At 39.7% G+C, this 72,089-nt stretch overlaps 2 protein-coding genes across 2 annotated transcripts; both read right to left on the bottom strand.

Annotated features, from left to right (window-relative positions):
* Positions 1–16,078: 16,078 nt before the first annotated feature.
* Positions 16,079–16,552, bottom strand: LOC144716106 (uncharacterized). The gene has a single exon (XM_078591157.1). It carries the CDS (start codon positions 16,550–16,552, stop codon positions 16,079–16,081), a length of 474 nt encoding a protein of 157 aa, XP_078447283.1.
* A 780-nt stretch (positions 16,553–17,332) lies between these two features.
* On the bottom strand, positions 17,333–20,191 carry LOC144716092 (uncharacterized). Its single transcript, XM_078591134.1, has 6 exons — positions 19,367–20,191; positions 19,155–19,249; positions 18,680–19,034; positions 17,987–18,157; positions 17,852–17,938; positions 17,333–17,692 (listed from the first exon to the last, which is right to left on the bottom strand). Exons 1-6 carry the CDS (start codon positions 20,189–20,191, stop codon positions 17,333–17,335), a joined length of 1,893 nt encoding a protein of 630 aa, XP_078447260.1.
* Positions 20,192–72,089: the final 51,898 nt, after the last annotated feature.

The raw sequence follows: 72,089 nt of genomic DNA, 5'->3' as shown, positions 1-72,089 counted from the left end.
TTAATTACCTATTTCGATTTATTACGTCTTCTCTTTTTTATCAAGTTACCCCTCTTTTATTCTACTATATAATTAATTCCTCTTATTAACCTGACTATAATTTTTTTTCTTCTTAACCCTAACTTTAGCATTACATCTATCTATAATGGACGCCCTGTTGAGGCAGCCTGACTCACCACTATACACATTTGAATGACTTTATAAAATTAAAAGTTTTATTTTATCAAGGCAAGTTAAATTTACAATGACAATAAAATTAACACCCTAACTTACAATGACAATAAAGTTACAAACTTACATGAAAACCACACATTTCTACAATGAAATCACATTGGATGGAGTGAAATCAATAATCAAATAATTTCTTGAATGAGTCTGTTCAAGTGGAGGGGATGTATACTCTAGACATATCCTTATGGTCCTTGATAACTCGAATTATCTTATCATATATTTTGATAATGCTAGAGATAGATCAAATCTTGTAACCATGCAAGTATCTTGATGGGGAGGATGCTGAAGAGGATAACATAAGATGAGATGCCCCTTAAAATAATTTTTATTTTTATACTTAAATGACATATGTTCTAAAATTTTTAAGGTTGATATATATATTAAACTTCCAATATACCTTATTCATCTGACTCTCTAGGCCTATGTGCAAGTCTTGTTAGTAAATTTAAATCCCAACAAGTTTTTTATTTGCTATCTTGTTGGTTAAATATATCCCAAAAAAATATTTATTTAACCTATTGGTAGAAAAACTTTTTAACACATGAGGTACCAAGCTATATTACCTAATCTAAAAATAGAATTGAGTTTTTAAATATACTAATGTGTAGGTATAATCCTTCATCTATGAGATACCATTAAATATATGTTTTTTGCCCTAACAAGCATCAGATGAGAGAGCATGTGTGGTAGGACAAGGGGACTGGGGAGACAAGTAGCATGATCAAATGGGGTAAATATTAAGAGCAGGTGTGGGGTCTACAAGCATTGGGATGCCGGTTGGTGGTGGGCGTTGTGATAGCAAAGCTAAACTATAATATTTTGAAGGTGTTCTCCCATGATTTTGTCGCACATAAGTACTAACCAGAATGTCTGATAATTTATTGAATCCTTTTAGGTTATTTGATAACAGAATGTCTTGTGCATGTGAGGGTATTATACATACATGGTATCCAATGATGACAAAGGTTTCATTAGAGAGTGGAAAAACTCATTTTTATTTTACAGGGCACATGGTATAGCTTGGCACATCATGGGTTGATGACTTAACCAATAAATTGATGTAAACAATCTTTGATTTACTGATCTATATGTGATATGGTTTACTTGATAAGGTTTCCCCAATAATGTTTGTTGGGGCATTAGGTTTAAAGTAGACTGATACATGGGCCTAAAGGGTCATATTCACAAGATGTTTTGACATTGGTGGTTTTACTGTAAGTTCGGGCACTTCCATTAAATGTTCCACAGACGGGGTATTTTGTAAAAGTTTCCCATGTACTTTTCTAAAAATAGAAGGGGCACCCTCGTTTGGTAACCGTGAGATTCAGTTTGAATAACTCCTTTATTTATTCTGTAAGTGTTGCCTCTAGTGTAGATTATATGGAGAAGCAGATCAAATTTCTGGCTGCCCAAATCATAGAACAAAGAGGAGATCCAAAAGTCCAAATATTAACTGGATATGTCTAAAGGCCAAACATTTCAGCAACTTAAAGGTGCTCATTAAAGGAATCAAGAAATCACGGATTCAATCCATGCACAGGTGATATTTTCGGTTTTTCTATCCACCTTCAAATCAATATTCTGTTGCGCAATCGATCTTTGATCATGTTTATCAAGAGTTCACTGAATTGATCCCTAGAAAACTATGAATGGTATTATACTGAACCTTCAATCATTTTGATTCACATCACAGTTGTGTAAGTGGTCCCTAGACTTGAGACTGAGACACTAAAGACATCTTGTGGAGAGATAATTGTACTTTGACCATGACCTACAAGTTCTTAATCATGAGATAATTGTAAACATTCTTAGTTCAGGTGCATCAAGATGTTCATGAAGATGATTGAGTGGTAAAGATGGGATGGTCCATCCTCATTATAAGAGGAGACAGCTCAATGACTTCCGTGGCCAAGGCGATGAAGAGTTCTTAGAAGATTTGTGAACACATCAGTACTTACTTAGATTTCTAATTAGGGTTTGATAGTTAACAATACCTTAAGTATGTTTAGAATCATTAAGTGGATGACGGACTATACATACATGATAATCAATGATAAACATGTTCCATAAGTAAGTCAATAGATACTCCTTTGTGTCTTCTAGTTGGAGACTTGACTTATGGATTTGGTTAAATCAATCTAGTATAATTAGTCTATATAATGATATAGTGAATTAATTTGAAAAGCCAAAAAAGGTTATTGGGTCACTCAAATAATTAACTAGGCTGACATATGGGACTAGAGGCTCACACTCAAATGGTCTTTTGGACGTCAAAAGATATGATTAAACTTTGGGGGTTTTTATGAAAAATATTCATTTAATATAAACAGGGGAAGGCCCTAAATGAAATTTACCCAGGTGAGAATTGTTTTAGGGCTCTTCCCCTTCTTCCTTCTCCCCAAAGCTCCTCTTCTTTGTAGATGTGATCGAGACAACAATCTGAAAACATGTAGTTTACAGTACTACTTCCATACGTATTGCATTTTTATTTTCCCTAAATGATTATCATTGCATGTTATCATACTAAAAATGAAGCAAATTTGTCTTTAGTATATTATCCTAAAATTTCCTATTTTTATTGATTATTCTAATTTTTTTAGAAATTATTTAGTGGAGAACATGAAGAAAAGGACTCTAAAACTAGTATCGTAGTTTTGCAGGCGTAAATCTCCTATTTTATTGAAGTTTTTGGTATTTTAACTTGTTTTGGAAGAATAGAGGGTTTTTTGCATTTTTCCATGTGAAATAAGAGCAGAGGGGGCTGTATCCAAATATTTCTAGGACAGCGTCCAACTAAAATTTGGCAAAAGTTGAGGGGTTTTATGCAAATTTTGTGTAGAGAGAGAAGGCCAAAAGGATCAAACACCTTAGATTTCTCCAAATTCAAACATGAATATCTGAAGATCCAACTGTCAGATTGAACTCAAATTTTGAGGGCTAGTTCTTTATTGTATCCTATTTCTATCCATTGGATGTATTTATGAGAGGAGCACAAAAACTAAAAAAATTGAAGGAATACTTGCGTGAAAAGGTGGAATTATCTCACCCATTTACCCTAGGTAGAAATCCCTAACTCTCTCTCTCTCTTTTCAATCTTGGATGCTCAATCACAGTCTGTGCTCAAAAGGGAGCTCTCGTTGGATCAAAATTTATCCTGGTATTTATATGAGTTTTAGTTTCTTTATACATTGATCTTTATATGCGTTCTTCTAAATCGCCTTGGCCAGGGTGAAATGTACTAGCCGTTGTCTTGATTGAAGAAGGAAGTTAGCAAATGATCAGATTCTATTATCAGACATAAAAATACCCTGAAAATTAGATTGCTTATATGTCCCTTACCTTCCAAAAATCTCTACATTATTCACCAACCAATATTGTTTAAAAATCCTATATTGAGTACTTATGTTAGCTCATTACACTTTTGATTTTGGACCTTATTTTGAGAACCATGTTGAATGAAGTGAGTGCCTAAATTATCTTCGTATTCTCACATCGCTACTCTCTCCCTCTTTGCAATTCTTTTCCCTTATGATATCGTAGCAAGGAAATCCATAGGGATCATCCCTTTTTAATCATGGAGAATTGACCTTCCCAGAAAATCATATGTTATCAAGATTAAATCTATTAAAAATCCATTATAATTATCTTGAATTAAACCCTTGAACTTTACTTCCCTGTGTCCGACCCTTCTACTCATCATTTACATCTTAGTATAGAGGGTTCATTATAAATATTGTTGTATAAGTTGATTACAAACAATGATAGTAATTAACCTAGTTAATTACAGTAAAATTCAGCTTATCAATTGGCCCTGTTGCCAGGTAGTTAACAGTTTAAGGTTTTAATACATATCCAAAAAACGTTTATGATTTTTTATAATTTTGTATTTTCTTGAGCTTATCATTTATAAAGTGCTTATTATTAATCTTGTATTTTATAAGCATATGTAACAATCATGTCTTACTATTATGGGCATAGTCCTCGTTATCATGAGTTGCATCAAAATTACCACAATGGTGACTTGTCCTATGAAGGTGCACAATCAGACTTCTTTCATGATCATATAAACTCTATGTATCATGGTGAAAATTTACATTGTGACACAAGTTCTTATATTTATGATTGTGAACCTTTGCATGAGGCCTTCCCCAATGATCATGTGCACTTTCATTGTCTGAAATCCACACACGCAACAACCTCAAAATTTCCAAAGATCACCATGTATTTGGTAATGACTTTGCAATGATTCAAGAGAAAATTTATCGGCTTGATGACTCTGAGGAGAGTGACCAGTTCTTGAAGAATTATTTTATTAAATGTGAGGGTGAGGTCAAACATGAATGCCTTTCCAACATGATGGTACTCCATTATATGATTAGATGATTTTGCATATTGAGAAAGATGTTTGTAATTTTTTTGACTGATTTTTTAGCTGAGTGTGATCCCCTTGAAGAAAATTATTTTATCCAAAAAATGCAAATGAATAAGATGAATATTATTGAAATTTTTATTTTGCATATTTGTGAGGATGAATTACATGGGAATGTTAAATCACAATTGGAATGTTCTCCTGCTTCTCAGTTAATGTTTCAGTCTGATACGGCAGGAAAGGTGAAAAGAGATGAGGAAAGTCAGGTTGAACATACCCATCCACAACTAGAAGAATACAATCCTCCTATTCCTTTCCACAACGTATCAGGTAATAGAATATTAGATTAAGCCGCAATATATGAGTGGAGAAGAAATGAATGTTTTTTCAAGACATGATTCTTTTGTCGAAGACTGGAAGGATAATTTTAGGGAATAAAGTATCTTGAGGGAAGAAATGGATGAAATAATTACCGATGTTTACATGTTGTTTCTTGATGATAGAAATCATGTAAAGTAAAATAGAAATGAGCAGGATTCAATGAGAATTATGTTGATGAAAATAGAAATGGAAAGAGAATTTTGCAGTTGTACCTAATAAATTAATTAAGTTCAACCTAGGACAAGGACAGAGAAGTTTTATAATGAAGTTGAGGTTGAACCTTTTTGTGAAAAATTCTTTCAAATATTGGTATGATCATTTCCTTGAATGGAAATGGCAATTTTTAGCATGGTTTTATTTCTCTCAGATCCCTTTAAATATTTGCTCTTATTGGCAAAAGTTAGAAAGAAACCCACTCTTAAATATAGGTATGTACACATGGGCATTGAGTTTCTCATACATGATGCTTTGAATTTATTTTTATGATTTTGTCAAAACAAAAACTAGCCAAAATAGCATGCAAAAATGGGGTTGAGATGCTGTTTACCATAGGCACGTGTGCATAGGGCCACAATGACTTGTGGGTATGGGGTGCAGGTGCCGCTTAGTCCACCAATAAGTTCATAGTCAGTGGTCATCCTCAACATACTTTAAAAGTCGTTGGACGAACAATGAGTGTGAAAGTAGGTCACACTTGTCGAATAATATTTAGAGTTGGTCAGTTTGGGGTCATAACGTTGTTCTGATCTAACACTATTCAAGGAATTTGAACAGATCTAAATGGTCGGATTGGTCAATTTGATCAGGCTTATTAAACTGGCTGGCTCATATTAGATATAGTTGGCTAATCGATCGGAACAAATTGGCAATATGTTTTAGATCTGATCAAACCTCAACCCAATCAATTGGGACTGATATGATTAGATTAGATAAATCCCAACCCAATCAATTGGGCCAACCCTGAATGGCTGACTCTATTTCATTCCTTTAGCTAATTGAATCTGATCCAACTTAACTCAATTAAGCATACCTGATTGGTCAGATCACTTGAATAAACCGTGCTGACTCAATCAATTGGTGTCGTCTTATCTAATTCAATATGAGCCAATCAATCTACCAGATCGGATTGGACCGACTCAACTGAACCAACCAGACTGAGTGAAAGAAATATCAAACATTACAAAAAATCCTTTCTCTAAGAGGCAGGTTGAGGAACTTTTACTAGATCTCCTTCCAATGTTGATTAGTACCGCCTTCTGTAAGCACAAATCAACACAAATTTTGCTAGACCTATTTCCTCAACACAAATCAGTAAGTTATGTAAACATAACATGCGTGAGCTCATAAATACCCATCGATGAGATACCGGTCTCTTGGCTTTTCATTTGGAGGAATTATCTATTTGATGTAGGATGATTAGGGGATGGCGGCGTGATGTAGGGTGGCTAGAGGACGTAGGGACAAGATGACGATGGGAACCGGATGCTAAGATGACTAGGGTAGGGATGGGATAAAACAGAGCAAAAATCACACGATCGAATTAGAAGATGTAAATCCGGTGAAATAATGATGGTGCAGCCCCTTTCCTCGTCGAGGGCGGGAGTACTGTGGTACAACCACCGCGGTGAAAACAAAGCAACACGTTCAATAAATCCAAATGACAATCACTAGAAGATTCAAAGACCTATTCAACTAGTCACTTGAAGATTCTAAATCCACTCAAATCGGACGGCGGTGGATGAACACTCGAAGAACACTGAAAGAAGAACATGGACACCAAAGAGTGCAGAAATACCTCGGCACTAGATAGTGCGTGAAGAGGCTGCGGGAAATTCTCCACGCATCGTTGGCCAAATGATTGACGTGCGCTTTGACAGGGTGTCGTGGATCCAACTGTATGTACGGCGACAAGTGACTGCGAGGGCGTCTTGGGGCACAACGGGCGCGCGCGGGTGGCCGGGGGCTCGGCGGGCACAGGCGGCTGGGGTGCGGCAGGCACGGGCGGCCGAGGGTCGTGGACGACCGGGCGCATGGCGGATCGGGGGCAGGCGCGCGGCGCGTCGCGACCGGGTGAGCGGCGGGCGTGGGCAGGCGGCGCGCGCGGCAGGCGCAGGTGGCCGGGTGTGCGACGGGAGCGGGCGGCCGAGCGCATGGCAGCGCGGGCGGCCAGGGGAAGGGCGAGGGTGGTGGTCAGTTGACGGGTGGGCGGCATGAGTGGTCCTTGCTTGACGGCGATAGCAAGAGGCGGCGATAGCAAGAGGCGAAGACGGCGGCGGCTCGGGGGGGGACCAGTAGGGCAAACTTTCTTTTTGAAGAAGACTTCAATGCAAAAGAAAATTCACCAAGTGTTTCTTACAACTTTGGGCTACATATATGCCTTGGAGGAAAGAGATAATACAAGAAATAAAATAAAGCAGACGATGTGTTATCGTGTCACGTCAAGGGGCAGTTCTGGATATGGCGTTGACGCGGCACATGTCGTGTGTAAGTGGGGCCGCGTTTGATGCCGATGCTTCTGATGCCGGTGCGATGACTTGGTCGTTATGAAGGTGGCTCTTCAATTGATGTTGGTGACGAGTTAGGATGCAGGGCTTCTTGGTTGACGGTGGCGGTGCGTCCGAAGATGATGCGTTGACGTTGTCGCCACCAACTTTTTGTCAAGTTGGTCAATTGTTATGCTTTTGAACTTATCTAAACTAAATGTAGGATTCTCGTATGTGTGCTTGGGAGAACGGGGCCTGATCCAATCTGATCTTTCTTGAACTAGCCAACTCAATGATAAGCCTAAAATTAATGTGATTAAATGCAGGTTTAAATGTGTTGTTTGGATGTAAAGTTATGCAATAAATTTATAAAATTCCTTTTTTCAAAATATAGGAAGTATAAGATGAGAAAGGGGTCAAACCACAGGGAGGCACGTCTCCAGAATTTTTATCCTAATTTCAATTAATTAATTCAAGAATGGATTTATTTTTGCATTTAATGGGCTTTGATTATGTTTAATTTTGTTTTGTAATTATTCAAATTTAAGTAGAAGCTTAATTGTGATCTTAATATTTTTGGTCAAGACACTCTAGATAGGATAACGTTGGTTCTTGTGTCAGAGTAATTCGGACTACCGAGATTCAAATCAAGATGATTTGTCAAAACATTTTTTTGTATTAAAATTTGGAATTAATAATAAAGGAATTTTGAAATTGGGCTTGAAGATGGATGAATTTTTGGATAAAAATTTGGATTTAAGTATTTTATATGTTGAATTGAATTTTCCAAGAATAAAATTTTATATCTAGATAGATAAAATAGTGGAGCTAAGCTAGAGAGGTGGAAAGAATTGGGGAAATTAAATTATAGATGCAATTCAACTCTAAGCTAGGGATCTAAGATGTAAATTGAGATGAAAATGAATGTAGAACTAAAAATTTAAGGTCAAATCTTGAATCAATTTCAAATTTCAATGCTAATCACCATTCAAGTCATACCCTAGGGCATGTACATTTCACCCATGCCTTGGCTTTTGAAACACGAAATCAGATAAACAAAAAATGGAGAATGAAAAACACGAGCATGTGCGCGGACGTGCATTATCCAGAGTATTTAAACCTAGGCGTCTTCACGGATGCTTTGGCATGCCGGTCGGCTGGACATGGACTCACAGTGATGTTGATGACGACGCGGATGGCTGCGATGATGTTCGGTCGATGTCGTTTGGGTGCGCTCCATCAATCTAGATGGTCTTTGAGTAAGAATTCAAACTTGTTGACTCAGAGAGCAATCATAGGTTCATCTTTTAGGGGAACACAAAACCCTAGGAAAAAGATCCCTTGGGATATGAATTCAATGGTAAACATCACTTTCCATCTTTCTTTATTCTTTCAGGACATTCAGTTATGTTCTAAATTAAGAAATTTTAATGTTGAGAATTCACATTGAACCTCTATAGTACAAGATGTCCACTAGCTTCTCAGCCTTTATGAATGAAAGACCTTTCTTGAAGAACACTACATACCCTTATTTACCTCGGAACCTTTCATTGTTTCTTGCCAAACTTTTCTGCCTCTGCTCTTAAAGTCATGCTAAGCGTTGAGCACTTTTAAATGTTAAGTCATTTCTTTTTTTCTCCCTTATCTTGCGGTCATAAATCATTTCTACATTCCTGCCTTGTTCATTTTCATCTTCATGTCACCACTATTAACATTTCGATACTAAAGAGATGTAAAGTGTTAGAAATGGGAAAAGTACTCTGTAGAAGGACAGAATTGGGGACTAGAACAGAAGCTACTTTAGGAGCATATTATTGAGTTTCTAAGTGGCCCAAAACATTAGTGATCAAAGTAATAAATTCAAAGAATGTTAAATCACTCCATACTTCATGAGTGATGAAAAATTGTCCTGGCGATAAAAAAAATTAAAGAAATGATGAATGATTTATAAGAAGTGTAGAATAAAAAGAATGTAAAATTTAAGGTTGATGGGTCCAGAATCCATGATTGATTTTGTCTCTATCTCCCTTTTGAATCTCACACTTGAGATAGGTGGGCTGAGTGTAGTTTCCTCTAGGGATCCTTCTATTTTCATGCTGGCACTCTTTCCCTACATTTTAACCTTTGTGTGATGAAAAATTATCTCTAAAAGAAGTATTTTGGACACATGAAACTTTTGTTTAAAACTTTACCAAAGACTCCATGGCTTAGAAATCCAGATATTAGGGTCAAGCTACAAACCTGAGATTATAATTTGACAAGCACTGGAACAAATGTAAAAGCTAACATTCTAGTGATTCAGGACTTATCCCGATGTTTGATGGTGATCCAAACTACTATCTCAATGCATGAGTACTGATATAATCATTAAATTTATCATAATTTCATTTCAGCAATTTCTTAATGCTGGACTAGATCCTAAGGAGATGCCACTTCGTCATGAATTTTTTGAATCTGGATCTTTTACCTTAGCTTTATTCTTGCTTTTGCCAAAGCAATAACTACGTTTTTTCCCTTGAATTGGTCAAAATAGTTAGATTTTCTGAGTTTTGTGGAGGATTTGATCCGTATTTGTAGTGCAATCATTGAAAAAAATGCTCAACATCATTTCGCCTTTCGTAATATTTTCCTGATAGTTCCTCATATGTATAGGACAACCTTGGGTATTGATCATGGCTTGAAAGACATTTTTAGAGGCTTAGAATGGTCCATTTATTGGTAAATTCCATAAAAGTCTTAATGAAATCATAACAATGTTTGGCATGAACAATTAGCAATTAACCTGGCTATGTTAGGCTATTTAGCTATTATTTTAGCTCACTATAATTACGTCATGGCCCCATCCGTACCTAGCTAGTGACTATGGAACACAACTTTCATTTTTCATGTGGTATGTGGCTTGGGGGATTTCTCATAGTTAGAGTTGCCACACGGGGAGACATTTTATGGTAAGATAGTAAGATTCAACTACTTTATACACATACCTATTAGGTCATTCGTTTAGACTCTATGATGCAGTCCATATCATATCCAAACGAGGTATGTGTATTTCTAGTTGAAGATTAAGGTTTAAGGGAATTTTATTGAAATACTTTAATAGGTATTTCGATGAATGTTTAGAGTAATGCATGCTTTAATTGTATGTCAAGATCAAAAAGCCATCCATAGTTATACTGAAAGGCTATTTGGTTTGAAGATATGGTGAACAAGTCAAATCACTGATTTAGGAATTCAATTTTGTATGACATAAAGACAAAAATACTCTCTAACAATATTCAAATATTTACTAAAAATTTACCTTATTTGATTGGTTTAATAATTTCCTCAAATTCCTACTTCCTACCTTTATGTATTTAAGGCTGAATTTTTTGATGATTTAATGAATATTATTTACAAGAAGATATTACTACCCCATGATGATTATTTACAAGTAAATTGATACAGAAAACATATCAGAAAATTTCAGATTATGTTCAAGCTGAAATAGTTGGCATAATATCTAGTTTTTACTCTTAACAATTGTGAGGTATTTTGAACCTATGGCAAAATAGTTTAAATAAAAATTTAAAATTAAAAGGATTGCTATTTATTTTTGAAATCTTAAAATTTTCTCACTCCAGTAAAGCGTCTCTCTCTTGCGATTTTTATTTACTGGCTTGTAACTTTGTCATCTGATCTCTGATTGTGCTTTAGTTCAATTGGATTTTTTGGGTAAAAATCTATTACATTCAACTCCAGACACATAGGAAATGGATTATTATATCTCCTGAGATTGGAAGAGGGAGATTTGTGCAGCAATGGGAAAATAGGGGAGAGAAAATCCTAAATCTTCAATTAGATTCAACTCCAAAAATATATCAAATGGATCATTATAGCTTGTGAGGAGGCAGATTTGTGCAACAATGATGAAATACAGGAGAGAAAAAATCATAAATCTTCATTTTGATTTGACTCCAAAAGGGAGTAAACGGATAATTACAATTCTTTTCTAAGCAGAATGAAGATTTAGGATTTTTCTCTCGTGATTTTTTGCGTTTTGGCATGTATCTCCCTTGTCCAATCTCAGATCATGCTCAAAATTTTTATTTTGGATTCATTGGGTATAAAGCTTTTAGATTGGACTAGAAAAACATACGAAATAGTTGAGAATAGCTCCTGTTTGGTAGATTGAAGATTGATGATTTGTTCTCTCGCAAATTAGATTATTTTGCATGTATCTCCCTTGCCTAGTCTCAGATCATGGTGAAAGTAGTTTTATTGGATTTGTGGGATAACAGTCTACTGTATTTGACCACAAAAATATCAAAAATGGATCAATACAGCTCTTTTTTGGGCAGATTAAATATTTATGGGAATTTTTCTATGTTTTTTTACTTTCGTCATATATTATTTTGATATCATTTTAAACATCTAACTTCGTTGTCAAGGTAGTGTCATTACGGCTTGCAATCCAATGCAGGCTACGATGTTGGTCGTCCGAGATGTCAAACATGTTGGACGGCCAATCGGTCAGCTAGGTTGTCCTTGAAGAGAAACATTAATATCCATTTGATGCGTTTGACATGTTAAATGGATGTGTATTATCCACATTACAGGGAATTGCCTACTGGCTATTGGATGTCCCAACGTGGCTACATCTAATTGTCATTCCCTCATGGGTCTAGGAGACACTACTCTCCCATGAACATTAAATATTAAAATAGAGACAATATACCACGCCAAAATGGAGCCAATCAGCCAGGTTGAGCCGGAGCTGATTAACTGGATCAACCAAGATGAGCTAGATCAGACAACAATACTCATGCTAGATCTTATCGTTACCGCCATCCGGGTTGTGTGGACCTCATTGATACCCTCATTTGAATTGCGCTATCCCTGATTGATACCTTTGTCCCAATCATTCAGGACACTCCTGACCTGATCGGTCTGGACATTCCTGACTTGATTGATTTGAACATTCCAGCTCCCCATCCAAAACTTTTTTTTGTTCAGGTTGATTAAGGATATAATCCATTTGGCTGCTCAAGTAATGATTGAATGGATAGTTGTGGAAGAGATGCCTTTGATTGTATGTCTAGCCCCCATTTCTTCTGTTGAGATTGTTGTGGCTGAGATGTCTCCCTGTCATTCACGTGAGTTGATTGCTCATGATCTAGGCAACATAGTCTAAGAGTCCTCGAGACTCAACTACAAGTGTCTTTTTGACCCTAACCTCGTTGCAAAGGGGGCATGGCTAGAGATTCCATCACAATCTCAATGGTATCATGGGTGTCCCATGTATCTAGCAAACCACATACAATCCCTTACCATCGATTTCCAAGAAGCACGCCTCTCCCTACATATGCCGACATGATCCCGATGCGTAGCTATACATAAGCTGATGGAATGAGGCTTGTGTCATTCTCAAAAGAGGAGGTCTGATAGATGGGAGCACCTTTCTAGTTCACCCTAGTGGGACGTTTTACTATCAAACAGCCTCATATTGATGACAACATGAAGATGTGCTTAGCTCTAGGAAATTTCTTAGGTCTTATTGTCATTGGTGCCTACAACCTCCGTAGAGTATTTATTATATTAAAGCTTGAAGAGGATTTTAAGAAGGCTTGGTGCTACACTACATAGATGATCAATGGAGTCCTCCCGCACCTTCTTGTCCCCTCACAACACCTCCTTCCACTCATCAATAAGCAATAACTAGGAATATCTGGGCTTATTTTATCGATGACTACATCAGACACTATCCAATCTATCATGAGGAGACTCGAAATGGATCCTGTGTATTGTCCCCTCACAACACCTCCTTCCACTCATCAATAAGCAATAACTAGGAATATCTGGGCTTATTTTATCGATGACTACATCAGACACTATCCAATCTATCATGAGGAGACTCGAAATGGATCCTGTGTATTGTCACTCCTCGAATATGTTTTGGTTATTATCAATTAGAGATTATTTGTTGGAGTAAATTTCCTGAAGGTACTTAATACATTACCTTCATATTACCATATTCTCTCAGCCTTACACGCTCAGAATAGTCTATGTATCACACCCACACCTAGTGTCTAAGGCCTTAACGGGAAGTACTCACACAATATATTCAGGACTACCCTCACCTTGTTGATCTACTTAGGTTTATAGTCAGGAATTTCAACTGCATATGTGTATTTAGTGAACTCTAGGGCAGACAATCTCCTAGTTGGAAGTCCATGCATGCGTCCATTGCCTTTATCCACTAGACATCACTCTTTGGACCACCTATTATGAGCAAAATTTGGACATGCTGCAATGAGCACTAACCAAATGCTCGTATGTAGGAGAGGCTTCATTGTTATTTTACAAACAACATTGCCTTGATGCAATGCTCTATTATCATTACTCTTCTCCCAAACATATTCTATTATTGCATTATTTTAATCACTTATAAATCCTCCTTCTCCCAAACATGAATGCTTGAATCCTCATACCTCCTTTCCAATTCCAAGTCATGTGGCTCCAACATGAGGCTTTTCACAGCTTTGTGCAATACCACTAGCATGGAGAGATTTCTACATCGCTTACGGAGAACTTCATACACAGAGTATTTCCTAAAATCTGAAAATCCACCTGCAAAAGTGGATAATCCATTTTCTTTTAGAGACTTACGGCCCATTAGTCGTTGTAATATGTGCTACAAGGTTATAACTAAACTCATTACAAACTGGGTTCAAACATTTCCTGATAGACTGATCTCTCCTGAGCAATGTGGTTTGGTTAAAGGCCAACCTATCCATGACAATATCATCCTAGTTAACGAGTAAACATAGTGATTGGACTCTCGTATATTGGGTTTAAATGTCATCATCAAACTCAATATGGAGAAAGCCTTTGATATAGTAAAATGGACTTTCCTTACAAGAGTGTGGCAGCACTTTGATGCACTCATCAATCTCGTTGATGTTTGTATTAGAGAGTATCATTCCTCTATGTTGGTGGATGGAAACTCCACTCGTTTCTTCACTACCACACGCAGTCTATGGAAAGATGACCCTATCTCAACCACCCTTTCCATATTAATGGAAGGAGTCTTCAACTGACCACTCACACGAGTGATTGCATGAGGGCTCATCCAATCATACTTTGTGCAAGACCACTCAATCATCTCACATTCTTTATTCACACATGATGTGATCCTTTTCCTCAATGGATGTAAAAGAAACATTGAGTGGTTTATGAATGTACTTACTACATATGAGAGGGTCTTAGAACAGCTGGTTAATGCCTCAAAGATAAACTTTAAGGTAGGACCATCTACAACCATAAAATTCTCATAGATCATCCATTATTACACTGGATGCTCATGAGGAGGCCTACCTTGCAAATATTTGGATGACCCATCTTTCATCGTCACCCACAATATCAATATTTTGATACCTTTTTGGCCAAGATGAGAAAGAAACTCGAAGGATGGAAAATCCATTTTCTATCCTCAAAATTGCGCATTCAACTCATACGTCACGTTTTCATTAGCATTTTGTACTGCATACCCTAGTACTACACTGTATCTCTCACAATTCTTTGATTAGTGGAGAACATATATATATACTTCCTCTGGTCAGGTGTCACACAGTCAAATCTCGAGCTAGGTTTCTTGCTCGGAATTGTCGTGTGCCGGCCTCAGTGCTTGGAGCAGGACACTGAGCAGCCTTGATCTCTTGTAGCGGAAGCTTTGCAGATTGCTTAAGATCATTTAGAAGGGGTTAGAGGAGATGGTGGTGCTAGGCACCATCTGAGAACAGGGTCATTGCATTTATATCATAAAAAGTACATCATTGGGGATAATACATGGGGGAAGACGAGGGGTGAGCCAACGAACGAGACGAGGCACCTTGCGCCGTGGTAATGTCGCCACACCGCCTCAGGGCCGTCGCTTCACGCGCGCGCGCCCGCTCTGCTGCTACACAAGTGTGCCGGGCCGGGCGCCGCGTGCCCGTGGGCCTGACAATCACACACGCCACCTGCACCCGTGTTGACACTCTAGCACGCAGTCTGTACGACGCCCCCGCATTCAATGCCCCCGAGATGGGCGCTGCATGCCCAGCACTACCTGCAGGAGCGCTACGCGCTTGCTATGCCATCTCGGCGCTCTCAGTGCGTGACATGCCTTGGTCTCCTGGGGGGATGTCTCCTAGCCCCGCGCCCCGCACACGCAATGCACGCGCCGCCCGCGCGGCCGTTGTGCGACACCCCGCACAACTCCACGCGCTACAACCGCGGCACGCCGCCCAGCCTGCGCTTCCCACACCCGCGCGCAGCGCTCGGCACTGGTGGTTAGCGTTGGCGCCCGCGCGTTGCGCTTGGCGTTGGCACGCGGCGCGTGGCGCGCACGCGCACACACCGTTTAGCCTGTGCGCCCAGCACGCGCGGACCGTACCTGATCTTTCCCACCTTGTGCGCGGACGAGCACGTGCACAATCTGCCGTGAATCACCACCGATAGTGGCAATGGCCTAAAAGATCAGGTATTGGGCATCGCTATCCATTATGACTCAGTCCTTAAAATGTCATGAGACGAAATATGACGGACACGCCCTCCCAATAAGCACGCAGACCTGTGGGTAGGGAATGTCGCCTAGTTAGGGGCCTAACATGCCCCCGCCGCCTGAACTTGTCGACGCCCTCGTCGACGCTTGCTGCTCTGCTTCATATGCTCGCAGTAGGTCCTCGAACTGCCATAAGTCCGAGTAGCGCTCCCAGGTGGCTGATTCCTCTGGTCTGTTCTTCCACTTGATTAGGCACTCGATCTTGTGATAGCAACTGTGACGTCCTCCCCGGTCAATTTCCTTCTTGGCCAGGACCGCTTCTGCTTCCTGATCAAAATGCGCCCACACGTTCGGAGGTGCACGCTGGGGCTGGTTCCTCGCCGCGTCTTCAGGATCTGGTATATATTTCTTTAGAAATGACACATGGAAGACCAGATGGACCGCTAGCCGACGGGGAATGTTGAGTTGGTAGGCAACCCATTCAATTTTTGCCACCACTTCGAAAGGTCCATCATAGCGGGGTACCAGACCCTTGTGACACTGTTTTGCTTGCTTCGTCTTCAACATCTGCGCGTTGGTCTTCAACAAAACCTTGTCTCCCACTTGGAACTCTACGTCCCTTCTGTGCTGGTTGGCATACTTCTTCATTCTTTGAGCAGCACGCTCTAGTGCTTCACGGGCTTCCTTAATGCGAGCATGATAGCCACGCGCAAATTAGAAGGCCGTAGGGAAATGCCCATTCCCTTTCCTTTTCACAGCTTATGGAGGAGTCAGTGGCTGTCTTCCCGTTGCAATCTCAAATGGCGAGTGATCTGTAGTCGAGCTTTGGTTGATGTGGTGTGCAAATTGTGCTGCGTCCAGCAGCTCCACCCAATTCTCCTGATTAACTAAAATGTAGTGCCGGAGGTATTCTTCGAGCATGGAATTAACACGTTCCGTTTGACCATCTGTCTGGGGCTGGAAGCTCATAGAAAATTTGAGCTTGGAGCCCATGTACTTGAACAGAGACTCCCAAAAACGACCAGTGAACCTTGTGTCTCTATCGCTAATGATGTCCAGTGGAAGACCCCAGTACTTCGCCACATAGGACATGAGCAGACGAGCCACTCCATCTGCGTGCACTTCCGACGTGGTGGGGATGAAGGTCACATATTTGGAGAAATGATCCACAACAACTAGGATGGCGTTGTGCCCACCCACGCGCAGAAGGCAAGTGATGAAGTCCATCGAAATAGACTCCCATGGTCCGCTCGCCCTCGGGAGAGGTTCCAGTGTTCTAGCTGCCTTGGCCTTCTCCGTCTTATCTTGTTGACACACTAGGCATGAACGAACATAGGCTTCTACATCTCATTCCATTCCCGGCCAGTGATAGATGCTGGACAGGAGTGCAAGCGTCCGGGCCTGCCCTGTGTGTCCGGCGTGGGGTGCGTCGTGTGCTTCGTAAAGGAGCTTCCGGCGCAACCCACCCGCACACGGCACATACAGCCTGTTCCCATTCACGTATATGATGCCGTCTTCGGTCCAAAATCTCCTTGTCTTGCCCGTAGCAATCCGCTTCATTAAGCGAAGAGCTTTTGGATCATCTTTCAGTGCCAACTTGATTTCATCGAGGATGCTTCCTTGGACTGCTGAAAGTGCGGCCACAAACACTTCCGGTTTTTTGCGGCTTAGGCCGTCGGCCACTTGGTTGGCACGCCCTAGCTTGTACTTCAAGTCGAAGCCGAACTCCGCCAAGAAGTCTTGCCATCTCGCTTGCTTCGGGGTCAGCTTCTTCCGGGACTCGAAGCAGCTGGTGGCCACGTTGTCGGTGTAGACCACAAATTTCCCTACGAGGAGATAGTGGCGCTAGACTCTCAAATAATGGACCAGCGCCGTCATCTCCTTCTCGTGTACCGAGTACCTCCTTTCCGCGTCGTTTAGCTTGCGGCTCTTGTAGGCCACGGGGTGTCCATCCTGCATTAAGACACCACCAAGGGCGAAATCAGAAGCATCGGTGTGTACCTCATATGGCTTGTGAAACTTGGGCAATCGGAGCACCAGCTCGTTGGAGACTACACTCTTCAGCTTATCAAATGCTCTTTGACACCGGTCTGTCCACTGCCACTTCACATCCTTCTTCATCAAGTCCGTCAAAGGGGCAGCTAGTCGGGAGAAGCCTTTGATAAACTTTCGCTAGTAATTCGCCAACCCAAAAGAAGATCTTAGCTGCGGCACTCCCTTCCGCTCCGTCCAATTTTTGATGGCCTTCACCTTTGAAGGATCCATGTGCACACTTCCCTTCCCGACTAGGTGTCCAAGAAACTCAATCTCTTGGAAGGCGAACTTGCACTTTTTCGGGTTGAGGTAGAGCTCGTGTTCCTTCAGCTTGGCCATCACCTTCCTCAAGTGCCTCACATGGTCGTCCAAGCTCTGGCTGTATACGAGAATATCATCCAAGTACACAACAACAAAATCATCGATATAATACCAAAAAATATTGTTCATCAGGCAACAAAACGTAGCAGGAGCGTTCGTGAGCCCAAAAGGCATCACGCAAAATTCAAATGATTCATAGCGAGTCACTTCAACTCCCTCCTTGATCCGCACTTGGTGGTACCTACTCTTCAAGTCCATCCGTGAGAAGTAGCGAGCCTCGCCGAGCCTGTCAAACAGCTCTTCAGCATTCGGTACAGGATATTTATTTTTCACTATTACCTTGTTCAACGCTCGGTAGTCCACACAAAGTCGAAGCGACCCGTCCTTCTTCTTTTGGAAAAGAACCGGGGCGCCGAAGGGAGCCTTGGACGGACGGACGAGCTTGCTCTCTAGTAGTTCTTGGAGCTGCTTCCTCAGCTCCTCCAAGTAGGCAGGTGGCATTTTGTAGGGCGCTTGCGCAGGGGGACGTGTTCTAGGGAGCAATTTGATCTCTTGGTCCACATCCCCCCTAGGCGACAGCTTCGCGAGGAGTTGCGTGGGCATCACTTTAGAAAACTCCAGCAATACGTCTGCAATTGGCACCGGAAGCCCACCCGCGGCTGCACCTGGGTTGTTGTCGTCGTCGTCACCCCAACTAAGTCCCGCCAAACGGGCTGGTGTACATCCCTGCCTTTCACCCTTTTTCCGGGGTGCCAGCCCTCGTATGGTGACGAGGAAGGTCTTTTCCCCCTTCTTCAATCTGTCCTTGATTTACATAGCGGACATGAGTGCAGTGTTCTGCGGCTTTTGGACCCCTTGGTCCCTCACGAAACATGGGTGAGATCCCTCTGGGAACTGGACGCCGCGGTACTAGGGAAACACAACAGCACGTGAACCCATTAGAAGGTCAAGAGCCAGGATGACCGTGAAGTCATCCATGGGGGACACCATGAAGTTGGTCCGGCCCTCCCACGTTCCCACCTGCACCAACACCCCCTTGGCCACGCCAACGATGTCTCGGGCTTCCGAGTTGACGACCTTGATCTTCCCCGCACTTGGGGACAGCTTCAGGCCGAGCTTCTTGGCTTCTTTCTCAGTGAGGACACTATGCGTCGCCCCCGTGTCGACCATGGCCGTGGAGGGTTTGCCGTTGATCAGTATCGGGATGTGCAAGAGGTTCAGACCCTCATACTGGACTGGGGCACCCCACTGTAGTGCCGCTAAGCAGTGTAAGGGGTTCAGGGTCACCGTACTGCTTCCCCTAGGAACATCCGGTTGGGGCGGCGGTACGACCATCGCATTAACGTTCGTGGGCGCTACTGTCCCTCTTGGGCAATCCTTCATGAAATGGGGTCCTCCGCAAGCAAAACAAGTCAACTTTTTGCCCCCACCGCCTGGATTCTGTTTCCACAGTCTCAGGCTATTGCCCTTGTCTCGGCTCTTGCCGTGGCATTGCTTGAATTTCCTTTTCAGGCCTTGACTGCTTGGTGTTGCTGGTGCCTCGGCGCGCTCTTGGCGCTGCTTATTCCCTTTCATGGGTCTGTCCTCTGTCTTGGCGGGTCTAGCGGGGCGGAGCTCTATGCTTTCCACGACTTTGTAGGCCGAGTTCAAATCTTTGCACTGTCTCCTCTCCAGCTCTATCTGGAGCCAGTGGGGAAGGCCCTTCGCGAAGCGGTAGAGCTTGTCTGCCTCAGACATGTCGGTTATCCTCCGGATTATGGACACAAACTGGCCCACGTATTCCCTCAGATTGCCCATCATCTTGAGGCTTTCGAGCTCTCCCTTCATGATCCGCGCCGTGTTGTGCGGCATGAAGCTCTCCTTAATCTCCCGCACAAACTCTTCGTATGTCGGGGGTGGCCAATTTCCACATTCTTCCCGTTGTCGCCACCACAACTTCGCCTAATCAGTGAGGAAGTAGCTAGCCTGTAGGATCTTACTTTCATCTGAGTGTTGTCCTTGGCCAAAATACTGGTCTTAGTCATACAGGAAATCTGCCACTACGTCTTCCCAGCGAGAACTGTCAAACCGCGGTTCGCGGAATGAGTGCTTCGTCCCAGTGTCGTCGTTGGGACGATTATTAGTGCCTTCTTCCAGTTTTTCCATCTGGAGTTTGAAGGCCAGGACCATCTCGGTCAGCTGCCGGATGGTGTCCTCGTGTTGACTGATCTTTTCTTCGTGGATGTCTTGCCTCTGGTGGGTCTCCACCCGCACTTCTTTTACATCTGACTTCAACTCATCGTAGTTTCTGTCAACATGGATCTTCAAACCCATCACATTCTTGTGCAGCAGGCGATTCGTCAGCCTTTGCTCCTTCTCTTTTTGTCGTCTCTCTTCACGCAGCTGTGCGCGAAACAACTCCATCTCCTCAACCAGAATTTAGAAGCACAAGGGGAGGCGATCCAACCTGGCTCTAATACTAGTTGTCGCACGGTCAAATCATGAGCTAGGTTTCTTGCTCAGAATTGTTGTGTGTCAGCCTTAGTGCTTGGAGCAGGACACTGAGCACCCTTGATCTCTTGCAGCGGAAGCTTTGTAGATTGCTTAAGATCGCTTAGAAGGGGTTAGAGGAAAAGGTGGTGCTAGGCATCGTCAGAGAACAGGGTCATTGCATTTATATCATAAAGAGTACATCATGATTGGGGATAATTACATGGGGGAAGATGCGGGGTGATCGAATGAACGAGACGAGGCACCTTGTGCCGAGGTAATGTCGCCACACCGCCTCAAGGCCGCTGCTTCGCGCACACGCGCCCGCTCTGTCACTACACAATTGCGCCGGGCCAGGCGCCGTGCGCCCGCAGGCCTGGCGATCACACACGCCACCCCTGCCTTGACAATCACACACGCCACCGGCACCCATGTCAACAAACTAGCACGCAGTCTGTGCGACGCCACCGCATTTGATGCCCCCGAGATGGGCGCTACACGCCCAGCACTACCCACAGGAGCGCTACGCGCTCGCTATGCCGTCTCGGCGCTCTCAGTGCGCCACATACCTTGGTCTCCTGGCGGGATGTCTCCCAGCTCAGCACCCTGCACACGCAATGCGCGCGCTGCCCGCGCGGCCGCTGCGCGGCACCCCGCACAACTCCGTGCGTTGCAACCGCGGCACGCCCCCCGGCCTACGGTCCTGTACCCGCTCGCAACGCTCGGCGCTGGCGGTTAGAGTTGGCGTCCACGCGTGGCGCTTGGCATTGGCGCACGACGCTTTGCGCGGACGCGCACACATCGTTCAGCCCGCGCGCCCAGCACGCGCGGACCGTACCTGATCCGTCCCGCCTTGGGCGCGGACGAGCACGTGCAAAATCTGTTGTGAATCACCACCGATAGTGGCAATGGCCTGAAAGATCAGGTATTGGGCATCGCTACCCATTATGACTCAGTCCTTAAAATGTCATGAGCCGAAATACAACGGACACGCCCTCCCAATAAGCACGCAGGACTGTGGGCAGGGAATGCCGCCTAGTTAGGGCCTAACATCAGGTCACCTAGAGGGAGGCCATCGACATCATTGGGTTTCTTGGTAGAAATTATGTCCACCAATGCAGGAGGGGGTTCAAGGGAACATGCACCCTCAAGTTGTTTAAGACATGCTTTAGAAGAAGCTCATGCTGTGTATGCCTACCACGAGCTTTGAGTTTAGCGTTGTAAATCAGTCAAGTACGGTGAGTTGGCTCACCTGAAGTCTGATATCAAATATCCTAATTGTTTGCATACTTGGTAATATAGCTGGGTAGAGATATCTTTGGTGACCTGCTGGCTCATCGACCAAGGCAAAATTAGTGCTAAGTACAACACTTGACTTGCGGATACTACCTTAGCTCGCCACCTTACTTTTCTACATAACTCACTTCGGTATACTATGACCCAATTACTAATGGGGAATGCCATACTCCTATGGGAGTAATACGGTCTTTTATTAGACTTCTTATTGACGGTTATGGCAACTAAGTTGAGAGTATGGAACACCTCTTCTTCCATAGTGAGATTGGTACAGAGTGTTAGCGCCAATTTACTCATCATTGGTGTGTAATTTTCTGTTCCTATACTACACTTACACTGCAAGAGTGTTTTGCCAAGATCTTTGAGTCATTACCATACTCTAAGCTTAGCCATTATCTATTATTTACCATACCATACTTACTATGGGAGATATGGAAAGGGCAAAACTATTCTCATTTTGCAAGGTCCACCATGAGTGCACCGGCTGTCATGATCCGCGTTAAGCAATGGCTATGGCAAGCCCATCTCCTTGTAACACCTACTGACTGATGCTCACTACCTACGTGTGACACATTCTGCAACTAGGGTATCCCATTTGCTTTTACCCACATCACCACTTAATCAACGACTGTCCATTGGCACTAGGTGCCAATGGGTTCTCTCAGGCTCAACATGGATGGTGCGGCCAAAGGAAACTTGGGCCTAGCCAATGGACATTGTCTCCTTGGAAACTACACAAGGAGTATCATTTTTCCTTTCTCACATTTCTATGGAGTTCAGACTAACACATTAGTTGATGCTATGGCAATATGAGATGGCTTGCTCCTTTATGAGGAGCAAACCTTCACGGTATCACCATAGAATCATATCCACGATTGTTACTCGATATGCTTTGTGCAGGCTCATGCTCCTAATGGCATCTCTAGGATGTATGGCGGGATGTCATGGGGTGTTACATGCACCTCATCAGCGTTCACCATCAGATGTGAGAGGGGAAATAGACGACAGATGCCCTCGCCAACTATGCAGTGAGCTCTCACACCCATTCCCTCTATTCTACTTGGCAGGATCTTCCCGAGGACCTGGAGGTAGCCATCTCGTGGAGAGACTCCCTTTCCAACTCTCTGCATGCACTAGACTTGTGCACCATGATCCCCATGAGTGGTGCATCATGTGGAACACTACAGGCAAGAGGGCACGATGTCCAGCCAAGAGTTGTACCCTTCATTGAGCTCTAGGATGATGCATGATGAGTGTGAACATGACACCATCTCCACAGATTGTCAACTCTGAGGGACAAAAAATGAGCTGCTCACGCATGAGCTCTCCATTACTACATGTAGCAATATCAATATTGTATCTTTTTTCTTTATGTCATGGGCCTGGGCGAGTGGGGTCTGTGTGTAATTGGCATTATTTACTCTCGCTCGCTTCATTCTGATAAACTCTTCTAAACACTCAACCTTACATATATGAAACCCCCTGGGTGGCATCTAGGGAACGGCTGAATCGGTGTTTAAGGACAACCCTGGGGTCGGTCATACCCGACACTATGTTTTTGCCAATAAAAAAATGATGTACATAGGAAGTCATATGATTTTCAGAAATATGATTAGGCAAATCCATAAAATGTTTATGAGATGATTGAATATCATAATGACATGGCTCGTGTGAATCATGGGATGCCTCATAAGTATCAGAGATTTCATCATATTCAAGACTAACTTCCAAGTAATACGCATTCATTTATGGTAAAAAAATAAAATTGTAAATGGATATCTAAAAGTAAGTATTATCACTATGCGCATAAAAACATTATACCTGCCTTTGAAGACTTCTCTTGGTTATGTTAAGTAGATTCTCTTTCACTTTCAAAAAACCTTTTATCGCACAAATTTTAATCTAAAAATAAGTGAACAAAATAAAATATAATCAATAAATAAGAGAGTAAAAATATCTAATGGCAACCGTTTCTTGCCAACAACACCATTTCATAAAATTAAAATTAGGGTAACATTGTGTCGTTGTTAAATTGAGTTTAATCAGTAATATTTATAGACCTACACAAGTAAATAATTTAGTAAGCTAGTGATAAGGGTCGTGTCCATAGGTAACATATTTTAGGAACTTTATGGATCGGGTGAATTCAACAAGATGAGAAGATTTACGTATAGGGTACATGGTAGTGAATGGATAACTATAGTGATTATGAGACAACTAGGAGGAATTTAGGAGGGTAGACAAGGATCATGATAATAGTAGAATTGGATTGTAGAGTAGGATGAGATGACAAAGGTAGACATGAGTGGTAGCTTGGACCAATTTATCTCTCTCTCCTCATCTTGGTCAGCTCTGACACATCGATTCATTAGGGTTTTGCCTCATCCTTGCATTTAATGTGATGATTAGTTGAGATTCTTCCTTGTCATCTGTGGTCGATGGCTCTTGTTGTGCCATGTGACCTTGGGAAAAAGTCAAAAAGAGGAGTAAAAAAAGACAAGAATTCCCCTTTTCATATAACTAGGGGCTGACACATGCTCCCCACGTGTACATGTGGTGCCATGTGTTGTGTGACACGTCGATGCCACTGCCCTTTTTGAATTGTCAAGAAGAAAAGGGAAATCATTAGTTTTAAAAAATCAAGCCTTGGTCTTTGCGTGTAATTTTTACGGAAAAAAGAGTTCCTTTTTATTCGTCCACATCACCCTGCATGAGCATAAAGTAAAAAGCAATTTCATTAGTCTGAAATCCAATTCTGGCATCACTAATCACACTACCATGATTACGAAAAAAAGAGTCCCTTTTTATTCGTCCACATCACCCTGAATGAGCATAAATTAAAAAGCAATTTCATTAGTCTGAAATCCAATGATTGGCTGACGCCAATCATTAACTAGGCTTAATTCCTACCTCTGGTTGGTTGTCATTCCCCCAATTGAACAACGATACGTGTCGTCATGAAATAAGGGAGCTAAAATATGTTCTGAAATTCATATTTAATAAAATAAAGGCCTGAAATTACAACTATATATACATCTAGTTAGAAAAATAAGCCTTTTATGAATTTGATTTTAAAAAAAATAGGAAAATTTATTTTGAGTCAAAATATTATATTATTTACAGAATCTGATGTCAGAAAAATCCCCAAAAGTACATTAAAATGTAAGAAATTTAGATTATCACTCCAAAAAAATTGTTAATCATTTTAAGGTTGATAACATGCATATACCATGAATTTAATGCAAATAAACATGAAAATATGGTAATATTAGGCGTTTAAAAGTTGATGTTATCACTGATTGAAAGAGAGTGAGATTGATGAAGATGCATCAAGCATCATAGGGTGTTATAAGAGTTTGATGAAGGTTAACAAACAAGAGAAGAAGCATGATTCCATCAGAAAGTTCCCGTGCTCTTGGCAGAAGAAATGACCTATGGTCAGTACTCATGCATTTGACTAACATTTTTCACATCAGAATGTTGAGATTTATTTTATTTGATTGTTTTTTTTTATTTGGGGAAACTTTAAAGTAAAGTTTGGAGGTTTCCCCCAAAAAAACACTTCACCCCAACTCTTATAAGAGCGCAACCAGGCCTAAAAAGTCTTCAAAAACAGCAGAGTCCTCTATACTTGCGTATTTTATTTTTTATTTTTCTTTATACTGAATTATGATGGTTTTTATAAGTCCAATGAATCGGAGAAGATCACATAGACGTCATTTTTAGGAACTGAAGAAGATATGAAGGAAAATTATAATTATAGAGATACTAATGATCATGCTAAGGATTATGTTAAATGAAAATTTAGGTACAATCAATTGGAGAATAATATTAAATGAGTATTGCCTTTTCTGAGATATCAACCTCTTACAAAAAATAGTGCCCCTAATGGTCAGGGATCGACTTTCAAACTGCATGATCATGAGGATTTAATGTCCTTCAAATTTTCATGTTTTATCTTCAAAAAGAGAAGTAAAATCTTTATAGGATTTCACTCTTATTTTCCAAAATTTTCATTTTCACAATAATACTAATGAGTTCAGAAAAAATAAGATTATTATCTTCTGTGTTAGACAGAACACGTAGAATTGGTTAACATTATTATCCGTATTTTTTTGATTTTTGGAAAGAAATATCAATTGCATTCTTAAAAAAGATTTATTCTGTTAGAAAAATAAATGCATTTAGAAGAGTGATACTGGAATTCAGCCAAGGATCTGATTAATCCTCTAGAAAGCATGAAAAATTGATGGAACTAACAAGGAAATGTTTATACCATGTCATCGAAGAGTGTTAAACATTTCAGACTTTCTTGGATTGTGAGATCAAGAATGAAGGATTATCAACGGATCATGTGGAAGTACATTTATGCATAAATATTTGGATGCAGCTGTAGTGGTTTTTGAACCAGAAACAAAAAGTGATGTATACTAGGCTATCTCAACCGTCCTGAAAGAATGCAAATTCTAGAAGGGTCCAGATGATCAATGTAAGTCCACTCAAACCAGATTTATGTGTTGACCAGTTTGTTATTGTAGTTTATGATTTAACTACACGATAAAATGGCATGAGCGCACATGATTTACATCACCGTTCTCAGTTGTATATTTTACAATGGTATGATTCCTCTAGTGCTGATTAAGTGAAATTTGATGGCCCCTTGCATGGACATCCTATGATCATAAATGTATCCAGAATGAATAGGCTGACGGGTCAAAATATTTAAGACCCCTAGAGATAATGGGTACAATGAGAATATCATGCATACAAATTCTGATCAAGCTAACCCCTCATCTTTTCAACGACAAGAGCAAGTGAATTTATACCCATGTGCTCCCAAAAATACCTTCCAAAAAATACTAACCCATCTTCTGATGAGCTATACATGAATGTGAAAGAAAAATCCAGAATCGATGGAGCAAATACAGATACAAATTCTGGAAATGTTACAGAAGTTCAGATTAGAGATGGAGGAGATGAGCGAGGACTAAGCAACAAGCGTGCACCAGAAGCAACATGTAACCATAAACCAGATCGACTCCCATTTAAACCTGAGATGAACATTAAGAATTTAGATTCTATTAATCAGCATTTGTATTGGAAAAATGATCATAACCATGCAAGCAACTACTAAATTAGTAAATGGAAAACAAAAATAATAATTCATGATATTTCTAAAAGATTAGTTTAACTGGGAATTTCCCATGTGGGTGTTGAAAACCTGCAAATTATAATACAAGATTGACGAATATTACATAAATATATGCGTTCTATTGGCCATATTTGCATTAACATAATTGAACGGACATAAATATCTTGCACTATGGTTTCATGTTTATTTATTTATTTATTGAGTATTTTACATGACATCTTGACCTTAGTGCACTAAAGATTTAGTTTTTCAGGCAAAAAATACTTGGCTAGAGGCTGTTAAGGCGTTTACTAATTTTTATGAATTCTTCTGTATTTTTTAATTTTCTGACCAGTAATTAGGCAATAAACTTTTTTTGAGTTAATAGAATAAATTTCATGATTTATTTTTCATTTAATCACACATTTGATGGATTTTATTTCATCCCCTATGCCCAATTACAGCTCGCCTACTAGCGAGCAAATAACTGGCGTATCCAATCATTCTCTATGGGATAATTATGGCATCGGGATTCACGATGCCATAATTACCCAATCATCATTTTTATTATTATTACCTGGTGCGGGTGGCTAGAGGATATAGAATTTTTATTCTCTTTTGCCCTTTTTCGTGCAGTAAATGCATGTGGTGAATCGTTAACCACGTGCATTTATTAAATTCAAAGAAACCCTTTTTCAAAAAAACAAGGCATGGTGACGCGGGGCGATGTGGCATGCTTGTAGCCATTTAAAAGGTTCTTTCTCTCTCTTTAAACGGTTAATAATTGTTTTGTTTTTAGCGCATAATGACATGGCTGAACGTGATTCAATGGCGGAAAAAACATGAAACAGGCATGGCAAATAAGAAAGCACCATTTTCACTTGCCTGGCGCCCGTGTCGAGGAGAGATAGAGGGCTGAGATTAAGCAATTGTAAAATGACGATCGCTTGAGATCCAACCATCTGATTGAGCCCAAAATTTGGTGTTAGGTTTGTCCTTTCACCCTCTACAATCCAGATGGTTGGATTATTAGTTAGATGTTGGGAGAAAGGGGCAACATGTCATGCATCATCTTCCACCTACGTCATACATATCATCCACACTGTTACAATCTCATCACGTGATTCCCTCTCTATAAACCTAACTAAGCATAAACCACCATCTTCCTCCATTTGTTCGTCATCATTCCCTATGTTCAAATTTGCCATCCCTACATTGCAGTCTGTTATCTCCATCATGTCTCATCTTCACACCATTCTACCCTCTATTAAACCATAATTTAAATATTAAACACTATAAGATTTTTATTATTTTCACTTATCTTTAGTTCTGACCCAATTTATCATCGTCTCTTCACGTCTTCCTCCATCCCACTATTTATTTTTCAATAGCTTGGTTCACGATCCACTATCTACCACATGTGTACTCTTATTAAATAATCACTATCCCTATCTCCGCTCACCATCTTCATATTATCTCTACCTCTTATGCAACACATCTCTCATCTCATCCTTTCAAATTCACTCTATACAGAAAGCCATTTCTCTAAGATCCAATCTCATTGGAGACAACCCTTGCTCATAACTAACTAGTATAGGTTAGATGATAAATTAATTTTATCAATAAAGGTGATGGTGCGGCACAGCCCGAGCCCCCAGGAACGTCTTCGAAACGTCGCCATCGTCATCAACACTGCTGCCGGTTCATGTTCAGCCTGCCCGGCAAGCCAAGGCGACGGCACGCACGCCCGGATTCAAATATCCTGGGTAACGGGTATCCTATCGTGTTTTCATTCGTCGTTTCTTCGTTGTCTTCTTTCATTGTTTTCATCCAAATTTCTATCCACGTTTCTCGCATTTTCCCTTCACGTCGTTCCCCATTACTCTCATGTTGTAGTGAGGGGAAATCCAATCTATAAGGATTTCCCCTCCACCCATTAAGGGTTTTAGAACATTTCCCTTTCATTTCTCTTTTGTCAGCCCATTAGGGGTCCATCTATGTCCCCCTATAAAACGGAAAAGATGGACACCCTAAGGACTCACCCTTGTTTTTTTTGAAAGCTAGAAATTCTCTCGCAAGAGAAGAAGGGTCGCGATTCAAGAGTAGAAAGGAGGAAGATGAAAAAGGCAGGAGAGGGAAGGGAAGGAAGAGGAGAAGGGAGAAGGGAGCTGTGCCGTCAGCTGTCGCTGCCGCTGCCGCTGCCGCCACCCGAGCCGCTCGTGCGCCCTCCTCACAGTGCTCCGTAGTGAGCCGCCCGCGACCTCCGTTCCCGCCCTCGCCGCACAAACCGCCATGGTCCACGCGCGCGGTGTCAGTCCCGGTCGCCGCGGCCGCCGCTTAGCCGAGCGGTGACACAACCGCCTCGTGCGCGCACCTGCGAGGTTGCTGACTGCCACGACCGCTCGCCTGCGTGCATCCTGGCTCTGCTCGTTGCCGTGGCTTCTTCGTCAGACCGCGAGGCCACCGCCCGTGCTTGGATTCACAGTGTGACCAGCTGCCACTGACCTCCCGCCCGTGTGTGCGACGCTGGCGTGTCCCGCGCAGCCACCCTGTTGTCACACGGTGACCCGCCACCCTCGCACATGCTCACAGTGCCACCAACTGCCGCTGACCGCTTGCCAGTGCCCGACGCCGTGCTCACGCGTGCACCGACAGTTCAACTACCGTCGACGCTCGTGTGTTCGTGTGCCAAACCGGCAGCGCGCGACCTCGCAGCACGACCCGTGTCACCACGCGCCTGCCCATGCACCAGCGTTGTAAGCCCGCACGTGACCGACTCCGCCATGCCACACCAGCCGTTCCTCACTGGATCGTGGATTTTCCTCCGTGCTTCAGCTTGCTCGTCTCCTATGCCACCGCACGAGGCCGAACACATGAAGTCGAGAAGACTGTCCCTGGGCCTCGACGAGGTACGCCCGCTCTGTTATCGTCTCTTATTTCTTTCAGTGCATATTCATATTGCCTCCACCGCGCTCGGGTTAGATGTAGGTGAGCGAGATAGGTTGAGTGAATTACATCGAAAACAAGAGCGTCTTACCTGTTTGGTATGAGTCAGGTTTGCCCGTCTCGTGATAGCAAGGCCCGGCGAGGTTACCCCGTTCAGCTTCGTAGCTGTCTTCGTCCTCTTTGATGAGGTTCGAAGGTCTACCCTACTTCCCCCGGCGACTCCGTCAATTTCCCAGATGCCGAAAATTCCCGCGAGTCGGCACTTGCATGTAGGATAGTTTACCACTTTGCATTTCTTCATCATTCGCTCATTCACATTCACCATCGGACGACGCTCCGCCGTAGTCTGACTACCACCACTTATCTTCGGCACCGAATCAGCACATTTGGTATCGATCGGACAATGTCCCGGCGACGCCCTGCATCAAAAGTTTCATTTATCTCATATCCACAATGACGTAATTTTATCCTAATTTTGAATTTATCAGTAGAAATCAAGGAGTTCTTTTAATCAAGTGTAAAATATGACGAATACTTGTATTTTAAATTACTAGATTATTCATATGGAAGTGTCAGCATTTTGTGTTAATCCTTGTATGATAAATTCATGTTTCTAAATTTAGAACTCATTTTGCTAGAAATTCAACAAAACGATCTTCCAATTTGCAAAACTCCATGGATTTATGGAAGATGTGCTTGTGAAGATATAAATTTTCCATTTACTAGTTGATTTCATTATAGCTGACATGAAAGTGACAGCAGATATAGATCTTCTCTCATGATTTTTGGTAAAGTTTTTTTAGACATTACTAGGGAAATTGAAAATGGAGAAATAGAAATAGAGATAATGGTGAAATTTATCAAATATTCTGAAAAGTCATGTGGACGTATTTTCTTAGTCTACTCATATAATATTGAATATGATGTTATATATTCAGCACCCATGATTTCTATAACGGCTTTTCTTATCTTGGAAATGACATTTTTATTCCATCAAATAAAATAATCATTTAAAAAAAATTATTATCTACATTGAAATATGTATTTTTCAAAGTAAATCATGAGTATCCTGTTGTTTTTTCCTCATCTGAATCTATGCATCAGAACAATCAATTTCTGGATGCACATAGAAATTATAAACCTGCTAGGGGCTTGTCCATCTATGGCATTAAATGAATAAATGCCTCTGAATGTGTTCATGGAGTTTTAACGAGGAAAATGTTGAACCTACTAGAGAAGGTTAAGGATATTTCAACTCCATCATGCAACATGTAGTTAGGAAAGATCTTGTAAAATCTATTTACATTGCATTTATTTATTATAATGATGATGGTCATATGCTTTGTCATGTGCATGTAGTTTTTTAAAGGAAAGGAATACTGTGTTAAATAATGAACAAGGGGGGAAGATAGAAACTACATTACCAACCACTTGGATAATTGATGTAGCGCATTCAGACGACGCCAACGAGTCATCAGCAGAGCTGTCATCGTCGTCATCGCCATCATCAGCATTGCCACCAGTCCGTGTCCAGCCTGACCGAGAAGCCAAAGCACCCGTGAAGACGCCCGGGTTTAAATACCCGGGGTAGAGCACGTGTGCGTTCATATCATTGTGTTTTCGTCTTCGTTCGTATTGTTTTCGTCATCATTTTCGTCTTTCACATCGTTTCATTCCCTATGTCCTTTAATTGTATTTTAAAGGGGGGTCTCTTATTGGACTCCCCTTGTTCGACCCTTTGTAAGGGGGCCATCATGGCCCCGTATAAGGCCACGATGGCCCCACATTCTTCTCCAGATCTGGCATTGTATTTGGTAGTTACCATTTGTCTAGGTCTCATCTTGAAAGAGAGAGGAGAAGGATGAGAAAGACGAAGCAGAGGAAGAAGAAGATCGAAGGAAGAAGTTGGAGATAGAAAGCAGGAAGGAAAGGGCAACCATCAATCAACGACATCACACCATCCCGCCATTCATCCCACCGTCAACGCTTATTCCGCGCCCGTGGTTCTGTGCACCCGAACATTGCACCCGCTGGCCTGAGATTCTTCTGAACTCCGCTGGTCTAGAACTTGAGGAGGGTTTCAGGCCATCAACGTGATCCAGCGTTTGTCGACAATTACTACACGGGAACTTCAGTCAACCTGCATCCGGGGAACAACTCCATAGCGATACTCTGCTGGCATTCCGCCGAACATCACCGACCGGTCAATACACATCGTTGAAAGCCATCGTGAACCCATGATTGTCGAATCCACTTGGGGTCCCCAGCGTGTGGATAGGATCGATGACGACAATGCACGCATCAGACCCGCGACACCCAGTTGCACCATTACTACCGGTGATTGACCGAGCATCTGACCGGAGACCATGACTCTCAACATCATGAGGGATGCCCATGCCCAGTCAAAATGACCACGCGCACGCGTTCACCGACTCAATTGTGCCAGATCGGTCTCGACGCCGGCAACCAAATACTATACCATGTGTGTGTTCTTCTTCATCGCCAGAGTCCATCAGACTTGCGGGTTACTTCAGCCTATAGTGTTGATCGCGCTTTTTCTCTCCGACGCACAGACGCCCATCCGTCCTGTTGGATGTCCGATGATCCTCTGCTCTCGACTTGCCTCGGCTAACCCTGCCCATGATCACGGTGCCACCGCCACACTACTGCTGTCATGTCTGCACCCAAAGCACCCACCATCATCGCATGTGCTCGCACCCGAATCTCTTCACAGCTTGCAAACTTACATAAGTAGTCCCCACACCGTCTGCAGCTGCTATTGATGCCAGACACATCTGTGCCCAAACCGGTGCTTCTCTGCCGTTGATTGATCTACATCGTGCTCGTAATTGGCACGCCTCCACCACAACTGCCCACATCGCCTCGTGAATCGACAAAGACACCAACTACAAGTGCCACCCCGACGAGGTACACTGTTTCCTTGTGTGTCTGTTACATTATCTCTTTAAGTATATCTTCAAGTGCACTCCACCGCGCTCAGGTTAATTTAGGTGAGAGACATTTATCAAGAAAACTACGAAGTTGAATGTCTTCCTAGGCACGGGCCGAGCCCGTTTATTACGTGCGAGCCCCTACGGATTTGTTCCGTTCGGCGCAATAGTGGCCATCGTCGCTCCGATGAGGGTCATAAAGTCACCGTCATCATCACCAGTTGTATACTTCGGAGCTCGGGACTCGGCGGAACCCACTCATTAGCTCCTGCACATACGTTTCATCTAGGTCAATCGCATCACGTAGTTACATTTACTTTAGTTAATTACCCGTCGGACGACATCAATAATATAAATTCATCACATGTTTAATTGAAATTTCTTTCTTTATGATGATGATGTTTGTATGTAATGCGCCAGATACATATAACATATGTATGGCTACCTTGTTCTCATAATTAGCAAGAGAGTTTTAAGAAATCTTTATGCATTATTTTTTTCAAAGTTTTGATGCATGCTTGGCAAAAGTATTTGAAGGATCAGGTGTGTGGAAGACAGAATGACACACCACCACATATAGCTGTCATAGTTTTATTTTAAACTTGAATCATTTAAATATAATATCATTGCCTGCACCTTTTAATTATCTGTCAAAGATTATCCTAAATAATTGGACATTGTAAAATATCTACACATAATTAGCGTGTATAATTTATTTCTTTTATAGAACTGACATATAGGAATTTATTTAGGATAAAAATTCACCTCGGTAGGTGGATTTAAATAAAATACATAATATTAAAACAAAGGCTTCCACTTTTAGAGGACACGGCTTGAATCAAGCACTAAATATCTTAAAATTTGGATCTGGAGATTCTCTTTGAAACAAACTGTGGGAACCATTATTGGATAACTAAAAACTATATTGTATTATTCTATTTGTAAGCTTTTCAGAAAATTCAGCCCATCTTTTATATATGTGTTGCACCATATCACTTTGTAATATAATTTAAAAAATTTCATTATCAATATATTTATATTATTTTTTTAAAAGAATACAAATAAAATAAGTGCTGCATATTCCTAAAATTTTAGACAATTGTCTATAGTTTTTTTCCATTGCTAATACTTTTTGTTTTCATTGTTTTAAATTTTTGAAAGGTGATATTTAGTGGCCCTCTGTGTAAGAAAAACATAAACGGGTTTCCTAAGTTAAGAGCCCTCTATGTTATCATTATGAAACCTGATTTATGAATATTTTATTTACACATAGGGTCTTACTTCATTGAAGCTTCCACTAGCTCGTATTGAGGCTCAATTGACTGGTTGAGGACAAATATTTCTCCCATACAAACATTGAAAGATAATTTAAATAATAAAATAGATTTAATTTCAAAAATAAACTCCAAAGGAATTAATAAATGGCTAATTTTATGGATGATCACCCAAGAGTACTGTAGAGAGATGAAAGAAAATAGTTGATGGATCATTCCATACCTATTGTCTATTGGCTAGCAATCATAACAAATGTTATATTGGATCACAACATAAACCTAATATTTTTTGTCACTTTATAAATTGATAACATAATTTTCATGAATTAACTTTAGAAGAACCCTAAAACCTCATAGAAGACGTGGAAATATCATTTTAGGGTTAAATTTGGGATCAGTACACTCAGATTATTCTTACATTGATGTGAAATCACATCTAACCCACTCATTTCTCCCTTGTGTTAAAATAATTTTCTGTTCAATACCTGAGTATTTGCAATAAATACAGAAAAAAGACAAAAATGTAGTTTAAAATTTTGGTCATATCCAGCAAGCAGCAAGCTAGCATTAGAGGCCCTCCAATCAACCAACAACAAGCATGCACAGGAGTTCAAGCCATCATCGTCCAGCAAATGCTAATGCGCAAAGCAAATAGCTTGTTGGCCAGTGGTGCAAAATGAAAGCCTAAGTGAAGGAAACAAAATGGCCAACAACAGCAGAAGTAATCAGATGTAGTGCAGGCCAGGGAGATTAAAAGGAAGAAGAGCTTTGAATTCTAATTACATGCTCGTGCAATAATTATTCAGTCATATTTTTTATTATTTTTTAAATATATAAAAACACTTCTCTGTTTTGTTTCACTTCTGCGGTGGACTTCGCCAACAATATAAAAAATGATTGCAGCCCAACAAGTTGAAATGTTATAACCGAAAGACATAAAAATGACCGTAGTTAAACGAAACAAATTGATGGCGAGGACACCAACATGTCACCATCGGACGCATCGATATGGTCAATCGAAGTCAGCACTCTGCGCGCTCAGCGCCCGCGGGCGCTCCTCCGCGCGCTTCGCCCGTGCGGGTATTTGCCTACGCCTGACTCTGCGACAACGACATCTACTCTCGACCAGGGCCGTTCAACGCGCAGAACGCCCAGAATCTTCCTCGTCCAGTGGGCCACTCAACGCCCGGATTCGCCCAGCCTCATCACGATCGGAATTTCCCGCAGCCTCTTCACGCACTACGGTGCCGAGGTACGCCTGACCTCTTTGGTGTCGAAAGTGTTCTCCGTCTAGTGTTTTCTCGAGAAGTTTCCACCTCCGTCAGAATCAGATTTGGTTTGGATTTCTAATTTTTCTCTCTCTTTCTTGTGTGTTTCTTCGCGACGCGAATTCGGATATTGATTTCGGTGCTTAGGCATCGTCGCGGTGGGGGAAGACAGTACTCCCGCCCTCAATAAGGGTCGGAGCTGCACCACCAGATTTTCATCGGTTTTAAAGTTCGAATCCGACCGTGTGAATTCTGTGGGTTGTTTTATCCTTCCCTACAAACCCCTCTACTACCCTTTACCCATCGTCATCCATCCATCTCCTCAGTCGCCCTTTTTTCTTAGTCGTCCTACGTCACAAATGGTGCAGTTGTTTTAACACATGATCTTTCCATTAAATTAAATGATACACAGAACTCACCCAAATGTAAAAACTTGAGTAGGATGATGACCAAGAGTGGTCTCCATTAGATGTAGGGTTGACTTTTTAAAAATACTTGACGAAGTTAAACTTCGTACGGTTGGACGAAGAGAGAGTTATAAATTCAAGTAATCTTATAATAAATTAAAATACGTATTTTAATCCATATATGTCAAAACAGATCAAAATCAGATTAAAAATTGATGATGAAGTCAGGTCTTGTCAGTGCAATTACCTAGTCTAGCGATTAATTTTCAAAGGATAAATTTAATGATATTTATATGTTCAGAAAAAGATCATAATGAAAATATTATTAGAGGTATATATTTTTTGTAAGAAGAAAACAATTGTAGAATTTGAAAGAATTGAATTTTGCAAAGCTATTAACTATAGGTGAATTCAGGGTTAAAATGGTGACACAATTTAACAAAAATTATATGTCAGATAATAGATAGATAAAGTTTATTTAATATCCATCTTGAAATCTAATCTTCTAAAATCACCCAATTTATGATGTCCAGTCAAAGTTAAGAAATTGATTGAGCAATTGATATGAGAATTGGGTAGCCAAATTATGTATGGAAAGGTCAAAAACATAAAAGGACATGAAATTTGGAAATTTCAGTACCAAAAAAAATTCCATTTACCTTTTATTTTTTCCTCCCTCTATTGCATGCTCCTGATTCATTATCACTCACTCATAAGGACATCAAGGCCACATACATAGCAAGTAGATTGGTTTTTGGAGAATCTCATTTTTCTGGACCTCACGTATTGTCTATGTCGGGCAGCCAGTGGATGTGGTGATGGGGTAGCTCTTGCCTGATTCGGTGCTCCAAGAAAGCCAAGGTAAAGGCCCATCTGATCAATGGTCGGGAGGTCTCTCCAACCCTTTGAATCCATTTTTGAAACTTGATTTGTGCATCTTTTGGTCATTGGATGTGGCAGCGGAAGACCTTTACGAATTGGGAGCTCCAAGAGTGCCGTGATAACTCTCTAATGGCTTGGGACAATGAGCGAAGGGTCAAAGGTGAATCAAAGGCACCATGGTTCATGCCAACATAGAGAAAACAACTCAGAGGAGCAAATCGCCGTTACAAGGTGGTGTTCATAGCCTCTTACACCTGAAATTTCAAAATCAGGGTGATTTAGGTACTGTCGCTTCCTTTGGATTATTACTGTACTTGATTTCTCCTAAATAATAATTTGGATATATATTAATTTCATTTACGATAAATTTTGGATTGAGACTCGTTAGAACAGCCTCTTTAACGCATTTCGTCGATTAAGTCATGTTCAAATTTCAGCCAATCTTCTCTCATTATCTTTGGTTTTTATATTCTAAAAAAGTCTATAAATCCCCAATTATATTTATAGAATCTATACTCTACTAATATAATGTACCCCATAATCATGTTAATAAATATAATCAATCTTTTAATCCATCTTTTTATTCTTTATTATCTTGTGCTATCCTCTCTTTATATTATTTCCTAAAGTCTCCTAAAAAATAAAGATCTCTTTACTCTTGGTCTCTCCTGATCTTAAACTCCTATTATATATAATTTTCTTTCACTACATTTATATATATAGTTGACTAATAAATCTCTTCAAACTATCAGTATGATTCTTATCCCTTTTTCTCACCATCTTTACTCTAATATTCTATTAGAACTAAAATACCCCTAGTTATTTTCAAATTAAAGCTTAATGTTCCTCTAATGACTATATCTATCTATCCTATCATACATATAACCATAATATCAATTAAATACTTATCATAATAAAGCATAATACGCCTTAATGCTCTTAAATCATAATAGAAAATATAAAAACACCTTTTCCAGGACCTATCCTGATAAATTGTTTCCTTTTAATATATTTCATCACCCTAGATATTCACTTCCTCTGATATCTGTGAAAACATAATAATCCAAATAATGATATAAATAATATCTATCTCATAGATATTTTACATCTAGGATTCTCCAAATCTCCCTAACTGTATTTATAATTACATATTTATATATATCATCATAATTTCTACCTCAATCGAAATAGCTCTCCCCCTTGTACTTATTACCAATAACCTTACCTTTCACTATTTTCTTTTTCTATCACTTTATCCCTTCTTTCACTATATACATTTTTTCTCTTGTTATCCTTATTACCACATTTTTCTCCTTAATTGTAACTAAAGCATTAGCTGTACATCTAAAGGCTAGCTCCTGTGGAGATGGCCTCACGACCACTATATTATATTTCACTGAGTATATAATTACATATTTTATTTGAGCTCAGCAATTCATGTTTTTACAACAATAAAATAAACACCCTAATTTGCCTTTGTCAAAAAGTCATGAAGACATGTCACATATGATAGAAATATATTTGGCATTGAAAACAGTCACACATTCAATGTCTCACTTAGAATCCATTAATATCAATTATATTCATTATGATTATGTAATGCATATAACGAAGCCCAGTGAAATGTATATTAATAAGTTAAATATTTTTTGACCTTAACCTTGTGATTTGTTACTTTTTGTGTATTTGTAAAGATTGATATTCGATAATCAATACCTGAATAAGATATTAAAAGCTTACATACATGTGAGCACCTTTATTGGTTAATTCAACTATCCCATTATGCCTTCATCCCACATGTAACATATCTCTTACTACCACTTATAAATAAAATATGATGATCTTGGTGCTGAAAGAGGCATAATAGGCACCGCTCCCAACTTGGTGAAGATGTCAGCAAGCGGGTCTTGAAAAGACACTTGTGGTGTTGTAATAAACCCTTCAAATGCTTTATCATGTAGGAATTTACATTTTATCTGAATGTGCTTCATGTGTCATTAGAATCCAAGAATTTAAGACATGATCAGGGTTTTTGAGATATATAGGTATGGGCATTTGAGACGTACCAATCATGTATTGTAGAAGGTATCAATGCCAAACTATTTGGCAGGTCGTGACAGTTGGGGCGCAATACTGAACTTATGCACTAAGTCGGGAACTATATTGTCACCAACGTATGCATAATAGCCCATGGTTTTTTATGTCCTCCTTTGCCCCAACCAAATCTAATGTCAGAATAACCATTAACTCAAAGATGATACTTTCATCGACAGAGGATCCCATGTAGGGGCTCTTTTAATATTAAAATGCCATATGACACCTTCCCAATGCACCTCAGGAGTTCCTGCATGAACAGGTAATGAGCACAAAGAATATATAATGATATTTGGGTGACTGACCCTTAAATATATCAGTCCTATAAATTGACGTCAATATTAGTAGAGTTCTTTTTATATCTTTGAATCAGTATCCCACAACCTCATACAAGCCTTTATTAGCGAATGGTGAAGTACAAATCTGGAGCATTTTTAGTCAGCATGATAAGTCTGACTTATCATATAACGTTTATAATAAATTTAATAAATTATTATAAAAAGAATTAGGTACATTGGTGGAGAATGACAGAAAGGGAGGAACTTTATTTCAGACTTTTTAAATAAAAGGAATAACATAAATCAGTTTATTATTTGAATTCTTGTAAGATTTTAAAATTTATAGGGAAATCGATAGAAAAAATGTGAAGTAAATATTTATGTTTAATAATACTATTCTAGGAATTATTTTCTAATTTTTTAAATCTTTTTTTACGTCAAATGCATTAATTGACTCTGTGGTGGTTGGGAATGTTGGTGCATATGATGCCAACCTTGACTAGGTGTGGCTACTAGGGGTTCCCACTTCGGTTTTACATTACCATTAAATGAAGTTTTTTTCCTTTCAAATTATAATTTGTCACTTTAAAAAAAATTATTAGTCAGGCTTGGCTCGGTCAGGCCATGCCCTTAAGTCCTTCGATTGGTCATAAAAAGTTATTGAATTCCCTTTTTTTTCAAGATTTCCTCTGATTTAATGACTATATTTTTACCCGAACAAACCTTCTCCAAAGATGTTTACCAGAGCACATGACTTACACACAATCTGATGAACATACAAAGGAAGGTAAACCTTTTTGAAGTTTATAAATGCAATAATCTCCAAGTTTTAAATGCCAAAAAGAGTAGAACAAGTATAATTAGATAATATATAATGAGGTTGACTTATGTAGTGTCTAGCACCAGCTCATTGATGTTACATTAATTCTTATGCCCAGAAATAATCCTCCATCAGGTACATAGACCTTAAAAATATAATGAAAAGTGAGATGGGACATTATTATGGGTTTAGGTGATGGCATTACTGGATAAAAAGTTGATGGGAAAGCCAGGGATCTAAAATACCACAGGTAATGGAAGAAGACATGGTTTGGTAATATCTTGCATCTAACATGACAAAATATACATCCATAATTGTAACAGGTAGATAGGTAGAGAAAAGTGTGTGAAAAGAATAAATCTAGGGTGTTGCATTCATATGTCTAGATGCTCCTGAGTTGATAATCAATGATAACTTGTAAGAAAGAAAGATATGTATACCTGAAGTGGAGACAATTTTGGTCAAATACAAATCTTGGTTCCATGGTTCATACTCAATGGGGATAAAGGCCCACCAGAATCATATGATGATTAGAAGTAGGGGGCATAGCTGAACAAGACAGTTGTGAGTGTTGAATAGATTCTTAATTGTGTGCAATTGGGTTTTCTAAATTCCTACCAATATTTTTTGGAGGGATGCCCATTTTTCATGGAGGATGTGTCACCTTATCTTTAGCTTGGTTCTTTCAATGACTGTTGCAACATGCCCCAGGGGGGTTAGAACCTTGGCCTCCATCTTGACATCATGAACCATACCATATCTAGACAAATGATTATATTAATATAGATGAATGCCAGTATCTGATAGAGGTTGAAGTACTAAAGTAAGAACCAGTACTAACTTGATGAGTGGCAAGGAATATTTAATATAATACAGAAAACTTGGACAGCATAAAGTAACTGACCATGAATCTAAGATGTTATTGAGGGTCTCAGGCTGCTGAGATAAATGGCTTCCATGAGCTCCTGGTTATATTTATTTCAAGGGTTTTGATAATTCAGTTGTGGCATGATAACAATATAATTATCATAAAAGGGTTATGAGGTGACCAAAGTGATCCTACTGTGACACATTAGATTTTTTACATTCAAACATGGACTTTAAGATCTCCATTAGGTGGCTAATGTTGGTCTTGTTAACATACATGGTCTCCAAGGTGCCCCATAACTCAAGTGTATTCTGCATCAGTGTACATGGTTGGACAACAAAGGAAATAGTTCTATCTCGCATCCACATCTGAACATGAGAGCTGATATGAGTCAATGATGAATAATTTGTATCAGACCTGACAGGAAAAGGTGTTGCAAGATGATGAAAAGGGTTGCGTATTCTGAAGAACTCCTCAAATTCTGAAGCATGTGAGATGTAGGTGTGCTGTTGAAGGTGCTCAATCATTAATTGAGCCAGTCAATGACAGATTCATGACTAGTCGACGACACTTTCATTTGCAAGGCATACACAGCCTTCAGAAATGAAGGCATCAGTGGAAACAAAAATGGTGAGATGTTACAGCCATAAGCTTTAGAACTAGGGCATGAGTGGAAGCTTTGAAAAGGTGGAACCTGTAAGTGCATGTAAAATATACAGAGCACATTTTGCTCTTTTGGGAGATGAGAAATTGAGTGGAAGAACGGTTGTGGAGGCTATGCAGTGAGAGATAGGTTAGAACTGGCAAATCATCAATTCAACATTTTCAAAATTTACCACATAATTATCTTCAGACCATAGAGCATCGGTAAACAAAGCCTAAAACAATGAAGGGCTCTTTGAATTCAGCGAACCGAGTTACTGGTTAGTGTGTCAATGAACAGAGTGAGAAGTATGAATGGCCTACAAAAATTTTCAGAAGTAGATATTTGTGGCATGCTACACGAGCATGATATGTATCTTTCTCAAGATAAAAATTAATTTAAGTGGTTCAAATTGGCTAAAAAAACACAATAAAATTTAAATTAAAACAAAATAAAATAACTCCACCTACCATTATTCTAAATTTAGGACTCTTGAGGTTTAATGAAGACTGAAATACCTTGAATGCCCAACTTCTATTTGTTATCTATTGTATTGTTTCACATAACTTTTCCTTACAGATACTGCATACTAATATCTCAAATTGAAAGAAACTTCCTTTATATATGCGTTGCTAATCTGTAGAAAATGTCAAAATTTTGAAGTCAAAGTAAAATATCAAACATTAAAATATAAGATCAGTGAATAACTATTAATACAGTTACAAAATTGAATATTTCATCATATATCAATCCTGTTTTAAGTTCTAATGATTAGAAAGTAACCTGATCTATCAACAACAAAAACATTTAATTTCTTATTTTTTAAGACTTCTCAAATTTCTTCTTATCCCCATCTATCAACAAATATGTCTCTGCAAATAAGTTAACGGAACATAGTATTGGATTGTAAAAATATTCTAGGGGTTATAATTTTATTTTGCGTAAAAAATATGTATTTTATAAGTCAAACAAATGTTCTAAATTTAATTCATAAATTAAAAGTTAAACTCAAATCAAAACAAATAATTTTTAATAAATCAAATTTATTTGGGTTTATATAGTTAAGTAAGAAACCATTGTGTTTGGAACAAAACGTAATCAGTAGAAATTGATATTTACAACAGCTTCATAAATAAAATGTAAATATCAATTTCTAGTGATTAAAATGTACCTACTATTTTTTCAGAAATGAAATAAACACATAGTACATACATAATTCTATATTACCACCTTTTTTCTAATATGCATACTTTTAACTGTAAAAAACAGTTATGAGACTTTAATAACATGATTTGTTTGAAGTTAAGGTGTTTTTATCTTGTAGTTTCTTTAAGTTTTTGATGGAGGACCATCGTGATGACGGCACGAAGGGATGCCTGCAACCACGACGAGCGGCTCGAGTCGACGCGCGCCAACCGGGGTTCAAGTACCCCGCGTAAGTACTTCCTTATCATATGTTTATTTCTTGTTCGTTTGTGTTTATGGATTTTATGGACTGGGCCAATGTTGGGCCCCGTCCTTCGTCTTTCCTTTTTGTCTCATTTGTATTTCAAATTTGTAATGAGAGGTCGAACCATGTCCTGCGATGGTTCGTCCTCTCCCCACGTTCACTTGGCACCCATCCTCACTATATAAGGGGATGTCATGCCCAAGGAACTCTTTGGAGTCATTTTGTTGAAGAAAATCACAATTGTGTCTCCCCTACCATAGGAAGTAGAGTAGGAGACTTGGCTAGTCTTAACCATGTCGAGATCACTCCGTGGTTTAGAGCCCACGTCCTCTCGTCGAGATCACTCCGAGAGAACGTGTTCTACCGTGTCGTCGAGATTACTCCGGCCCGGATAAAGATTCAAGAAGTCGTCTGCGCCTGGCCAAGAAAGCTCCATCGTCGAGATCACTCCGGAGGAGCCCGAAGGTCCAGGACGCCGTTGACCCGCGCTGCATCGAGGATCCCCCTCGGTGCCACCACACAGCATCTCCAAGAATCTGCTAGACTCTCGTTCTTGGCGATCTCTTGGAGCGGTTGCAAATCAAGAACCCCTGTCGGGCTCAAGGTTCGCCCATCACCATCGTCCCTTCTCTTCCCCCGCCTTCCACCCTTCCTTTCGTTGCCCCCACCGCCCTCGCCGTCTCTTCTCCCTCGTTTCTTGAACCCTCCGTTCACCATTCCCTCACCCCTTCATTTCTTGATTCATACCCTCGCATAAGCACGTCCACGCCCACCCCTTTTCTTGATCTGCTGCCCACGTTTTCCCCCTCCCTCCCCCTCATCCTCCTACTCCACCACTTCGTGATCCTTAATTCCACGCCTGCACCCCTCTTCCATCACCCTTCTTGCTCTATCGCTTGTCCCCCCACCCCCCTCGGTCTTTCCTTCTCCATTGTTTCTTGACCTGTACCCCGCGCCCATATCCACTTCTTCACGCCCTCTTGTTCTGCCGCCCGTCCCTCTTCCTTCTCCGTTCTTGATTTCTACCATCATCCCCGCCCACCTGTCCCTCGCCATTTCTAGCCTCACCGCCCCCTCTCCCTTCACGTTACTCCCCGCCGTTTCTTCCCCACTCTTGTGCGGCCAAAATCTGCATCTCCGCCCGTGCGAGACTGCGCCTTTGCGAGCCGCCCCCGCGGGACGGTGGCCCGCGCCCGCCTTGGGCGCCCTTCCTCTCCGCGCGCCCGCCCCTCCAGTTGGTCTGCCCACGCACGCTGCGCCTCTGGCCACTAGCGCGCGCTCCGCGGTCGTCGGCTCGTGCGCCCTGCGTCCCTCGATCACTCGGCCCAGCGTGCTTAACTGTCGCCTCCGACGACTGGTCCATCTCCTTGACGATGACCCGGGAAGATCTTGACGCCGTGGACTAGCTATAAACAGGTATCTTCTCGTCTTCCCTCCATCTTTTCCGGTATTATTATCTCGTGCAGTCTCGTCGTCCGCTATCACGTCCGCTGCCGAGGTTTCTCAATCTAATTCTCGGATAGGATAGCCACCATTATCGAGTATAGGATTTCTTGTGGTGGAAGGTAACCCCTGTCTTAGACGCCGAACATTCCAGGACCGTTAGAGGTCTCTCGCTACGTAGTCATCTAGCAATCTCGCCGGTCATTGGGAGTTTGATCCGAGGATCACTCTCCACTCTCTGATCGACGTGGCTTGCACCATTATCCGTTGAATCTTCTACTGCTCATTCGTTATTCTTCGTCCATTGATTTGCATATCACGACATCGCATCTTACTTCTGTGTTGTATTACGAGCCGACCGATCCCGGCAGGTCGTATTATATCAGTTTTCTAATTCCATAGGTGGATTAAATAAGAAATTTGGAGGCAACATACATTAAAGGACAAATCCATAATAGTATGCACACTAGAGTAGTAGATGTTGGGTTCTTTGCCTTGGTTCAATTATGGAAAACATGTTTTTCCATGGATGCGGAAGCGATTTCAATTCTAAATGAATCTTTAAACAAATACATCAGATGTAACTTATGGAGAACTTGTCTACCCTTGATCTGCTCACTTTGAAATCGTTCCATAGTGTACATGTGCCCGACATGTAGAAGTATCCACTTGATCATATTGCTTTTCGATTGTCACTTATTCTCCTTCAAAATCTGAAAGATCTTTTCACCATGAAGACACTCTCCTTGGTTGAGTGGAGAAGACATCAGAGTACAGAAAAGGAGGGATCTTAATTCTGGCTGGCCTGGATGCTTGAAATGAGTCACCCTTCCCCTATTTATATTTTAATTAACTTTTATAAAACTCCCATTGAGTAAAATATATTCACCAATGTCTCTATGATCAGATGCATGAGACCCTCTAGGCCATTGTATCATTCTAGAGAGTAACTTTAGTCGCCCTATAATAGTTACTGAACAACCATATTAATTAACTATATCAACATAGAGATTAGTTAACTAAGGATTGATTTAACCCAATCGATAGGTTGAATCGATTCTAAGTTCACAACCCGTGGGGTGCCAACCTACACCTCGTGCTCTAGAAGATACCGAGTAGTATTTAAACTCTCTCATGGAACCTCTACTTTCATTGGTTACCATATATGTCTAATCCATCATCCGCGCAAAACTCTCAAATGACTTAGGGCATAATTGATCATTCAACCCGAACCCATCATTCGATTATTATTGATGCGTAACTAGGATCATTAGATAACACCTTCTCCAATATCTTCACTACCCTAGCCAGGGTTTTTTTGCATCATCTTCCTTAAGTCAACTTCGTCTTATACAATCGGTGGATGATCTTGTCTGGACCACTCGATCATCTCCGTGAGCTTCTCACTATGTCCAAGCTATGTCTTGCTTCAATCCCACGATTAAAGACTCGTAAGTTGTAGTAAAAAAGTAGTCCTCCATCCACAAGATGTCGTTCATGTCTTAGGTCCATGGATCAGTTATACGACTGTGACATTAATCAAACTGATTGACGTATAGGTATATTTAATTGTGGGATTCTAACTACTACTTCAAATACAGTATCAGGAAGCACAAAAAATACACCTATAACTCCTGGCTCTCTTTAGGGGAAAATAAGAATCCTCATTCCCCCCTTGCCGGGGTAAAACATATATTAAAAAAACAAAACCATGAACATGTCATTTTTTACAATGAATCGCATCAACCTCCGAACGATTAAAACAAGAGGAGGCTATCGCTATGCGCTCCAAGTGATTAATAAATGCGGAGTTATTAATTAGGTTTTGGTTCACCCGACCAAGTGCAGCAAGTGCTTGCCAAAAAGCTTTTATAACCAATCGTGTAGGGGATTTTGGTTTGTTATTAGGAATTTTAGATTTTTATTGGATAACGGGAAGTTTCAAATTTTGTGATTTGTTTGAAATATTTAATAAGCTCAATCATCAGGAAAATTCTTTATTTCCAACTCTGTGTGCCTTTCTATTATTCCTTGGTGCAATTGCTAAATCCGCACAATTCCCTCTTCATGTATGGTTACCCGATGCTATGGAGGGTCCTACTCCCATTTCCGCTCTTATACATGATGCTAGACTTCTTCCTCTTTTTTAGGCATACCTTATATAATGAATATTATTTCATGCATAGGTGTAATAACACTACTATTAGGAGCAACTTTGGCTCTTGCTCAAAGAGATATTGAAAGAAGTTTAGCCTATTCTACAATGTCTCAATTGGGTTATATTATGTTAGCCCTAGGACTAGGATCTTATAGAGCTGCTTTATTTCATTTGATCACTCATGCGTATTCTAAAGCATTATTATTTTTGGGCTCTGGATCTATTATTCATTCAATGGAGCCTCTTGTTGGATATTCACCTGAAAAAAGCCAGAATATGGTTCTTATGGGTGGTTCAACAAGATATATTCCAATTACAAGAACTACATTTTTATTAGGTACACTTTCTCTTTGTGGTGTTCCACCTCTGGCTTGTTTTTGGTCTAAAGATGAAATTCTTAGTGAAACTTGGCTAAATTCACCCAATTTCTCAGTAATAGCTTATTTTACAGCAGGACTTACAGCCTTTTATATGTTTCGGGTCTACTTACTTACCTTTGAGGGGAATTTGCATGTTCATTTTCAAAATTATAGTGGAACTCAAAATACTTCAGCCTATTTGATATCCTATGGGGAAAAGCAGAACCTAAATCAGTAAATCTCCTTTTCTCAAAAATCAAGACTTATAATGAAAATAAAAATATTTTGTTTTTTCCTAAAACTACAGATCTGAATGTAATAAATCAAAAAAGATACTTTACTACTTTTTTTCAAAAAAAGTAATTCTATGTATCCTCATGAAGCCGATAATACTATGTTATTTCGTTTGCTTATATTGGTACTATTTACTTTGCTTATATTGGTGAATCAGAAACAGACTTGAATTTATTATCCAAATGGTTAGCTCCATCACAAAATCTTTTACATCCAAATTCAGAAGAGTCCATCGATTTATATGATTTTTTTACAAATGCAATTTTTTCAGTAGGCATAGCTTTTGGAGGAATATCTTTAGCATCCCTTTTTTACGGATCTCCTTATTCACCTTTGCAAAATTTAGAATTAATGAATTCATTTCTAAAAATAGCCACTAAAACAAAAAGACTCTCTTTGGAAAACAATGCCAATGCTGTATACAATTGGTCCTATAATCGCAGTTATATCGATTTATTCTATACAAACATAGTCATTCACAATGTCAGAAAATTAGTTAAATTCACTTATTTTTGGGATGGATACATAATTGATGGCATTATAAACGGTGTTGGAGTTGTGAGTTTCTTTAGAGCTGAAGCAATCAAATATTTATTAGGAGCAGGGCGAATCTCATTCTATCTCTTTTTCTCTCTATCTTCTATATTAATATTAATTTCTGTCTTCTTTTTGAGTTTATAACCTAATTTTTTTTTTATAAAAAGACACTATATATATATATAGATAAACTACTATTTATATATATGTGCTACTATTTCTTGCCTATCTAAATCTACAAAAAAACTCAAAATTTTTTCTTTGCACTTCGCAATTTAATTTAATAACATATTACAGAAATGAACTAAAATAAAAAAATCACTTTCAGGTTCAGCAATTTGAGTTAACTTTCGATAATAAAATGAGGTTTGTAAAAATAAAAATTCAAATGAATCTTGGCATTAACTTAACGAGTTTTTGGTTCCTGAATATCCAACTGACCAATTAAATTCTTATAACATATTATATTTGTCTTTGACAAATACGCCACCAACCGTTGACATTTTCCCGGGATTATTCGTAAACCCTCTGAGATGAATTTTTTTTATGCAACTCCAAATGGGAAGTAAGTCTTTGTATCTTATTGGTGAAACTGACTACTTGAAATTAGACAAACCCTTTGTTTTATTCTTTTTATTCTTTTTCTTCTTGTTCTTGTGAAATAATTGAGATAACTGAATTTTTTACCATAAAAAAAGAGTTTTCCATTTTTTCTTATTTTACTGATCAGAAAAAATAATGTCAGTCATTTTCTGGTAGATACAAAAAGGTTTCCTCTTACTCTTATATATACGATTTTTCTATCCAAATCAAAATAATAAATAAAAAAATCAATCAAACAAATTTGATTGAATCCCACGATTAAATATACCTATAAATCAAATACACCTATAACTCCGACTTCCTTCTCTTTGGTGGAGTTATAGGTGTATTTGAGTTATAGGTGTATTTGATTTATAGGTCTATTTAATTTATAGGTATATTTGATTTATAGGTGTCTTTGATTTTATAGGTGTATTTTTTGCCCGTAGATCTAAAATTCAAAGTTATTTCAGAACCTGACCGGTCCATGAACAAAAAAAAGTCAAACTAGTAAGAGTAGTCATTCTTCGAAAGGCACCACCTTAAGTTATTACATTATTCTTCTTAGCTCCATCGCGTCTTCATCTTAATCTTCACACTCGTCACGCCTTTTGCTCATCTCTTCGCTCGCTCACTCACGCCGTCGGAACCTTCATCGTTGATTCATCATTTTATTTATGTGAAAAAAAACATAACCTTTCATTCTTCTTCATCTCCGACTTCCGCTCACTCGCACCTAAGCTCCCATTCTCGCGCCTCAGAACCCTAATAATTTTGCTCTTGAAAGTTATCCTTCGGATAACTCGACTTCGTAACCTTTGGTTTAGTAACGTTATCCAAAGGATAAGCTCGGCACAGGAGTATAAGCACTGGTCCCCTTCAGTCTGCGTGTGTGTGCCTGCTGTTACCTACCGCAGGACCTCCGTCCCCGGAGCGAAGAAAGAGGTTTTTCTTTTAATCAGAACAAAGGTTATCTTCCGATAAAGTTACCCTCTCCTGGCCCAGTAGTTCCGCAACTACCACCGTGGTTGTTGCGGGGATCCTCCATTCCAAAGGGTAACGGGGCCAGCCGTTAGGTCCAAAGTTGTATGCCACTACTGCGGTGCCGATAGATTCACTACTTCAGCGCCATTATTTGACATTTCATGCTTCGCATCTATTTCTCTTATATCGCTCCACATCGAGAACAGGGATGTGTACCTCCAGCAACAACAAGAATGGAACCATAGGCTCCTATGCTGGGAGTTGGGTATAGGTCTAACCACCTAAACTCCCCGTTTCTGGCATGCTATAGTTCTTATAGTCTCTCGACGACGGGAATGGGAGATTACAGGTAAGCCAGATGCTTCACGAACCACTGTTTCGTTGCACTTAAATCACCCTTGTAAAGAGGCGCACTCTTATACCATTGATGTCCAATAGCTTTTATAGTAATGGCTGGATCTACTACTACCTCGTCCATGGAGTATAAAAGAGAAAATGATGGTATAGCAATGAACATCGGGATGATACTTGGAAATATGGTCCGGATAATCTCGATAGTAGTCCCATGAACAATCCTTTGCAGGATTGGGTTAGTTTACTCGTGGAAATGCCATAACGCGTGAACCAACATCCGTGATACAGAAACCAAAATAATAGTGAGGAAGAAAAAGATATCGTGATGTAAGGAATTTATTCCTTGCATAATAGGTGTTTCTGCATCTTGAGATCCTAATTGCCATGGTTCCGCTACATCACAAGGAGAGATTGTTAGGAAGATCTTTTCTAGAACTAGATCAATCATTTGGTTCATTCTCTTTCTTCTCTGCTCCCATAAAAATAGAGAGTAACAATTGGTAATGGAATTCACAATATAGTGATGATTGGTAAGCTTCTCTGCATATTGAAATGTGTCTTTCATCACCAATTCCTCGTATTATTTTTGATTGCAGATCCCCGTGACAGTGCTTTCAGGATTCATACCAAATCTACCATAGAACGAGTTCATTAGTATTTTATAAATATATGTCATTGGTACATCACCTCTTTTCTTAGCTTCAACTCTGCTTTTATATAGGTCTGAGATGATAACTTCAAAAGGACTAGGTTTTTTCTCAAACAAATAGCCCCTAAGAGGAATTATCTCGTAACCTAAATTACGTGCAAACTTCAACTCTTCACTATAAAAGACTCCAATGAATCTACCTGTAGGAAAGATTAAAGTACCAAACTTGTCCTTATATGGCAAGAATGGATGTTCTATAGTACTTGGACATACAACATAGGCTTCAACAAATCCAAATAAGTTCTCCAAATCAGTATCTTCCAAATTATTATGCCAGACAGGGACCCTGAAGGCATCGGATAGGATTTCATAATATAAGGATAGAGAGAGTTCACATCGTAGTAGTAAAGATTTTCATCATATGGTTTATATACATCGACATGCCCTCCATAATAGCCTCGCCTAATAAAGGTGTCTTGGTTTCTAGTAGGTATATTGATATGAAATATTTTATCATCAAAATATCTCTTACGAAAGATTTTAAGGGAAAGGGCTGAGACTGTCATCACATCCTCGATATCAATCTCATAATTAGACCAATAAATATCTTGAGCCTTTTCCATCACACCTCCAAAGACAAGAATATCCTGACGAAGATAGTTAACTAAAACGGATGTGGGATATTCTTGGCACTAAAACAAGAATGTGGGATAGAACCTTTGGAGCTTAATTCAGGGCATAGAGTTTTAGACAATGATTCAAGAGTGCTAGGAAGCAATGTATAAGAATCTCTAAAACGGATTAATAAATTATTGCCAACATAAATTTTCAACTCGTACAGTCTATGATTCCTCATCAAGGTTTTTATTTTATACTTATCACCACGATCCGTATTATACTTCAAATGCCATCAAATCTTGAAAAATTGTGAAAATAAACAGTGCAAAATTCCCTATTTGATTTTACATATTCTTCCAAATTATAGATAGAATCAGATAACATTTTCTCACTCCTTTCTTCAAACTTGGGATAGAAAAATATGTGATCCTCACTAAAGAATGTATTAATCGAATAGTAAGGGATGGAAGTTAGATCATCACCAGGATTCACCACTAAGTAACCAGCCGCATAAGGGACATGAATTTCATTTAACATTACAGTCTCTATATCGACAACAACGAAAGGCCTACATTTCTGTTTATATTTGGCTTTAAGTGCGTTTATCTGATATGATATACGACAATTTTTATAGTTAAATGATTTAACATCAGGTAGATTAGCATTTCTAATATCAGAATACATAACTTTGATAATATCTGCAATCATATTATCATATAAAGTAATAATAGGAAAAAAGTCTGATTTAAGATAATCGGTTTCATCAAATTCATAATATATATTTATGAAGATACCTTTGATCACAACATCCTGCTATTTTTCACCGTGTAACCTCACAAATTGTTCAACATTAAAATAGATCATTTGTTTGGGTATTTTATTACCTAAAGTATCATACAATGGAATAGCCTTCCCTAAAGTACATATGATATCATTAATATTAGGTAATTTCATGGTATAACCCATAGTAAATTTGACGTACTTCGACTTAATATTATAAGCATACTGCTCTACAAGAGTAGAAATCCATATGTAAGCACTTCAAAATCAGTAATTCTAGGGTAGGGTTCTATGAAGTGCATATATCTTACCAGGAAAGCTATTCTTCCATCTTGAAGTCCCAATAGAATTTAGTAATCGTTCCCAGTAATCATAATTATGGATAGACGAATACGCCCTTATAAAATTATTTCTATTTTGATTTAATGTCATGCACTTTCTCTGCAACTTCAAGTCAATCAACTCATTTCTCAGTCCTATTCCTTTGAATGAATCTCCCTTGCAAAACACCGTTCTAAAAATATTGTGAATGCTTTCTCTCGAACAGTTAATAACTCCGCATTCATTACTCGCTCGGAGCGCATAGCGATAGCGTCCTCTTATTTTAATCGCTCAGACGTTGATGTGATTCATTGTAAAAAATGACATGTTCATGGTTTTGTTTTTTTAATTTTTGTTTTACCCCGGCAAGTGGGGAATGAGGATTCTTTTTTTCCCCTAAAGAGAGCCAGGATTTACTTCATAACCTCTTTCAATGACTTCTTTTTATGGATAACCCTCCTGCTCGTAAACGCGTGCCTATCGTCTCCTCTGTCTTCAAACTAACCAGGTGAGAACTCATTGATATCAGCTTGTCATTGTCACGAATTTCATATGCCGCAAGCTGAGACCGTCGACTTTGCTTTGTGGTTAATAACCCACTCACTCGCCCCTTCGGAACCTTAAGATGAGTGACTTGGGGAATAAAAAAATAGGATGGGAGTAGTCATAATCATCAATTGTCATGACCTCCGGATGAGGTGAGTATTGCCTTCTTCCATTTCTTCGTAACCTCAGAACTTCTTCTAATCCGTTTCATATTCGCTCGTCCGCTCACTCTCGCCTGAAGTCGTGCCTTCAGATAACCTCTTCATGACCTCAGAACGTTTAGGTATAATACCATTCAGGGATTCATAAGGATCAATTTAGTGAAATCTTTCTCCAAAGAGCGCTCACTATCTCTCCTTAGTGCCTCTAGAGTAATAACTACAAGATAAGATATTCTTATCGTTTAAGTAGGATAAGGTAGTGCTATTCTATGGGATAATTTGATCTTCATCTCGATTATCCATCGAATATGAATATTTAGAATTCATGTTTAAACACTAGTGATATCTGTATTATGATCTCACCATAATTCACTATACCATTGCAGATATTCATGAACTTCATAATACACATCACACTAGAATAATAATTAACGTTATATTTTATTAAATTAAATGAACTTAAAAAAACATGATGGTGTGATTGCCACATAATGCCCATGAATCTCCCACTTGGACTAAAGAGAATCACCATTATTCAACAATCCCAGTATTTGACAATGACGCTAAAAAACTTCATGAGCAAAATTGATCTGAGTTGGTGGAACCATTTTCATCACAATATCTTCTCGTGCAATGATCTTCCTAATCAAGTGAAATCGCCTCAAAATGTGTTTTGACTTCTGATGAGACCATGGCTCTTTCACTTGTGATATTGCACCATTATTGTCACACAACAACGGAATAGGTTCTGAAATGGAAGGAACGAAGCCAAGTTTTGTGATGAATTCCTTTAACTAGACGGCTTCCTTGGTGGCCTTGGCTATTGCAATGTATTCAGCTTCGGTCATCGAGTCTACATTAGTACTTTGCTTGGAACTCTTCCAAGATAGTGCACCTCCATTCCTTATGAACAATGACTCAAAACTTGAGTTAGTGTAACCGTGGAGCTTCAGATCCTCTCCTCCATGAATCAGAAATAAATTGTTAGTCATTAAGTACTTAAGGGTGCATTTTGCTACTGCCTAGTGTTAGTCTCCTGGATCTTCCTGAAATCTGCTCATAACACATAGACCAAATGGAATGTAAGACCTCAAGGTTTCCATTGAGGAAAGATAATTTTACATCCATTTGTTAGATATCATAGTCATCGTGTGCAGCTATGCAAAGAAGAATTCTGATTGATTTTATCATCGCAACTAGCGAAAATGTTTTATCATAGTCAACTCCTTGTCGTTAACAATAACCTTTCCCACCTAGTATTGCCTTGTACTTGTCAACTTGTCCATCTGCACAAACTTTGTTCTCAAAGATCCACTTACAATTGGTAGGTACTATACCATCACGAGGGTCAACAAGGTACCATAATTGATTTTGGTACATGAATTGGATTTCAAAATCCACCATTTCTTGCCATCTTTGAGAGTCAAAATCTCAAACTGCTTCATCTAATGTCATTGGATCATCATCCTTAAGATGTGGTGTCTCGACTTCACCTGATGCAATATGTCCAACATAGGAATCAGGTTGTCTTGCTACTCATCCTGACTTACATGGCTCTAGTTCATTTTCCTAAACATGTTCATGAGTTGAGCGCTCATCTGATGTGATGGAGGACCATCCTGGAGACGGCGCGCCAGGACGACAGCAGCCACGTCGAGAAGCCCGCGCCGATGCTCACCACCCGGGGTTCAAGTACCCCGCGTAAGAACTCCTATCTTTACTTATGTTCATCTCATGTTTGTTTGTATTTTCGGAGTAGTGGACTGGGCCAATGTTGTTGGGCCTCGTCCTCGTCATTTCCCTTTTACTTTTATAATTATATTTTTGAATTTGTAAGGAGAGGTCGAACCACGTCTTGCGACGGTTCATCCTCTCCCACGTTCTCTTGGCACCCATCCTCCCTATATAAGGGGATGGCATGCCCAAGGAACATTTGGAGTCATTGTTGAAAAGTTTATTCACAATTCGTCTCCCCCCTATCGTAGTTTGTAGCGTAGGGGGTTTGGCTAGCCCCATCCACATCGAGATCACTCCATGGTTAGAGCCCACGTCTCTCTCGTCGAGATCACTCCGAGAGGAACGTGCTTAAACGTGCTGTCAAGATCACTCCGGTATGCTTAAAGAAGTTCAAGAAGTTGACGCCTTCAAAATTTGAGAAGGCCTTCGTCGAGATCACTCCAGAGGTTCTTGGAGGCTTACGACGACGATGACGCGACGCCGACCTGGGAGATCCGCTCCATCGAGAGAGCTCGCCCAGACCGATCAAGAAACCCGTTCTTGACAGGTTCTTGATCTCCACTCTCCTCCATCTCCCATCTCTTCCACCCCTTTCTTGAAACCCCAACCATCCTCGTCCTGGCCTTCCCGTTCGTCCTCCCACGTTCTTGATCCATTTCCCCGCGTTCTTGATCCCTTCTTCCGCGTTCTTGAACCCTTCTTCCACGTTCTTGATCCCTTCTTCCACGTTCTTGAACCCTTCTTCCACGGTCTTGATCCCTTCTTCCATGTTCTTGATCCATTTCCCCACGTTCTTGATCCCTTCCTCCCACGTTCTTGACCCTTTCTCCCCCCCCCCTTCCTCCACATTCTTGAATTCTTGAAATCTTGAAACCTCAACCTTCCGCCCTCACTTTCTTGATCTGTCATCCACCCCTCGTTTTTGAATTCTTGAAATCTTGAATCCTCAACCCTCCGTCCTCTCTTTCTTGATCTACCACTGTTCTTCCCTTCCATTTCTTGGATTCCCGTCACCCCTCCCTTCCCAACCCCTTCTTGGTCGCCCTACCCGGTCAACATCGCCCTTCCGCCCCCCCCCCCCACTAGTCCAATCACTGCCGCCTTCGCCCCTCTCGTTGCCACGCCTCTCCCCGCCGGGACCCCGCATTTGCGTGGGCGTTCACACGCCCGCCCAACGCCCGCACGCGGCGGCCACCTCTGCGCGCTCGCCGGCCTGCACGTGCGCGCACCTCACGCCCCTGCCGGCCGCACGCCCGCCCATTGTGCACCGTCGACCCTGCCCGCCAGAGTCGTCCCGCGTCCGCTGACCACGCCGCTGGGAGTCAGCCGCATCCAGATTGTCATCTCCAACGATTCGTCCGCACCTCGTTATCAGTCGGGATGATTCTCTACACCGTGGACTAAGCGACCCAAAGGTCAGTCTCGTCTTCCCTCCATATTTCCAGCATTATTATCTTCTCCAGTCTCGTCACCTGCTATCGCGTCCTCTGCCCAACTTTCCTCTACACTGAAAGGATAGCCACCATTGTCGAGAGTAGGGAATTCTTGTGGTTGAAAGGATATTCATTTGACTAGGACGCCAAACACTCCAGGGCCATCATACACCCCTCACCGCTTAAGCGTCTAGTTGATTTCGCGGGTCATTGGGAGTTTGATCTTAGGATCATTCTTCTCTCGTTGGCCGGCGTTATCCGTCGATTCCCTAACTGCTCATTCACCATTTTCTCATTACTTGAATTACATCTCACATCATTCGCATCATAATTCCCGTGACGTAATACGAGCCAATCGATCCTGGCCGACATCGTATTCCATCATGATGAGATAGTATTTGTGTCTTGACTTGGATTTTCTTCCAAGGCTACTTTACTTCCACCATCTTCTTTGAGAAGATATTTATTCTCTAGGAAGATGGCCTTTCTTGAAACAAAAATGGTTTGTTTCTTATGTCGCTAAAAGTAGTATCCATGTGTTTCTTCCTGATATCCCATAAATCTACTCAACTCAGTTATGGGTTCCAGCTTTTATGGGTCGTGCCTCTTCACATGAGTAGGACATACCCATACATAAAAATTGGTCTTCTTCCTCTCCATATCTCGTATGATGTGGAAGTCACTAACTTGCTAGGTAATATGTTCAGTATTTGCATAGTTGTTTCAAGCGCACATACCTCGAGGAACACTGGTAATTTTGAGAAGCTCATCAATGATCTTACCATATCGATTAAGGTTCGATTTCTACTTTTTGATACACCATTCATTTGTGGAATAAAATGCAGAAGGCGTGAGTTTACGAGCGGGAGCAAAGGAGAAGCGACAGAGCGAAGTAAACGAAGGTGGTGTGTATGGTGAAGTCATCTGAGTTAGTATACCATTATCCTTCATTTATTGAGTGAACTCTTTACTTAAGTATTCTCCTCCTTGATTTGATTGAGGTATTCTCATACTCTTTCCAGATTATTTCTCCACTTCATTCTTAAATTCCTTGAATTTCTCTATAGATTTGGATTTATACTGCATTAAGTATACCCATCCGTATCAAGAGAAATCATCAGCAAAAGTAATGAAGAAAAACCAACATCTCTGACTCCGAAGTGGCAAGCATCAAATCAGGAGCTTATCCTGATCACACTACTAATATTGTCAAATGTTATCCATTTATGTTGTTGTCTTACGGTACTTTCTAGAGTGAACCTGCCATCCACTTTCTAGAAATGTTTATGGAGGTAAGTAGGCTTTGACATTTTGGATCGTGGACCAGCCGGACCGTATTGAACTGGGACTAGCAGTCTGCCATTTCCTGGGGGACCGACCGGTCGGTCCAGATTCGGTCTAAAGTTCAGATCAAACTATTATTGGTCAATATCTAAGTATTTTTCAGTTTTTTTTCTTAGTTAACCCTACTCCCCAATGCCCCCCCCATCTGCCTGCCCCCTTTTGTCTACCGCCCCATCTATTCTCCCCTCACCCCTCCCCACTCCCCCTCTCGCAGCTGCCCAAACCCACCCCATTAAACGTGTTAATAACCGTCTCCATGAAACTTGCTGCTGTTGCGGCCATCTGCACTGGGAGAGTACCATCCTCGTCATGATCGGAAGAAATCCTTCGAGTTTTGGATTGATCGCGTGCCATGTCCAGATGATTCAAGATTTGGGTTTAATGATGAAGAAGGGAGAAAGACGGGGTTATGCCTAACTAGAGGTAAGAAATAGGAAAAAATTTCAATTGATGCATCAATGCGCCAAAAATCAAGCGAGGCGGAGGGCTCGGATAGATTGAAATTGATCCTTTTTCTCTCATCTCATATCTTATCTTCTTCTTCTTTTCCTCTTTTTTGTTCTTCATTTTACCTTCTTCTTTTTTTCTTCTCTTCTCCTTCTTTTATTCTTCTTATTTTTATCTTCCATTCTTTTCTTCTTCTTTAATTCATTTTATTTTCTTCTTCCTTCCTTTTTATTGTTCTCTTCTTCTCTTATTTATCTTATTTTGATTTTCCTCTTTTAATTGTTCTCATTTTTCTCTTTTATTCTTCTTTTTTTCATCTTTCCTTTTTCTTGTTCTTGTTTTTCCTTTTTCTTGTATACTAAAAGAATCTTTTTTCATGTTCTAGTAGGTTTTTTTTTGGTACTCTTATTTCTTATTATGTTGGTTAATACTCTTGCACTATCTCGCCTTTATAGTTTTTACTTTCCAAGATGTACATTCTAAAGTGCATTGTAATGTCATATTCTTTGAGGAAAATTTCTTGCAAATTTTTCATCTTGATATTGAGTTTGACTTTGACTAGTCAACATGAATGGACTGGGACCAAACAAGGCCAGACCAGAACCGGACTAAACTTCAGATAAGGTTTAGGTCCATGCCAAAAAACTAGGTCAGACCGAGACTGTAAAACCATAGAGGTGAGTAGAGTTCATTTGAAAGTGGATGTGATCTACTATTTTGAGGGAAATAGGGAACAATGTTATTAACTGATTGATACAAAGGTACAAGAATTGGTAGTGTAATATGAGCTATCTCACAAGTAATGCCACGAGGTTCTTTATTTCATAACAATTCTTTCTTTCAGTTCTTTTCCAACATGCCCAAGCCGGTAGTAACATTTCTTTCTTTCACAGTCCCCATAGTGATATCAGCAGCTCTTGTGTCATTCCCCACTCTCAGGTCATCCTCACCTTTGCTCAGCTTTCTTCTACTTTCCCTCACTTGCAAGTCATTGCAGATATGAGAGGCACATCTCGTATCTAGTACCCCTGATGTAGATCTCCACAAGACAAGTATCTATTACATAGATACTTGAAGCATCACCTTGCTTCTTTTTAGGTACTGGTAGTTCCTCTTCAAATGGCCTTTTGTTCTGCAATGGAAGCACATGTCTTTCTCGCCATTGTCCTTGTCGCCTTTTCTCATCTTGTTGGTCCTAGCAACAAAGAGCCTTGGGGTTTGTCTTTCTGAAGGTTGCCCATGGCAGTGGTAAGTGTGTTAAGCAGCTCTAATAGAGTGGTCTAAATTTTGTTCTCGTTGAAGTGAACAATGACCTGCGAAAATGAATCAAGAAAGGATTGAAAAATGAGGTTCATGCTCATCTCGATTGTGAGTTCAACTCCCACCACTGCCTACCTTTCTATCCTCTTAATCATCTTTAGTACACGAATAGAGTCTTTGATATCTCATATCTCTACATCCTACTCTGCTCAGCAATAACTCCATTAAATGAAGTAACATTGTCCTTGGCTCCATATATTCATGTTTCCTCTACAACTCATTGAACATAGAAGCTACAATGTAGCATTGGACCCATAAAGAAATCATCTTTCCACTTTTGATATTATATTATCCCACTTGAGTGGCATCCGATGTAAGCTTTCTCGGGCCATCACTCTCAAGGAAGTAGACTATGTGCTCAGACTTAAGGAAGATCTTTAAGTTTGTGAGCAAGTCAGTAAAGTTTGGTCCAGACTATCAGTTGGCATCCGTTATGTCACGTATTGGCTTGCTCGATGACATCTTTGCATGCACAAGATATGTCTAATAAGTAACTAGTTCAAGCAGATCCTAAGTTCACTAAAATCCATCATTCAATACAGCCCTAAAGTGTATAGAAGTGGAGAAACCAAATATATCCTAGTGGGTATCAAAATGTCAACATGTGTACCATGACCTGGAGTATACACTCACTAATCACAATACACATTATTGAATGCCCATCTCATAGGATTTGCAACTCCTTGCAACCAATCATATTTTGGTCCCCAAGACTCATGCTACCTAGAGTATATGCCCACCAACCACTGAGTTTGGTCTGAGCAATACCATCGTTATTTAACGAAAATAGATTTGCATGTAATACTGAAGAATACCCTCACCAAACTAAATGGTTCCTCTATCTCAACCTTGTGTCAAGAAGAGTTAAAGAAGAAGAGGTGGAGATCCAACCACCACGTAATCGCATGGATAGTTCTACAGGCTGGACATGTGAATGGCTTTAGAATAATCTCAAAGAGAGCAGGTCAGGGGTGAAACAAGTTCCATATAAGGTACATGTGATGTATGCTTTTATAGATCGATTGTGAATCGATTAACATACTTATGCATCATGGAAGCCATGTTTTCCATGGTTGAACCAAGGCATAGAACCCAACAAGTGTCCACATGAAGAAGTTAGGATTCAAGATCCAACTACTAATATTGATTAGGCCCGTAGCTGAGTCAAGTGGTGCCACTTTTTGAGAATATGAGGCAAACTCTTGTGTCAAAGCTCATTTCAGATCACAATGAATGAAGCTTGATATGGAGAGCATACTGATGTATCCTTGCAATTCACTCACAGGTATTGAAGACACTATGTGATAATAACCACTTCCCATGAGTCACATGGTTCTGAATTTTTTGAGGATATTAAATTAGAAGAGCTCATTTTCTCACTAATAAGCTACGTTTCTAGTCATCACCCAAGAAATGGATTTCTCAACCAAAAAACAATATGAAAGGTGCATTCTTCTACAAACAATATACAATACGGAAGTGGAGAAAATATCTTGAAATTCTCAAGAAGTTGAGTTTGGTCGCTTTATAACCTAATCTTATGGTTTTTACACCTCTATTCCTTAGGAAACAATAATAAAATTTAATTATTAGTTGATAAGAACCAGCTCCATTGTATTTTTCACCATTAACTATTTGCTGTCCTTTTTTGACGCTGCAAATGCAATTCAGCCAGTATTGTGGTACCACACAGGCGCACCACCTTCTTCGACTTTTTTCAAATAAGAGAGGTCAAACTTATTTCTTGATATCCACAAACACATCTATTTCAGTTCTAATCCCAACTTTATTCCAATTCAGTCTCAAATAACACACAAATTATTGGGTTATTTCTGTATAATATGCATCTTTTATATGCATTAAAATGATTATAAATGCATGTTATCAAGACTTAAATGATTCAATCTATTTTGTGGATTTAGTGGTTTTGTAAAGCATTTTCCCATAATCATATTCTCAAATAAATCAATTTTCAGATTTGAAATATATTTTTTATGAATTTTTCAACCTTATATGTAGGGAGATATGACTTTTCTAAGTTGAAATAGATATATATATATTTGTATATTAAAATTTTCTGATTTACTAATTATTTTACAATGATTTATTGAAGTGTTTTTCCTTAAAATTAAGCCCACCATGTGTCCTCATTTGATTTGATTGAATGACGACCAATCAAAAGTATTCACAATCGTTGCAAAAAGCTGCACTTACGGTCACATCCCACCATCTTCTCATGTCCATAAACCTACTAATCAAGTTTAATCATTTTTCACATTACCCTCTGATTGTTATCTCACTCATTCAACTTTCTCTTTACATCACTTTTTTGCATTTCTCTCAATTATCTTGTTTTCATTCTCCCTGTCGCTTGAACTTCTAAATCCTTATCACCCTTATCGATTTCCTACTATCTAAAATAATCATCTTAATTATAGTATTAGTTATCACTATCTCACCTCACATTTTGTCATCACTCTAAACCGTATTCTTTCTGTAACTCATCTCATCAAATTAGTCAACTTTTTAAGAATATTAAACCCTTAGTTGCCATTAACTATGGAGACAATATGGAATCATCACAAGCTAAATTTACTTAAGTGAGTATATCTTTATATTTTTATTGATTAATCTCAGAAAATACCAATAAAGAATAAAACCTTAATTTTTGAGTTTGTCAGTCACATCATCCCTACGAACCAAAATAACAAAATGTGTCCCTTTGATGAATGTTCTTTGTGGTATCATAATTCAGGACCCCATAACACAATATTTTGCCAATGATTCCTTGCCGAACGGTGACACATGGTAGGGCAGAAGGTAAGACAAGAAAATATGAATTCTAAATAAAAGACATAATAAATATATAGTCTACCATATAATAATTTTTCTAAAAAATTAGATGTCTTAAAGTCGTGAAAAAGACCAATGCATCAACAAAAATCATAATATCACTCTAAAAGCATGTTCTGAATCATTTTAGGCATTATAATTGCACTATATAATTAATTTAATCCAAAAAAAATTAAATTTGATTATCCTTTACATGGTGTTATTGTCATCCTTAAGCTATGTCTACCTAAATCAAGGGTGGACAATCCCATCTTGGTCAGTTAGTCAGCTTCATAAATGTATTGCTTTATATAAGCTAAGGCGCTTTGGGTTTCAATACATAGGGAGCCGCGTGTCATAGTCAAAATACAAATGTCCTTTAAATATTTTTTCAATATTAACTTTCAGAGATATATGCGGATCAACTCAGTGAAGCATTGCTTCCTATGAGCGCCCACTTTCTATTTTTAACAGCTCCACTCTAATGGATATGCGATTCGCCATACTAATCATATAAATGGGACAAGATAGTACTATATTATTGAGATATTTTGATACCCTTCTTGAGTATCCTTCAGATATGAATATTTAGAACACATGCACAAGGAGTAGGGATTTCCATATTATGATATCATCATAATTCAATAAGTCAGATCAAGTATTCATAAACTACTCATACGTATCACATATTCATTATAAAAACATTGTATCTAGACATGGTCGTTCTGTTCTATTCGTTTAAAACGAACAAAAAATTTGCACAAATGAACTGCACAGGGGTTTGTTCGCTGTTCTGTTCGTTGTATGTGCAAAAATTAGAACAGATATTTGAACAAATTCGCACCGTTCGCACAAATTCACACAATCCGCACAAATTTGCACAATCCACACAAATTCGCACAATTCGCACAAATTTGCACAATCCGAACAAATTCGCACAAAAGGAATAAATTCACACAAAGTGAACAAATTTGCACAAAGGAACAAATTCGCACAAAACGAACACAATTCACACAAAATGAACACAATTCGCACATGAAGCGAAAAAAATGCATATTTTGCTTGTAAATTGCATAAAATTGAGTTGGGAAAACATTGCTCTGTATGTAGGATACTATACTGAACTAAAAATATTCTAAGTTATTATATATTTAACTAATATAAAAAAGAGGGGGATAATAATTTAAATGGATAGGTTAGTATGGTATGTTTGATGTCATGATGAATTAATTTCCTAAGATGGTGGCAAATTCTCCAAGATGACAAGTGCGAATATAAATTTTATTAAAAATTACAATAAGAAGAATAGAAATTTTAGTGGTAGAAGAATTATTAATTTATAAATGAGTGATTATTTTTTTCAGAAAAAATTGAGAGTTATAACTAAAAATGAGGAAACTAATGAAGAAGCGGACCCCACTAAACTATCCTACTAATCTATCACACTTGTTTAATTGATAAAATTAAATGTAGCATTTTTTGAATTTTAATTTTTGAGCTTAAAGTAGTTCTGTTATGAGTTGTTATTACTTGCTGGAAGTTAAAATGACAAAATGAATGAGTCTACGCACAACAGCAATTAGTACGTAAAAGATGTCCAAGTGCATTTAGGAAATGGTTACAGATGGAAAAAACCAAGTGCATTTAGGAAAGGTAAAAGATGTTCTGCCAAATTAGTTGATAGAACATCAAAGCTGGGAGGCAAAAAGACGGATGTGTTTCTTGATAACATCAATCATTGGTGGAGTGAAATTGAAGCGCTCCCAAAATATGCTGTCATTCCATTCAGTATTCAAAACTCTTTCGGCATTTGTCGCAGGGTTGAAGTCTTTTGTCAAGACAGAAACAATTTCTGTAAGCATGCGTTCATAGCCTATGACAATAAATCACTCTTGAATTGGGGAAAACTGTTCTGCGTTTCCCCCATCTGTATTGTTTCTGTGTGTGTTGACGTCATCACTGTCCAGTTTGGAGTCCGAGCTGATGGCAGTAACAGTCGGGTCTTGGGGTTGCTTTTGCAGTCATCGTCGTAGAAGTCGCACACTTCTCTGTGGGGTGCCCCTATATCTGGTTCCTGCGCCCTCCATTGCCTCCGCGTTGATGTGGATGTACCTGCATTTTGTGGGAGACGTCATAATATGTATGTGATGAATGATGACATGCAGAAATAATTGTGCTTGAAACCAATAGGGAGTCTAAAAGAGAGCGGACCACGCTTTAACCGACAAACATGACAGTCGATGAGCATTTAAAGGAGAAATAAATGAGGATATATGAACATTCTCAGATGTAACAACAATAACTTTTGTGGACCATTCTGTGCTTGAACATCAATAGTCAACGTATCAGTGACGTTCATAGTTGAGATTCGTGGCATACTTTCTATAAGAGGGTGGTTCATGAGTTAGAAACACTCACTTGCTGTTCTAGGGTGCGTCGACACAAATGTCGAATGGCCCATCATCTTCATCACCGTCTTCGTCCTCGTTCGCTCTCAAATCGTCGTTGTTGTACCATGACTTCAACATCATTAGGACTTCTACGCTCTCTGCTGTGAGTAGTGATCGCCTGTAGTTGATTACATGGCGACCTTCTGAGAATAGATGCTCACACGCCGCACTCGTCGCTTGCACAGTTAGGAATTCCTTTGCAACCAACGGCAATGGGTAAGAAAGCTGACCTGTTATGAGAGTAAAGTTAATCAGATATGAAATCAGGGAGGCAAGATAATAGGACTATGAAAAATGCAAATTTAATGTTACCTGTCGTCTTCCACCAATGCAACACCTCTATGTCGAAAGCTGGGGGGGCCGTCGCATATACGTCGAGCTCCTCAATAGGATCAACTCTTTGTGGTAGTTCAGAGGGATCTAGTAGTTCTTCTAGCTCCATTTGTATGAAATCACTCGTCGTTGCTAGAGCAGATCATTCGGTGGATCGACTCCCAACATTCCTAGATACCAAATGGGCATCATGATATTCCGAACGATAGACAGAACATCATACTTCGCATGTGGATCAATCAAGCGAAGCTTCATGGATGGGTCCAGTAGAGAGGCAATAGTGAATGCCTCATTTCGTGTTAGTAAGGAGACATATTTCTCTAACTTCGCCCGCATAGCTAAACATACATTAGATAAGGCATTCCTTTGCTTGGCAGACACAGCGTGTCCAACAGGAAGCATGGAGGAGTCCATAACTCTCACTCTAATACGCTCAAGGTGCCTCATCAGACCCTTAATAATGACAATACCCTCATTTTATGTCGGTGACTTGCTCCGAATAGCGGTAGAGGTACCGTGTTGTAATGGTCTGGGTAAGTCGACAATTTTTTCAATGAGGTCCCACTTTGCGTCAAGTAAAGAACGTTTGCTAAGCACGTTTGACATCATCATATCGATGACGAATTTCGTCTCAATGCATCCACAGAGCATTTTGAAAGTTGAGCTCCACCTTGTAGGGAAATCTATCGAGATCCTCCTCATGTTTGACATATTCAACTGTCGGCAGTAGGAAAAATATTTTGCCTCTTTCTTTGACGATCCTCATATAGCGACAACCACCTCTCTCAGGCACCAAATAACGTCACCTAAGGAAATTGCTTGGGTAGCCGATTCCTCCACATCAAAGATGTTGTCAATGTTTGTGAGGTCGACTTTGTCAATGAAGGTTGCCTCGGGGTCATCGTCGATGACATCGAGCACCTTCAGTCCGGCCTGCATAACTAAGTTGATCACGTGCGCAATATACAACACATGTCTCTTTGCAGTAAAATGGGCGTTCACAGAGCGCAACTCTTGTTTTAATGTCGCCATCATTGTTGAATTATTCGACGCATTATCCGTCGTCACCGCGCAGACCTTTGCGCTCAACTTAAAATCGGCAAGAACCTCCAACATTATCTCGCTCAAGCACTCCCCACTATGCGAGCCCTCCAACTGACGTATAGCGAGGACACATTCACACATCTTCCATTCTGCATCAATCCAATGAACGGTGAGTCCTAAAAATGAGATTCGATTGGCAGAAGTACAACAATCTAAAGTAATGGCCACTTTTTCGACACCCTCTAGTCGGTCGCGAATACTAATCTTCAACTCAGTGTAAAGCTTGAAAGCTTTTTCCTTCGTAGCCCTTGTCAATGGGATCGAAATCTCCTCTTGTATGAAGTATTTCTTGCATACAATGTTCCATGGTGCGGCTGACTGACAAATGAACCGTACAATCTCCTCTTTTGTCGTCTCCGACATGCGACCAATGAAGTACAATTTTTCTGTACTTGGTTGATCAAAGATGTTCGCCACTGACGGTTGGTTGGAAGAGCTCCCTTCTTTAACCTTCAGTTCATTATACTCTTTACGATGCACATTTAACAAATGTTGCCATAGCACCGTACTGCACCTATACTTGTTCTGCTCTACTGTCATTACACGACCCCTAGTCCGAGTCGCACATAAATTGCATGTGAAAACCCTACGCGCCACCTCTGTGAAGTGTATCCAGGCAGCGTATTCATTCTTTCTCTTCCTCTTCTTTTGGCTGCGGCCAACACTCCCCTCTGTCGACGTAGAGCTCTCGGATAAAGCAGAGGTATGCGATCGATGTGTTCGAGGCATCTTATGCTACAAGATCATCATAAATTACGAGAAAGACAAATAAATCCATTGGGAGGCAAACATAGAGAGAAATCAATGGAAACATCACCAAACATTATGTGATCTAATGTTACGCAACATAGTACAAATACGTTGGTTTATCGAAAAGATCATTGTCTCATGGATCTAACAGAAATACCATGATTCTGAAATTTTAATCAAGGATATAGCAACCATTAGTGACTAATGTGACAATATTTTACACCCCCAGAAACTTGGAGAAGAAGAGAGAGAGAAGGAGAGCGGGGAAGAAGACTGATTGAGAGAAGGGACAACGGAGAAGTCTAAAAAAGAAGAAGATGGACAGGGAGAGGCATAGGAATGGAGAGGGAGAGGGAGAGGGGGAAGAAGAGTGATTAAGTGAGGGGGAGACCGAGAATTGGAGAAGAAGAGGGAGAAGGAGAGGGGGAGGAAGAGTGATTCAGAGAGGTGGAGACAGAGTATTGGAGAAGAAGAGGAAGAGAATGAGAGGGGGGAAGAAGAGTGATCGAGAGAAGGGGCAACGGAGAAGTCTAAAAAAGAAGAAGATGGACAGGGAGAGGCATAGGAATGGAGAGGGAGAGGGAGAGGGGGAAGAAGAGTGATTAAGCGAGGGGGAGACCGAGAATTGGAGAAGAAGAGGGAGAAGGAGAGGGGGAGGAAGAGTGATTCAGAGAGGTGGAGACAGAGTATTGGAGAAGAACAGGGAGAGAAGGAGAGTGGGGAGAAAGTGTGACTCAGACAGGTGGAGACAGAGTATTGGAGAAGAAGAGGGAGAGAAGGAGAGCGGGGAAGAAGACTGATTGAGAGAGGGGACAACGGAGAAGTCTAAAAAAGAAGAAGATGGACAGGGAGAGGCATAGGAATGGAGAGGAAGAGGGAGAGGGGGAAGAAGAGGGAGAGGAGGAAGCACGCGTACCTCATGGAGAGATCCGAAAGCGACGGCTGACGAGGAATGGAATGAGCAGCCGAGAAGGTAGACGGGGAGATCGTTGGCCGACCAGGGACGGAGGGCGCAGTCGAGCAGGGGGAGCTGGGAGAGCAGCGACGGATGAGAGTCGGAGAGAGAAGAAATGGAGGACAAAGCCCTAAAAATCGAGAAAGGGGATGGAGTCAAGACTAGAGAGTGTATAGACAGGGAGATGGAAGGCCGACGAGGGGTTTCTTTTTTTTTTTTGACAAAAAAAAATCGCACAATTCGCACAATGCGAACCGCACAGGGGTCTGTGCAAATTTATGTTCGTTTTCAAATTTGTTCTGTTCGGAAATCCAAACAGAACACACAAATCGCTCAAATTCGCACAAAGCGAACTGAACGACCATGTCTAATTGTATCAACCAATTTTTAACGAGATATGGAATGGTTGATTGTCTTTTTGGCCACATATAACTCCAATCTTTTAATTGAAAAAAGATCTAATCGCTCAGTGAATAATGCATTTGAAATCAAAATATATTGATCTAATGGCTTCATTTATGGATCTGATGTATTTCAGGTCAATGGAGCACTTCACAATATATTGATCTAGTGTCACACAACAATGGAATTTGATATATGAACAAATGTATGACTCCAAGGCTACTGATGAGTATTTCAATCAACCTATCTTCTTGGAGTTATCAGATGAATTTATGTCATTAGTTTCATCAAGTTATAGGTTGACCTACTAAGAACCTTTCCATTAAGATATACCTTTATGTTGTATAAGCATGACACCGAATGTAGACTCTATATCATTTAGATAGCACTAAAAACTCCATTTTTTTAATTATTAAGTTCCAACTTGATGTCTCCATGAGCTAAACAATTTAATGACTGATTAGATGATAAATGATGTATATGATAAATCTGATGATCCTGGTACAATTGCTGTCTCTTAGAGTTCTCCACCCTATGGCTTTTAAGTGATGGTTTCTATGATCATGAGTTAAGTTAATGTTGCGAACCTTTTTTAACCTATCTCTTTATATTTTAAACTCAATACATAGGGTGCTTCTTCCAAATCCTTTATGGAGAAGATATTTGTTAATAATTAATTCACTATCAATAACATTCCTACATCATTCTCAATTAGTTGAATGCCCTCAACATTAAAAATTATGATAAATATGATTGTGATCTCACTTGTCGCTAGTACACTCAAGACTCATCTTCATTCTCCATGAAGATGATATTTTATCACTTTATGAAACCTCATATTCTAAATTAAGAAGCTTGATGCAGTCCAAAATTGGATCCTCACAACTTGCACACCTAGGATAAATAATTTATGAAATTGTATTATATACAATTTCATAGATTTCCCAGATTCCATAATCATGATGTGCTTTTATGGTGAGATCAATTTTAGTCAACTATATCATGGCAGCTAGTGAGAACCCTTCCTCCTTAAACTTTGATTTCCAATTTTAAACTTATCCATCAGCACCAATTATGTAAAGATCCATTGCCGTTTGAATGGTACAATACCCGTGGAGTGTTACATAGTTCAAAAATTGGTTTAGGAGCATGCAATATTTTGAATCCAATATGGTCTTAATGCTTTATCTCTGAGTCAACATTAGAAGTATATTGATTGCTCCCCAATAACCAAATACTTTTTTCAGTAAATACTGCATATTTGATTCCATCCATAAATCCATTTTCTTACCTATGAGTTTCCGCTATCGATAAGAATTCTAGTTCTTACTGTTCATATGCTATGGTATGAATATAGCATACCAATTTGTTATTTATGGATGATGAGAATCCATCGATACAGAGCCAATTCCAATATACTTATTGAATTGAACGTTCTCATTGGTGTGCATCCAGAAGTAATTGAACCTCCGAATTGGCCAATTATGAGTTGGGCGCTTTTAGCATTCAGCCATGGATGCTTAACACGGATCATCGTACATCGTGAATAGAAAAATTCAAATTTAAATGAAATCTTTAGGAGGAACCAATGAAATAACATGAATTCAAATCCTGGATCTTCAAATTCAGAGAGATATTGAGGGAGATCAAGAATTTTCACTCTTTCTCGGATTCATAGATCAAATTCGATTCAGTGGGATCTTTCACTCACATTTGTTTCCACAATAGTGTTTTATGAAACTCTTTCACCCCCAAATTTTGAGTATCGTACTTTCACGTGGTTCACAGGACTCAACACGCAATCGATATTTCACAATAAAAGGTGTAGTATTGCAAGTAAATGCGGTCCTCATATCTCGTAATGACAACTGAAAGATGGTTGAATGAAAAATATCTATTTAATGGGGCTTCTTCCTATACCTACTCTTCTTATATGTTTGAATTCCTTTGGACACAGAAATGAGACATTGGAAGAATCTTTTTGGTCTTCCAATAACAATAAGTCCTCCTATATCTTCCAAAAGGGAAAAAGATTTCTGAAAGTTGTTTCATCGATCCGTACAAAGTACTTGGGTTCTGATAACTTGCAAATTATAATGTTAAATTGATGAATGTTACATACAACATATGTGTTTTACTAGCCATATTTGCATGGTATCATAATTAAATGGGCATAAACGACTTGCACTATAATTTTATGATGGTTTTTAATTTTTTTAGTATTTTTTACATGACATTTAAACTCAATGCATTGAAGAATTATTTTTTGCAGGGCATAAAATAATTGGTTAGCGGTTGTTAAGGATTTTACTAATTTTTCTGGAAATTTTCCATATTTTTTTGACCATTATATAGCCAAGAAATAATTTTTAGAATTAATACAATATGTTTAACAATCTATTTAGTATCTTAAAAATGATTTTTTTTTAAGGAATTTTGTGGCATCCTCCTCATTCGCTCAAAATTTTGGGGGAATGATTGGATGCATCAAATGAGCACTTTATTGGCTCATTATGGCATCGCAATGCGTGATGCCATAACGAGCAAATCATCATCTCAGAAAGGAAATGGCGCGGGCAGCGAGGAAAAGGTGCATTTGTCTTTTTATTGGCTTTCCTTTTTGTGCAATAAATGCACGCGGAGAATTGATCTCCGTGTCCATTTAAGAAATAAAATATTCCACATAATCAATGAACACAGAATCAATTAGCCGCATGCATGGATTGCACACGGTAATCAATTCTGCGTGAATCGATTTTAAGAAGTCAAAAACGAGAAGCTACTTTTGTGTTATTCTTTTATTGAAGTGTGAACAGATGAAACGAATGACGTGGCATGCTCCTAGCCGCTCAAAAAGCATCACAATTTTGCAATGATTGTGGCCTTTGGGAGCGTGAAAAAATGTGGCAGTGCATGATCTGAGTGTAGAGAAAACAAGGAAAAAGCGTTGGCAAATTAGAAAATGCCATTTTTTTTATTACGTGGAGGAGAGATAAAAGAAATCCAATGGCTGAGATTAATCGCCAGTAAAATGGCAATATCTTGAGATCTAATTGTCTGATTGTGCTCAAATTTTGAGGGTATGTTTGGCTTTTCACCCTCTATGATCTGTACCGTTGGATTAAAAATCAGAGGTTGGGAAGAAGGCAAAAAGGATTGAGGAAGACCCCCCCCAAGAAATTGGTCAGGAAGGACACAGGTGTTACTTCTGAAGTTGACAGATCTTGGTTCAAGCACCAGAGTTGGAAGTTTCTTCTTCATTATTTGAACTACTTTTTGAACAATTCTAAAATGCTAGGGCATGGGTAAAATGGACATGGCCTTGGAGACAATTTTTCTGGTGATTAGCATTGCAATTTGAATTTGATTCAAGATCTGACTCTTAATTATTAGTTCTACATTGATTTTCATCACAATTTGCATCCTAGATCTTTAAATTAGGGTCAAATTTCATCTTTGATTCATTTTCCCCCAACATTTTCTACTTTCTCTCTCTATATCTGGACACAAAAAACCTAATTCCAAAATTTCATTGAAAAATTCGTCCATACGAACCTTTTGTAAATTTATCTCGGGGTACTCCTTTATCATTTCATCCAACAGAAAAAGTTCTTCTAATTCTATGAATTTTTCTAGAATGTTCTTCTCTTGAATATCATTCAAGAAAGTTTCCGATTGCCTGTTATTTAACCAATCAGTAATCCAAGGTTCCAGACATTTAGTAAATGAGAGAGAGACCCACCAGGGTAAAAATACTATAGCTGCAATATATGGAAGGAAAATAAAAGCTTTATTTTTTTTTTTTTCACTTTGTTCTTTTTCATTTTTTTGAATTGTTACTAAACCTGCTTCATTTGTTGATTTCTCTTATATGATCTTTTCTTGAAGCATGAGTTATATAACAAGCAAGGTATGGAACCTATGGATCTATTTCCATTTTTTATATAGAGATAATTATTTAGTTCATTTCTTTAGTCTTTAGATCTAAAATAGAGAACTAGGAAAATAGGCTTTTGTTTCAGTATAAAAATAAGCGAATAGAGTTCTGAGCTATTTGAATTGAACAAGAAACAAATGTC

Source organism: Wolffia australiana, chromosome 2 (assembly GCF_029677425.1).
Source record: "Wolffia australiana isolate 7733 chromosome 2, ASM2967742v1".
NCBI lineage: Eukaryota > Viridiplantae > Streptophyta > Magnoliopsida > Alismatales > Araceae > Wolffia > Wolffia australiana.
Note: the sequence above shows the minus strand (reverse complement) of the source record. Positions and strands in the feature narration are given on the sequence as shown.

Bases quoted from the DNA above. Each gene is read 5' to 3' on its own strand.
- LOC144716092 (XM_078591134.1), bottom strand. From the start codon at position 20,191: ATGCCGCACAACACGGCGCGGATCATGAAGGGAGAGCTCGAAAGCCTC. The intron at 18,158-18,679 runs GTAATAGTGAAA...GCGAATTACTAG, and splicing joins ACTACCGAGCGTTGAACAAG to CGAAAGTTTATCAAAGGCTT. The intron at 17,939-17,986 runs GTACACACCGAT...GTCTTAATGCAG, and splicing joins AGTTTCACAAGCCATATGAG to GATGGACACCCCGTGGCCTA.
- LOC144716106 (XM_078591157.1), bottom strand. From the start codon at position 16,552: ATGTTGAAGACGAAGCAAGCAAAACAGTGTCACAAGGGTCTGGTACCC.